Here is a 72,089-nt window from a genome sequence, read left to right as displayed (position 1 = left end):
GTTTTCAAACATCCAGGGTCTCCTTATTGCCTGTATCCTTGATAGCCCAATATAAAGCTCTCTATAATTGGGCATCTACTTATTTATCTAGGTTTCTGTTGTATTACTTCCCTTTTACATATGCTATATTTCAATCAAACTAGACTACTAGCTGCTTCCCAATATTGTCCTTCCTGTTTTCACCTTTATGTAACTGGCCATTCTTCATGCCTAGAACTCCCTTTTCCACATCCTTGATGACTGAAAAGTTTTGTAGGATGCTAAACTTTTCTTGATACCTAAGTAGGAAGTCAATTTTCTTTCCTCTAATTCCTATTTCTCTTAATATAGTAGCTTCCAATCTTTTTGGGGACTTTTTTTGAAAGGTTAAAAATTTCACGAACACTCCAAGAAAGTTGTTGTGCCATTAATAACCCTCTAGTTTGACCATGCTTAATGAAAAAAAAAATTCTATGACTTCAATAGCACTTTCGTTTGAATTCATATTTTATTAGTGACAATAGTACTTTTATATTTAAAAATAATGTGCATATGTGAAAAATATTTATTCCATCTAAAGAAGGTACTAGAGAGTCATAGAATCTTAGAACTAGAAGGAATATCAGAGATCACCTAGTACAAAAAACTTATTTGTAATTTAGTTTTTTAGTAAGACAGATTACTTCCTGAACTCATACACAGGTCCATAGACCACAGGTTGAGAAACACTGTTTATTATTCATTTATTTCACTTTTAGCTCTCACTGCCAGGAATTGTCAATTTTATACTGACTTGTGATTTTACCTTGCCTCCAACTTAATTCTAAAAAAAGTGATGAATTCTTTGGCCATGACAACCCATGAAACAAAGACAAGTACAAAATGGCTCTCAGTTCTATGGACCCTCTATTACTTTTTTCAGTGGCTGTGGCAGGAGTGTCAGGAAAGAGAGAATAGAGTACTAAGGATAACATATTTTAAACTTTAACTTGGCTCTTAGTACTCTAAATGTGAGATGATTGTCCAATGAGCAATAAGTGGAATAATACTGGAGGAAATGAATCATATTAATATTGACATTCTCACCATAAATGAAACCAGAAGAAAGGAGGAAGTTGCTGCTAAATAAAAGAATAGTTCATTGGTTCTCCTTGGAGAGACAAATAAAAGAAGTTGGTAGATTTTGTTTTATTGCCCACTAAAAGGCAACTATGAACATCAGTTCATAGGACATTTGATCACTTATAGTATAGGCTGTGTGATAAGTATTTGTAAAACGACCACTATGAAGTTAATTGCAGCTTTTGTAAAAAATATCTCTCACAGAGGGGGAGTATTTTTATAAGAATTGAGAATATTCTACACATACCTCTAAGAAATTCTCAATAAGGATATTAGTAGATGTGTTGGTAAGCAGTATAATATAAATAATACTACATTTTTACCACTTCATAATTGAGTGAAAGATATAAAGAATATAAGATCCCACTTATTTGTTATTGCATGCTATTGATTTTTTTTAATCAGTTGATTCAGAACAAAATGGTGCCTTAAAGGCTTTCTCCTAATATTATCAAAATGATTTGATATATATATATATATATATATATATATATAATAGATATAACATGTATATATATATATATATATTTATATTTAGGATATGATAATAGAGATAATTGTGGTCAGTGACCTGCTGATCATTTACATTAAGCAAGTTATAAAGCATGGAGATCCATGCTTCACAAAAGTAGTTGCTACTATTATGGAGTTGATCTACTGTAGAAAGATTCTTTATAGATGATGAGGTTTTGCTTGTGGATGGTATTGTGTTGGTTCCATCAAACCTCAGAACACTTCAGAGCTTTGTGAAAAAAGATTTGTAACTGCTCAAAAGAATTAGTCTTAATTATTCACAAAGAAAAAAATTAGTGTCTTTTGTCCAAATTATGACATGCAATTTAGATGTGCCTTGTCTACATCTGGGATAAACACAGAAAATAGTTAAATTAAACAAGAGGAGGTGAATAAGCTGGCTTGCTTTGGGAAACTGGAAAGGTCTTTTCATAATATCAAACTTTTCCTAGAAATCTCTGTCATATTTTTAAAAGCAATCTTCTACTTATGTTCTATGGTTGCAAGTTATAACAATCTCTGAAGAGCAGAATTCAAAAAAACAATGAAGAAGTGCATAGTGGAGGCTGAAATGCTTAATAAATAATGAAACATATTCAAAGACATGGAGTAAAAGCTGTCATCAAACAAATATGTGATCAAAAAAGTTGAAGTGACAGTCAGGTGAAAAATGTGAGGGATAAACCGTTTATGTGTTCTGCCACTGTCCTTATTATTATCAAGAGAGATTAACCAAGGCCCTCAGCACATTGAATGGACTTCTAGTGACAGACTTAGGCAAGGACTTGGACAAGAGTTGCATGGTATAGATTGTGATGAGCACATTAGCACCCTGGATACCTTAGAATCAGCCGGAGTCAGGATGAGCAAAAGTCCTTAGTCTTTATTCTTGGTCTTTAGAGGTAGGATTGAATTGGATGGAAACAGAATCTCTGGTTAGTAAGTTACTCCACCTCTTAGTCCCTCCTACAATTCTCTGTATACACCAATTATTGAACCAGCACAGGATAGTGGGAAGGGCCATTCCCCAAGCACATGCTCATAGAGTACTGTCCAATCAGTAATGCCTTAAGTGCTCTAATTGACCTCAGCACATCGACTCAAGAGTTTCAGCCCTCTACAATAGATGACTTACAAGTTGCATCACTGGAGGGAACACATGCTGATGAGAGCCATTTGAAGATTTGAATATTTAATATTCTTAGGCATAGAAGGCATGTATAGTACTCCAAATAATATGTGATTTAAATGATAGTGATATTCTTTCTATTGATAAAAATTGCAGCTTGATTTCCCTAGGTTTTGGTTTCCTCATCTGTGAAATAAGGGAGTTGCATGAATAGTTTCTGAGGTCCCTTTTAGCATTAGTCCTATGATCTTATGATCCTATGACACAGACAGTTTCAGTAATATAGTGGGAAAGGAAGCTAGATTGCAAGAAGTTGGGGAGAGAGAGTATAGTATGGAAGTAGTCAGTAGGATAGATGATTTTTCCTAGAAAAGGAAAGGACAGAAGAAAGACCAATTTAAAGGAGAAACAATATCTGGGGACTAGTAATTCTGTGGAACCTTAGGAGCCACCATTCCTCTTGATGCAGACAATAGTCACAAGAGGCTTCCTGAAGTCAGTTCTTTTCTCAAAATGGGGGCATTTGAAAATCTTGAGAGCAACTTTTCTGTGGCTGAGTTTGTACCACAGAATTTGGGAGGATTTGGGAAGATAGCAGGCAAAAGGACAACAAATTGGAACTTGTTAATACACAAAAGTTAAATGGATCCAGGGCCCCAAAGACAATGGACACAAGTTTAACATGGTTTGGGAATTGCCATTTGGGTTTTGCCAGAGCCCTCTACTCAATAAATTCGGTGACTGCTTATCACCTCTGGGATAAAATCTATATTCATCTGTTTCACATTTAAAGCCTTTAATGATCAGGTGTCCACCCATTTTTCCATCCTCATTGTCCATTATTCCTTTCCCCACATTCTGTTATCCACAGTGACTTTTTCTTTCTTCTCCTCACACACATTCCATCTTGCATCTTTGTGTTTTTGAAATAGCTCTTTCTTATCCCTGAAATGAGCTTCTTTATCCCTTCTGCCTCAAAGAATCTCTTTTCTTTCTAGATGTAACTTAAGTATTGTCTTCTCTATGAAGTTCTTACTGACCTCTATGACTACCAGGACCTTCCCTTGTATTAATTCTCTCTATATACTTAAATATATATTTGCTGTCTTCCCTATTACTCATCTAAGCCCATTGAAAGTGGAAGTTAATTCATTTTCTGCATTGGTATCTCCTGGTGCATAGGAGGTGATCATCAATTGCTTGTTGATTGGTTTATTGATTAAACCCAAACATCTATTATTTGGCCAACTGGCTGGCATGGGAAAATAGAAAGCCCATGTCATCCGTTCTCCAACAGTTCCTCATACATTTACCCATTTGTGTGTGTGTGTGGCAAATCTTCCCAGGTGAATAATCTGATAATCAAACTAGCAGCTCTTAGGGCTTTGGGAAAACACCAATTAAAAAAAGGTAATTAGAGGAGAGCACAAGCCAGAACATATGGCTTCAGCAGGAAACTCAAGTTGAAGGCATTATGGGATCAACAATTTAGAGTTGGAAGTAGCTTTTGATGTCATCCAATCTTATCCCTTTCCTGTATGCTGTAGGAAACTGAGGCTGTGGCTTGTTCAAGGGTAGATTGGAAGAACATTGCATAGAGATGAAGATTGAGTCTAGAAGTCTTCAGTTTAAATATGTTAGCTGAGTGAGCAAAGCACAAGTCCTCTGTGACTCAATTTCCTCATCTATAAAATGAGGATAAAAATAGCATCTACTTCATGCCTACCTTGATCCTTGTGAGGATCAAATGAGATAATATATATAAAGAATTTTGCAAATGTTAAAATGCCATAAATACTAGCTATGATACAAATACTAATTACACACACACACACACACACACACACACACACACACACATACATGCTATTACTTAGGATCACACAGCAAGAGAAGTGTTAGATCTAGGTTTAAAATCCAGAATTCTTTCTAGTTCCCTATGCTATCTCAGAGCATGTGGGCTGGAATTCCATCATAGTTATTTAATGAATTTTGCCCGGGGTTATGCCAAAAAGGCTTATTTATTTTTTACTTCCTCAAAACAAATTTTGGGGGCCTGTTTTCTGTTCTTCTTAAGACCAATTTCACTGGATGGTACAATGGACAGAGTGCTAGCCCTGGAGTAGGAGGACCTGAGTTCAAATTGAGCCTCAGATACTTCCTGCTATATGACCTTGGGCAAGTCACTGAACTCTTTTGCCTCAGTTTCCTCATCTGTAAAATGATCTGTAAAAGGAAATGGCAAACCACTCTAGCAAAGAAAACCCCAAATAGGGTCATGAAGAGTTGGACACAATAGAATAGCAGCAAGTTTTTCAAATTCTTCCTCTATAGATGTTGGAAGGAATATGGTCATAGAATTTTAATTCTGGAACTAAATGGCCATATAATGCAATCCCATTTTTTTTTTTTTTTTATTTAATAGCCTTTTATTTACAGGTTATGTGCATGGGTAACTTTACAGCATTAACAATTGCCAAACCTCTTGTTCCAATTTTTCACCTCTTACCCCCCACCCCCTCCCCCAGATGGCAGGATGACCAGTAGATGTTAAATATATTAAAATATAAATTAGATACACAATAAGTATACATGACCAAACCGTTATTTTGCTGTACAAAAAGAATCGGACTCTGAAATATTGTACAATTAGCTTGTGAAGGAAATCAAAAATGCAGGTGGGCATAAATATAGGGATTGGGAATTCAATGTAATGGTTTTTAGTCATCTCCCAGAGTTCTTTCTCTGGGCATAGCTGGTTCAGTTCATTACTGCTCCATTGGAAATGATTTGGTTGATCTCGTTGCTGAGGATGGCCAGGTCCATCAGAACTGGTCATCATATAGTATTCTTGTTGAAGTATATAATGATCTCCTGGTCCTGCTCATTTCACTCAGCATCAGTTCGTGTAAGTCTCTCCAGGCCTTTCTGAAATCATCCTGTTGGTCATTTTTTACAGAACAATAATATTCCATAATATTCATATACCACAATTTATTCAGCCATTCTCCAACTGATGGGCATCCACTCAGTTTCCAGTTTCTAGCCACTACAAAAGGAGTTACCACAAACATTCTTGCACATACAGGTCCCTTTCCCTTCTTTATGATCTCTTTGGGATATAAGCCCAGTAGTAACACTGCTGGATCAAAGGGAATGCACAGTTTGATAACTTTTTGAGCATAGTTCCAAACTACTCTCCAGAATGGTTGCAATCCTATTTTTTTTATAGATGAAGATACTGAAACCCAGGGAGGTCAAGTTACAGCACATAAGCAGCAGAGGTAGAGTTTGAACTCTTTGACTCCAGAGCAAATATGCTTTCTACTGAGCTTTTGGATCTAGAAGGCATGAGTTCTCATTTTATGTCTGCGGCCCACTCCCTGTGTGACTTGGTTTGCTTGCTTCTTCTTTCTGCCTATTTCCTCATTCACAAAGTGCAGGGGTTAATCTCAAAAGTCCCTGGTAGTTCTAAATTGTGTGACCAGCATGCTCAATATTGCAAGTCTAGGCTTTGTCCAACCTCCAAGGCCAATACCCCCCCTTCCCCCCCATAGCCGACCTCTCTCTGGAAAAGGCCAGTGCCCTGCCTAAAGGCGGAGACCGACTGTGCTAGTGAAGGGACCATTTGTAAACATAAGCCCGTATCCTGCCATTGTTCTTTGAGCCAGCAATAGCCAGAGTCCAGGCCTGGGACAATGTGTCTGCCTACTGTTTCCAAATTGAGGGGTCAGAGAAAAAAAAAAGTCTAATTGCTCCACTCCACCCATTACACCCCTCTGTACTGTCATTCCTTCCCACCCTTTTCCCCTATCTGTCCTCCAAGTACACAGGACCCCTCACGCCAATTAGACCCTTGACAGGAGGGCTCTGGAGAGCAGTTAGATTGTGTTTTGTGCATGTTTCCAGGGAGGGAACTTCTGGTCCCTGCCAGGTGTCTGGGGACCTTACCCAGTCAGCTTTGTGGAAAGAACCTGCTAATTTTTTCTTCTATATATGCATTAATTGGAAAAGATCTTAGAAGGTGCAAGCCTCTTGTTTTCCAGATAAGGAAACTGAGGCCTAAAGAAGTGAGAGTGTTTTGCCCAAGGTCACATAGAAATGAAACAAATATTTATTTGGTGCAAAGGAAATAAGGTGAGATCTGTCATGTCATATCATGTGTAGTGATTAATTAGCAGACTAATTCTGTTAGGGCAGAAAGTATAAGGAGAGAACACTACAGAATACATTAGGAAAAATATGGGGAAGGGGCAGACTGTGAAGACTTTAAATGCTGGGTTTAGGATTTTTGTCTAGAGGCTATGAGGAACCATCAAAGATTATTGTTGTGGCAGGTGTAAGAGATGGTTAGATCTCTTTAGTTTGACAGCTGTGAGAAGGATGCAATGGAGAAAGGGGAGACTAGAAGCAGGAAAATCAATTAAGAGGTCACTACAACAATCCTGGACAGAGGTAATGAAACCAGGAGAGAGGGCAAGGAAGTGGAAGGAAGTGGATTGATGCACAAGATATTATGGAGGTAGGATTGATGGGATTTTTAAGTAAATGAATATGGGCTTGAGGGAAAATGAAGAAGTCAAGGTTGATTCCAAGAATTAGAAAGTGAATGACTAACCTGTTGGTACAAACAGAGGAAATGTGGAAGTTCAGAGAAGGGATGGATTTTGGGAGAAATGTGATAAACTCTGTTTTGGACAGGTTGAAATTGAGATGTCCAAAGGACATAAGATTTCAGTATGAATGAATTGATCAAAATGTTTGCTCTGGGACAGGAAAGAAAAGGCAAATGATAATCATAGGAGATCATGCCTAATTTGAACCTTGAAAGAAGTAATAACTCAAATTGAGAAGGAAGCACATTCCAAGTATGAGGGATTGAGGGATGGCTTGTGAAAGACTATGGGGGTGGGGAAGTGGGAGATGGAATACTGGATTTGGGAATCAGGCAGTAGGTCAGTTTGGCAGGAATCTTGATTATGTGAAAGGGAGAAACCCTCAGGTCATACATACTTTAGATGCTAGTAAAAAATGCTGTTTCACTTGATGCTGGGGCAATCTATCCTGGTATTTGCTTACTGGAGTAATCCTAGACCATGCTTAATGAATAAATTGGGCTTGGATTGTGGGAATACTTTGCTAATTTTCAAGGGAGGATGGATTTGGAGTACAGAAAACCTGGGGTCAAATCCAGCTTGTGATTATACGTCACGCTAAGGCTGATTCTGGCCCACTCTGGTATCTTAATTCTAGGGGTATGTAGTCTGCTTTAAACACATTAGACATGGATTTCCACCATACCCCCTTTCACAACTGATTAAGCAGCTGTGAAGAAAACTGTAAGTGACCCTAGAGAACTACTTTTATGAGATTTCAGACTACTGTGAGTTGTTTGCTGCAAGATAAATAACTTTTGATTATTTTTGAATTTTATTGATTTTTCTATTATCATGGAAAGTAGAGTAAGCTTATGAGATGGGATTTATTGTGGGAGGGAGATAGCAATCCTAATTTACTTCTCACTTTCCAATCTCTTCCTTTTCTTATCCATCTTTTAGTAAAAGTACCTTCTCTATAATTTGCTTAGAATTTACTTTGTACAAACTTCACATTTGCCAATCCACATACATGTCATATGTGTCCAAGCAGGGATGGTTTCTCTTTTTGTCTTCATATCCCAAATACCTACTGCAATTCTCCCAGTATTTGGTACATAGAAAGTATTTCAATGAATATCTAAAATAACTGAATCAAAAAGATATGTGAGATCCCCGCAGGGCAATGTCGGGTCTGAATTTCACAGACATCTCTTCTGTAAGGGTCTGTGATTATGAAATCTCAAGCTGATGAAACTTCACATATTCTTCAGTGCCAAATTCATTTTTTTTTTTGTGTGTGTGTGTGTGGAATGACTGATATATATCTAAATAGATATATCTATATCTACATTGAGAGAGAGAGAGAGAGAGAGAGACAGAAAGAGAGAGAGAGAAAGAGAGAGAGAGAGAGAGAGAAAGAAGAAGAAGAAGAAGAAGAAGAAGAAGAAGAAGAAGAAGAAGAAGAAGAAGAAGAAGAAGAAGAAGAAGAAGAAGAAAGAAAGAGAGAGAGAGAGAGAGAGAGAGAGAGAGAGAGCAAGTTAGAGGGGGAATTCAGTGGCTAGATAGTGGGTTTGTAGATTATCTTTCTATAGCTCTTTTCCTACTAATGAGAATAGTAACAGCAGTTTATATTCCATATTGAATTGTGCCTATATTATAGTGGTTTCATGACCATGATCTCTTGAAAGAAGTTTGCTATAATAGGAAAAAAAATTGATTTAGAGATTCTGGGTTCAAATCCCGATTAATTTTTTTTTCTCTGATGTTGAACAAGGCTTTTCACCTTGATGGTACTCAGCTCCCTCATTGGTAAAATGAAATGGTTATTTTAGTCTATCTCTATTCTTTAAGAAGTCCTTAAGGTCCTCACAACAACTTCAAAACAAATAGATAACAAAAATAATTCCTCCAGTTTTAGAGAGATAAAGGAATGGAAGCACACAAGGCCTAAGCAATTTGCCCAAAGTCATATAACTATTGTTTCTGAGTCAGTAGGTTGATATCTCAAAAATCATCCAGTTCAACCCATCCACCACAATTTTATCAATTAGCAAAGTGAAACCTAAGAAGCTTAAATAATTTGCTTGTGATGATGTCATTATTAAATACAGACTCAGAATTCAAATTAAACATCTTCTGTCAACAAATTGAGTACTCTTCCTCCTTCTATAAGATTCAGGTACCAGTGTGCCTCAAAGGAATTGCTTCATAGAAACACGTACTATCCTGTGATAAATATACAATAGTTTCTTTGATCAATCAACAAGCAGTTATTAAGTACGTAGCCCATGCCAGGAAGTGTTCTAGTGAGCTGGAATGTGAAGACAAAAATGAGACCATTCCTGCTGCACACAGCTGATATTTATTCTTTTATCCAGTGATGATAATTTAGTTCATAGGATCTATTTGTAGACCCATGGATTAAATTTAAATTATTTTACCAAACTCAAGATTGATTCTGGTCCCCTCTAGATCTAATCCCAGGATAGAAGACTCGGACCAAAGCAGACCCAGAAGTCTTGCACTGTTAACAGAAGAAAGCATAGCAAACTGGGGCAGAGTTCAAAGCATAGAGGATCTTAACAGGTGCCAGTCAGTCCCAGATAGCTCCTTGGTAACTGAGAATCTGTCTGCATGACTGCCACGAAGAAGAGGAATTTGCTGTCTCCTTGTGTTTGCCTCTCACTCTACAGAGATAGTTTCAATGATGCCCTGGGCTTCAAAAGGTGCATCAAGCTCCATCAGGTGTGCAAGCATAGATTCATAGACTCATATCCTAAAAGAAACCTCAGAGATCAGCCGTTCTAAACACATTTTTTTTAACACATGAAAAAACTCAGAGATGAGGTCTCAGAAAATTCCTGCTACAACAGCAACATGTGGTTGTTAATAGCTGAGCTAGTAGCAGATATCAAAGCTTTCTGTTCCTGATCCAATCACTATGTAGTGGGTAGGATAATAATGAACTTGCATTTTCAGAAAATACTCCTCCCCCAAATGTTCCTCATTCATATCCATTATTATTTATTAGTTCCCAAGCCTTTCCTTCTTTTCTTTGCTTCATTTTCTCTTTTGTTTCTTTCACCTCTCATTTATTAAGAACCATATATAGTCAGAGGTTTGGCCAAGGAGATACCGTCCATAGATCATCCAAAATAGGCCCTGCTTGGTATCAATCCATGTGGGTGCTTGATGAGTCTTCTTTTAGGTTAATATTAGAAAGGTACTGTCCAATTCAAAGCATATGTAAATATTCTATCATTGTTTCCTAAGGCTTACTGCATTGTGAACCCCCCTAAAATAATAAAGAAAACTTTATTTTAGCCAGAATTGATTGTACAAGAACATTTTCTTAGCTCATATCTCATCTTTTATAAAGAGGCATTTCCTGGTTTCATCCTTTTCCATTCCCGTGCTAGTGCCTTCCTCCTAAGATCCCTTCTCATTACATTCTATATGTCTTTTACATACTTAGTTGTTTGAATGATGTCTCCTCCATTAGAATGTGAACTTCTTGAGTCAAACATCATGCTTATTCCTTTCTTTGAATACTGTATACTCAGCATAATAAGTGCTTAATAAATGCCTGTTGAATGATTGAAAGCTTAAGTAAAAGGAGCAAAGAGAATGGCTCTAATCCTCTCAGTGAATAGAAAGGTAGAACTTCACCCCTGTGTTGCCATGTGGCTATGAACACATGGCCATTTCTATCTCTTCTGTCCCTGTTATGGTTACTCTTTCCTGATTTTGGGTGATGAATATGAGATGTGGAATTGTAACCTGCTGTAACCTGGTGAGCATTGAAAGACTGAAAAGTCACCAGATATATAGCAATAGAAGTTCAGAATACAGTCTGCTGGTAGACACAACTTATACTAGTAAAAAGATTCATCTTGTCATTCTTGACTCCAGATCAATAGTGAACCTGGCTGAGATATCAGGTCTTATAATCAAGGGGGGCAAATCTTCCATGGGGTTATGTCACTCCCCAAAGTGAAATTGGTGAGATGAATGCTTTGTGGAATTCGATTTAAATTTGAAAACAAGGCATCTTGCAAGTAAATGTGCAGAAGGGAGAGTGGGCATATTTGGGAAGCTATATTTAGTATTTCAGGTTCTGTTATTGCAGACAGGTCTCAATTAGTGTGAATAATGAACCCTCTGAAGTGGTCACATTATTTGACTTTGCACAGCATAGTTCCATTGGGTTGATGTCAGTGACCATATTTTACCTAATTATAACTTGAAATAGTATACCTAGGTGATGCAGTGGATAGAGCATGACCCTGATAAATAGGTCTTTAAACATTTTCTAGATGTGTGACCCTGGTCATGTCATTTAATCTCTTTCTTGTCTCATTGCTCATCTGAAAATGAGGATAATAATAGCACCTATTTCCCAGGTTGTGGGTAAGGACCAAATGAGATAATATTTGTAAAGCTCTCAACCCAATGCTGGGCACATTCTAAGTTGTATATAGATGTTAGCTATTAATAATAATAATAATAATAATAGTATGATTTCAAATACATGTGACCACTTCAGGGAATTATTATTTTAATTAATTGAAATATAGCTATATATTTTCAACAAATATTTCTTTATTAGAGTTAGTTGATGTTACTTGGTTAAATATATTGGGGAAATAATTGTTAGATGATGCTGGGATAAGTTATTAACTGGGAATATGTGTGTGTGTGTGTGTGTGTGTGTGTGTGTGTATGTAAGTGCAAGTATGCCAAATAGGGGATCTTGAGTTACAATACTAGAGAAAATCATTTCACCATTCAGGAAATTCCTCTACAATTCTGATAGGAAGAGTAACTTTCCTCTGAGAATATAAACTACTAGTCAGAATATGGATTGGTAGAATCTAATGCCTATATGTGCTAAATATGTTTTCTTGCTAACATGAAGCACACAAATTTACACACAAACGTAAAAATCTCCTTTTCTCCTTATTGGTCATAGAATCTCAGAGTTAAAAGACTCTCACAGACTATTTATTCCAATCTGAACAAGGACCTTGAATGAGTCTCCTCTACAACCTAGCCTTTATTGGGTAAGTTTTAATGAATCGAACTTCTTTGAGGATGCCTATTCAATTTTGGGTAGCTCTAACTTCTTTGAAGGTTTTTCCCTAAATCAGGACTAATCTTTCCATTTGTAATTTCCATAATCATTTCCAATTCTTCCTCATCAAGTCAGGCAGAACAAATCTCATCTTTCTTCCATATATAACCTTCAAATATATAACCCAGTTATTATTCCCTGTTCTCCCCCATCCTCAAATTTATTGTCTAGGCTAAATATTTTTTGGTCCTTTAAATGATTCTCACAAAGGATGAATTCAAAGTCCTTCATCATCATGTTGCTCTTCTCTGGATTTTCTCTTGATAATCAATACCTTTCCTAAAATGTAGTATCTAGAACTGCACACAGTACTTCAGATGTAGTTAGAAAAAACTAGTGATCCTGAATCTAGACATACTACTTCAAAAAATTAAATCTAAGAATGCATTAGGACTCTGATCACACTTAGACTTCCTTTGGTTTTAACCCCTATTTTCCATTTTCCTTGTTTTCAATGCCCCAGTCTCCAACATCCTTACCCCAAACATTAGAAAAAGGAGGAATTTTCTTCAAACCCTTGCAAGATGAAATAATACCTCTTTTCATTCTTTCTGTCTTGCTTTGTTGTGGCCAAATTGGGTCACTTTAACCCAATTTGACCACAACAGCAAAGCAAAAACAAGGAGATTTGATGCTTACTTATTCACTTTTCATTAATTTAGAAAAGAGTCTATCCCTGAAATCCTCCGAGAGCTTCAATTCGTTTCTAAAATTCTAACTTCAGTGCAGAGTTTGGGCAGTGAAAGTATAAAAGTGCCTTTTGAATATCAAACTAAAGCATAATCCTTTGCAATCCATATATGCTGGGGAATGGATTAAGGGAAGCTACCCCTTTTAGATATGCTTTTTAGTTCAAATGTGGACTCACCCATTCTATTCCTTTTTTTTTTTTTTTTTGTGACTTAGATTCCTATTATATCACAACCCAACTAAATCAGTTCTGTGTTTCAAACATATGGATACTATAAACCCCCTAACTTGGGTCACTCGCTTGCCAAAAGCCTGGTATGTTTTGGAGGGGATAGCAGGAGGGGTTATCCTCTGGAGATGTTTCACTGACAGTGAGGGACTGTTGTCTAAACCCCCTGGGAACAACCCAAATCATCATGGGGATAAAGTAAATAATCCCAATAACTGGTTGAAAGCTAGACATGAAGCCATTTTGATCCCTCTCCTCTTAACTCTGAGAAGCTCAGATGGGCCATTGGTTTATGTTCATGAGTGTAACAATCAATTATTCCTTTGTTTAGTCAGTGTGCAGTGATAACACCTGTTGCTTCTCCTTTCCCTCTCCTCTTCCCCCTTTTTCCTTTTTTTCCTTTTTTTCATGTTATGTTAGTATCTATTTGGATAATTCATGGGAATGGACCTAAATGGATAAGGAAGCACAACAGGCCCTTGGTTGTAAAGCAGTAATATCTTGTTCTTTTTCCATCCTTGCATTTTCACCAATGTTTTACTAGAACACTCATCCTGTAGGGTACATCAGTTTGGGAAACTTCATATAATAATTCTGAGTCTTTGAGAATAGTTGACTCTCAGAAGAGGGAGCAATGGAAAGAGGGCTGGTCTGGGGAAACAAAGATCTCTATTGGAACACTGATTACCTGATTTTCTGTTTAGTTGTATGACTTTGGCCAAGTCACCTGATCTGAGACTCTGAGGAAATATATGATAATAATAATAATAATACCTATTTGACCTAGTTCATGGCATGTTGTGAAGCTCAAATGAAGTGAAATATATGACTGTAAAGAGCTTTATAATTGAGAGCTTTAATCAATAGTTGTAGTAATAGTCAGAGTATGGCATGATATTAGGGAAACTAGGTGGAGTAGTGGATAGAGTGCCTTTCCAGGAATGAGGAAAACCCAGGTTCAAGTCCAGCCTCAGGCAAATATTTATCTGTATAATTCTGGGCAAGTCACCTAATCTTGTTTGCCTGAGTTTCTTCATCTTTAAAATGAAGTGGAGAAGGCAATAATAAAACACTCTGGTATTTTTGCCAAGAAAACCCCAAATATGGTTATACAGAGTTGAACATGATCAATTGATTAAACAACAACAGAGTGATATTTTTTATTCAAGGTTGATAGTCTTTTACTCTAAAGATTTTTGTAAATGAAAAGGGACAAGGATGAAAAGAAATTAGATCACTTTCAAATCTTTTTCTACTGACACTAATGACCATATTTTACATAATTATAATTTGAAATAGTACACAGCTAAATGGTACAATGGACAGTGTGCTGGGCCCAGGGTCAGGAAAGACCTGAACAAATTTGTCATTGAACACTTCCTAGCTGTGCAACCCTGGGGCCTCTGCCCAGCATTCCCCACTTTTATCTATCTAGCCCAGCTGATTCTAACACATGCACATATGCACCAGTGAGGAGGTACATCAGCAATGTTCTGATAAATGTTTGACAGCTGGTTCTCCAAAGAGAAAATGTACACTCATAAAGTTTGTTTTAGGTTTAATCTGCATTATTAGTATTTATTTTCCCCATGATTTTCTTATATCTAAATATGCAAAAAAGTAAGAAATCAAGCCCTGGTTTATAGTATTGACTGATTTCTGAGGTACAAATACTCACACTGAAAATTGAACTATTGGCTCTCCTGGGCTGGTATGAGTTGGGATCTCCTTAGGTTACATGCCCTATAATTGCAAAGGAGTTCCTTCTTAGCTCATTCAGTATGTGGGAAGCCAGGATGACGATGCATATAACAGCCTTTTCCCAAGCTTTCCTGTTTCTGCTGAGTACCCCTACCAGGTTCACATCCTTGGTACAATCAATCCTGAACTCCTTAATTTCTCTCATCTGACATGTCCAATCAGTTGCCAAGTGTTGTGGATTCTTCTTGTTTTTGTTGTTCTTTCTTCATGATCTCATGGACCATATTGTCCATGGATTTTCTTGACAAAAGTAATGAAGTGATTTGCCATTTCCTTCTCTAGTGGATTAAGGCAAATATAAATTAAATGACTTGCACAGATGGCTGAGGCCAAATTTGAACTCAGATACAGAAGGAACACTAAAGACCCAGTGTTCTATGTACTGCATCACCTGGCTGTCTCCTGATTCTACCTCTACGAAATCTCTTCCCTTTATGTCTATTCACAGAACCACCACTCTATTTCCAGCTATCATTTCTTCTCACCCAGTCTATTATAGTAACTTCCTAATTATTTTTTCTTTCCAATACATCTTCCACACAGCTACTAAAGTGATCTTCCTAAAGCCCAGGTCTGGCTATGTCACTTTCCTTCTCAATATTCCCCAGAGGCTCTCTATCAATTTTAGGGTTAAATGTAAATGCCTCAGGCTTTGAAATCCTTTACCACCTGTCTCCAATTTTTTTCCCCACATTATGCACTCACTGTCTCCTTGTTTTTCTTCATCCTCCATGACCTAACCAAATTCACCTTTTTGTTGTTCCATAGAGAGGAGATCATAATCTTTTATCTCCTTTCCTTTGTACAGTCTGGAATATATTCCCTCTTAACTTCTGCAACAGAAGGCCTACCTTAATTTAAAGTTTACCCCAAATGTCATCTTCTAAATGAATCTTTTCCTTATCTCCACAGTTGCTAATCCTTTCTCTCCAAATTATATGGTATTTATATTATTTGTATTTTGTATGTCTTTACATTATCTATACTTACACACACACATATAACATATAACATATAACATGTTCTCTATGGAATATAAGATCCATCCCAGATTCAGTGTTCTCTTCACAACAATATACTGTTACTGTCCCAGCTACAGGGCAGAGCAGATCATATCCTTGGTTCTTTGAGGTAATTCCTTCACTTTTTTGCTGAATGATCCTTTCTTCAACATAAATTACATAATTTTCTAATAAAATAAATTTCTACTCTACAGATCCTTCTTGTTATGAGAAAAATAAAAATTAATCTTGATAAATCCCATTGGTAGATCAAAACAATAATAAAAATAACAAGAATAAAACAATAGTTAACAATTATATAGTGCTTACTATGTGCTAGACGTGTGATTTGCAATTATTTTATTATTGGATCCTTACAACAATTCTGGAAAGTAGGTATTATCATTATCCTTATTTTACAGATGAGGAAGTTGAGGCAGTTAATAATTTGCCCAGGACCACACTACTAAGTATCTAAGATCAAATGTGATGTCAGGTTTTTCTGACTCCAGTATCAGCATTCTGGTTTTTTTTTTTGTACTATAAAAGATGTAAAATAGATAAATCCAAATCAGAAATCATAGCCCTTGGAGGCAACCTGACAATCATATTCTTAGAGTCAGCCTCATTACTTTACAATGAGGAAAACATAGAGCATTTTGCCACAGTAAAGAGGAAGGGGAGCTGGTAAAAGTAATATGTATGCAAGGAGCAAGAGATGGTTTTGCAATTCTAATAGACTTGTGATGGAAAGAACCATTTACATCCAGAGAGAGAATTATGGGGACCGAATGGGGATCAGAACATAGTATTTTCACCTTTTTGTTGTTGTTGTTGTTTCTTTCTCATGTTTATTTTTTTCCATTTGACCTAATTTTTCTTGTGGAAAATGATGAATATGGGAATATATTTAGAAGAATTGCACATGTTTAATTTATATCAGATTGCTTACTGTCTTGGGTGGGGAAAAGGGAGAAAAAATTAGAACACAAGGTTTTGCAAAGGTAAATGTTGAAAACTATCATTGCATATATTTGAAAAAATAAAATACTGTTTAAAAAAGAGGCAGCCTTGACTCATGGGATTGAGGTCTAGTGGGCACAGATGACTGTCCTGTCTTTGACACATACTAGTAGTATGACCATGATCAAGCCACTCAATCTCTAAGTGCCCCTAGAAAACTCTTTAAGATTTCACTCTGCAGAAAAAATCCAGCTCTCCATCTGATGGACAAACTTTCCACACTAGCAGTTTCTCATTTGTAGGTGTTATGCCACAGTTCCTTTTTTGTCTTGATTCAGTTTCCCTAATTGTCCTGATTCACTTTCCCTAAATTATCCTGCCTTGGTTTCCCTGAATTGTTCCGCCTCAGTTTCTAATTGTTCTATTCAATCCTACAACACCTCTCCCTTCCTCCTAATCATCAGAATATTTGATAAGGATAAAAGACTTTCTATCTTAGACATCATGACCCCAGCCCTTCCCTATTTATCAGAATGCCTCTCCCAATCCCAGAATGTCTGGTGTTTCCCCCCACCCTGTCAGAGTCATTCCGATCTCAGCACCCTGACTCTCTACCCCTGCCTTAGTCTACTCTCTGTAGCTGAGCCACATGTATATATGTCATTGAGAACTCACATTGCTTTCTGGATTCTTGGAGATGATAGTCTCATTAAGCTCTGGGATCAAACCATGGGTCCATTTGGTTCCAGTAAATCTCTCCCTTTCAAATAAAATATTATAATTCTCTAATCTCTATCTTGCCTCAGTTTCTCCAGCTAAATTACATAGGCTCTACAAAAACCAATAAACAAACTCAGAGGAATTTAGATTTGAAGCTAAAAAGGACTGTAAGGCTATTTAGTCCATTTCTTTCAAAGGGACTGGTCAAGAGTCACACAGATAGATGATAAGTAGAACTAAGATTTGTAGACAACTCCAGTAACTCTGAATCCAATGCTCTTCCCATGGCACTAATATTATAGAGTGGACTTAGGGTAATGCAAGTTTTGAAAACAAACTACAATTAATCATGTTTATAATTTTATAGAAAGAGAGTAAGAAAGATTTGTGATTTCCTTGAAACAGGAAACTCAAATGATGGAGGGAAAATTCCCTCTGCTAATACTAGTGTAATGGTGGTCTGGTATATGCCCTAGATGGTATCTTCCATGTAGATCACACATCCTAGGTAGTTTGAGAATGTTTTGGATTCTCATTCGACAAGTTAGCATCTTCTTTGCAATTTGTAATCTTAGCTGCTATCTGTGTCAGAGGGAGGATTTGAATCCATAAGTTTTTGGTTATGAGGTCATTTCTATATCTATTATACCACTACAAAGATTTTTGCTTGGATAATCAAATCTTTGCTTTGTTAATTACCATAAAACTTAGAAAGTAATTAAATAGAGATAGATATGACAGGAATGATGATCAACTTTATTAATTGGAGTTCTTAGGAATACTTTTATTGACAACTTGAAATTCATTTTAAAAATCTTCCTGTCAGTGCATGAAAAGACACTGGAATTTTCCTTAGTGTGTGTGAATTTTGCCATCTTGCATTTCTCAGGAGGAACTCACACTCAGCTAATTTTTTCGACATGGTCATGGAACCAAAAAGTCATTTTCCAGCTGGACAGGATCTTAGCAAGCATTAGCTCTATTCCCAATTCATTGCGCTGCAACAATCAAGTCACTGAATTTTACCTAAATTATTATTTATCTTTCACCCTCAAAAAAGACAAATTAGAATGTTTAATAATTTTGAAAACTGTTCTTCTTTGCAATGAAGATTAGCTGAAAGAGTCCCCAAACTGATGAAATAGCAGGTTTGGTTAAAAAAATAATAAGAATCCTGGTTCAAAACTGAAAATGAAAGTCTGTCTGCTTTGCAAACTACATTAGCTCCTCCCATAACTGCTAAGTAGGAATGTGGAAAAGTCCATATTTGTGGCAAATCTGAATGAGTTGTGCTCTGTACTTTCATTAAGTATAAAAACAACTGGAATGTATTATGCAAAATGTATACAAGAAATCTAAGCTCTATTTCTTCCTCTTCATTGTTATTCAGTGATTTTAGTTTGTCCAGCTCTTCATGACCCCATTTAGGGTTTTATTGGCAATGATACTGGGGTGGTTTGCCATTTCCTTCTCCAGATCATTTTACAAATGAGAAAACTGACACAACTAAGTTAAGTGACTTGCTCAGACTCACATAGCTAGTACTTGTTTTAGGCTGAATTTGAACTCCAGGATTACTAACTCTAGGCTAGCACTCTTTCCACTTTGCCACTAAGTTGCCTCATTTCTGCCATATAATTAAGTCAGTACTGGAATGAATGTGTAATCTGATTAATTAAATATTTATTAAATATTTCCTGTTCTAAATTGGCTCAAAGTGAGCCAATCCCTGGCCTCAAGAAGCTTAAATTTTACTATAATTTACATAAAATTTACATAATATTTTCACAGATAAGTAAATACATGATATATTAAAAACAAAACAACTTTTTTTTTTTTTTTTTGGCAAGGCACTAACAGCTGAGGGAATGGGTAAGGACATGGGATTTAAAGTGAGCCTAGAAGGGAGCTGGGGATTCCAAGAAGCAGGAATGAGGAGGAATGTGGGCATGTCTTCCAGGGTTAAAATACAGTTTACTAAGCCCTTCTTAAGGAGTTGCTATAATCCAGCCTCAGAGCAAGATGCTAGGGGATACAGTCAAAAATGAAAGTATTCTCAAAAAATATTTTAATTCTATTCTTTAAGGTATAACATGCCAACAGAGAAAAAATTATAAATTGAGAAGAAAGAGGAGACTAATAACTAAGGAGGCTCAACCCTATTGTAGGGTGGTACATGAGCTAAACTTTGGAAGATTTTTGGGATTGTAAGAGCAGGAAATGAGCAGATAGTTCTTTGGCCTTTGGAAAGGCGGGGGTAGGAGGTTGATTTCAGTGAATAGTGAAACAGTATGCCAGTTTGCTGTAGAGTTAAATCATTTTGGAAAGTTAATATGGTTGCAGATTGTAAAATGACAGACTAAGAGACAATAGGGAGATACTGAAATTTCTTGAGCAGGTGAGCAATGTGGTTAGATGCTTTAGGAGGATTATTTTGGCAGTTGTGTGGAGAACATTTTGGAAAAGTAGAGTGTCTGGAAGCTGAGATTCAATAGCTTGGGGATTGAAGTAATGAAAGCCATGTGGTCATGGTCATGTGAATGGTGAGAATGAGACAGATTTGAGAGATATTTTAGAGGCAGAATTGACAAGACTCAATGACAGATTGATTATGGAAGTACATTCATAGTATATTGAACCCATTCATATTTTGTCAACTTTTGGGACTCTTGCCCCTGCCTTTATAAAGTGTCTTCCTAGAAATCTTCCATGTGATGGTAGCATTCACTGCACTAGGGGCCTTCCTCTAAATATTGTGTTATTGTCTTTCTTGTTGTTACTAATAAAGGGAATGAAGGATGTCAGGGTCCAAAAGATCACATGTAACAAAATTAAATTTGACAGGGATAAACTCAGAGTTTTACATTTCAGTACAAGAAATCACTTTTCTTTTTTTACTTTTTTTACATTTTTTTTTTTTTTAACATGCACAAGGGCAAATACTATCCTTTGCCTCATTTGTGTCTGGAGCACTGAGCATCATGCTTGGCCCATAATTGGGGCTTAATAACTTTACTGACTAACATGAATGGCCAATAGATATTCCAAACAAAACAAAACAACAAAAACAAACAAAAATTTAGGGCTTTAATAAATGACTCACAAAGTGAGACATATAGCAATATAAAAGCTAATGTAATCTGCAAAAGACTTTAATTTACAAAGACCATGGTCATTCATTGTATCCTGAGCCATTGTCAGTTGTCTGTCTTCATTTTTGTCTTGCCACTGGATTTTGGTGACTCTGGAAGAGAGTACGACCAACAACTTTGTACAGCAGCTCTGTTTCATTTAAATTCAATTCAAGTACAAGTCAAGAAATCACCCATTGCCCCCATGATGTCATTGGTCCTCTTTGAGAAGGAAGGATAAAAAAACAACAAAAAATAATAGTACACTTATTTGTGATGTACAGCTGCATTAAAAGAGGCACAATTTACAGTACTAAGGGAAGGAGGTACTACTCTTTCTAAAGTTACCAATGATTATTTAATTGCCAGATCTGACAGTAATTTTTTTTCCTATTCTTTTTAACCTGTCTTCTATATTCAATACTGTTCTCTGCTGGCACTCTTCAGTCTGAGCTTTTATGATATTGCTTCCTAAGTTCTTCTATCTCTTTAGACACTTCTCAATGTTGTCCCTTTCAAACTATTTTAAATTTATTCATATTTACTTTCTTTATATTTATTTTGTATATACTTATATGTTACTTTGTGGTTTCCCCTGTTAGCATACTTGTGTGTTTGTTCATTTGTTGCATTTTAAAAGTAGCTCTATCCTCTCTGACTCCCTTCCCCTTACCTCCAAACTCCTCTTCTTATTTGATATTCTGTTTCTTTCTTCCACTTCATAATCTTGCTCCTTAGTTTTTAAATTTCATGTTTTGTACTCCTTTCCTAAAACGATTTCTCTCTCTCTCCTTTCTTCTTTCTCTCCCTCCCTCCCTCTTTCCCTTCCTCCTTCAGTCCTTCCCTCTTTCTCAGTCTCTCTTCCTCCTGTCCATCACTGTCTTCTTCTCTCTCTCTTTCCCTTCCCCCTCTCTGTTTCTCTCTCCCTGTCTCTCTGTCAGTCTGTATCTTGCCATTATCCATCTTCTCTTTCTGTTTACTCTAAACCCTTATTCTCTGACTCATGAACTCTATAATTATTTGTTTTCTCTCTGTTCTCTCTATTGTTCATGCTATCAAAGCTCCTATAAGTGCTCTCTGCTACTGTCTTGTGGGGCTTGCCTCCCCCACCCCATCCCTTTTTTATTGTGCCTCTTTTCCAGTACAAAGACAATTATTGTTAAGTGTCAGAAGAGGTACTGTCCCATGATAGCATGTCCTTCCAGGTCCCTGATCAGCTACCACTGATCTATACCTTCTCGTTGAATTATTATTTTCCTATATTTACCTAGAAATTTCCTTTCTGTGTCCATGCTCTTTAACTCCTAAACATGTTAATTGATTCTTGGAGTTCCAACTTTTCCCCATACCAGGAAAAGTACACTTTTCAAACACCAAAAACCCTAGCCAGGGGTCCTCAAACTTTTAAAATAGCAGGCCACTTCACTGTCCCTCAGACTGTTGGAGGGCTGGACTATAGTAAAAACAAAAACTTTGTTTTGTGGACCTTTAAATAAAAAAACTTCATAGCCCTGGGTGAGGGGGATAATCGTCCTCAGCTGCCACATCTGGCCCGCGGGCCGTAGTTTGAGGACCCCTGCCTAGACCATGTCCCTTCATCCACCATCTGTCTTTACTCATAGGACCATAAATCAGTAGAATCTCTTCCTACCTCCAAAATAAGGCCTTCTTCCTTTCTCCCTCCATTTCAGTCTTTCTCCCTTCCTCTCTTTCTGAAACCACAGATGCCACTCCCCCTCATTGCTATCTCTAGAACTGACCCTGATGTATCTCTCACTTGTCTTTCCCCCCTTTTCCCCTCCTTATCTTTTTTGAATCCTCCCATGATGCAATGTATAGTCCCATAAAAGAAATATGTACTTGTATGCAGGGTGTTGCCAGGTTTTGTCCATAATAAACCCTGTCCATTTTTTCACCGTTAACTCTACTAGATTTCTGTCTTCATCCTTGACTCCTTGTCTAGAAAGAAATCTTTCACATGTCTCTGTTAGCACTCTGTGGCTATCTTTACCAGTTGCATTTATTCACTCCTCTTGCATTTCTGTCATTTGGGATGTTGAAGAAGCAAATAATGCCTTTAATTCTATTTTTCCCCTAAAATATTTTAAATTCTTCTTTATTATTGAACATTCATCTGTTTTCCTGATACTATATTTTTTAGAGCCATTTTTACTTTTATTTATTCTCAGCCCTCTGTCTGTTCCTGATACTATATTTTTTAGAGCCATTTTTACTTTTATTTATTCTCAGCCCTCTGTCTCTGTCTCTCTCCACATGTATATGTATAATATACATGTGTAAATATTTATATAATAAAGGATATCAATATCCAAGTCTAAATGTATTGGTTAAAATCATTTATAAAGAAAATATTTTGCTGTAGCATCTGTTCCTTTTTTCATCTGTTTGTTGTCTTCTAATTTATTCTAATTTATCTGAAATGCTTTTGAGGGAATGATCTCATATCAAGCCTCTTGCAAACTTATTTCTTCCTTTATTGCTTGCTGTAACATCACATCACACTACTCTGTACTGCAAATCTGCAAATAAGTTTATATTCTAAACTGGTATGGCACTTGGACACTATGTCTCACTGTTTGGCAAGGGGATCTAATGTTGGTTGCCTGAAGCTATGGCAGTTGGTTTACATTAGCTAAACTTTGGTTAAGAAATAATGATAGTTCACAGTGATATCTTTTCCTTCTTTTATTCTTCATTCTTAGGTTTTGATAGCTTTGCTTTATAGATCACATTGAAGTTCTTGTAATCCCAGGCTATATCACGTTATCCTTATTCCTTCTTCTAATTTGGTAAGGATTTTGATTTTTTTTCCCCTAAAAAGTCTTTACACAGACAGCTGATTCGGAAATGACTACCACATTGGTAACCAGTCATTTCCTGTCTGTTAAGATACAGTCAATTTCACTTTTTGTGATGTTGTTCAGTGTTCTTCATATCCTGTGCCTTCTGAAGCTGAGACACACACACACACACATGTGTAGACATACACACACACGTGTGTGTATATATACACATATGTAGATAACAATACATGCACATACAATACATACATATACATAATATACACACACTTATATATGTATATATATATATATATATATATATATACATATATATGCATTCATGTACAAAGATATCCACCAATAGTAAATTTTCAAAAATCTACTTCTCAATGAAATAGTTTTAACACATGGATTTGGTGTCTCATATTTTCACTTCCTTGTATGCAAGCTTCCCTCTAATAAAAAATGCAAGGGAAAAAATCCACATAAGAATGGAAAACACTTTACATTCAAAATATTTTGGCATTTGAAGACATTTCGGTTTTATGACATTTTTGGAGGCTTGATCACAGAGAAGGGCAAGTCTTGGTTTTGGCCCATAGAGCGGCAGCACACTTCTGTTCCAGTTTATTTTTAGACTAGCTAATGTTTTCCCCATCTGGAGAGCAGAAATATGGACTGTATTGACTCCATTCTTTTATGAGATTCCCCAATCACCAATCAAAAGAGCGACGTGAGGAACCAGGATGTTCAGCAGAACTGGGCTGGCGGCTACTGCTTCTTGCAAGAGTTTCATTCAGCTCTTTAACTCTTGAGATCTTTCTTTTGGCAGTTCTCATTTTTATGGTAAGGAATACTTTTCACTTTTAAGATTGTGATTGCTTTCTTCAAGTTAACATGTGGAACCAATAGTTTGACTTCTTTGGGCTTCATTTTTCTTTTCTGGAGAGGAAGGGGTTGGTTTAAAGGATATCGGAGATCTCTTATTTGCATTAATACACATATGTATTTGAATGAACTCGTCTATATAATAGAGGAGCACCTGCAAAATGAAGGTAGTAATACTTATACTACCTGCCTCACAGACTTAATAGTAGAGAAGAAGTTTTAAATTTTAAAGTTTTCTTAGACTGACAATTGAAAGGGAATGAAGGTTATGTGGTCTAACTTTACAGATGAGAAATCTGAGACCCACATAGGATAAATGGCGCATTGAAGTCTCACTTGTAGTAAAGGCAGAGTCAGGATTTGAAGGCAGGTTCTTTGAATTCATATCTTCTTTCCACTTTACTACCCTGTTGGATGATGCATGAATTTTCAATTTAGATGAGCTCAACAGAGGAATCTGTGATGATTCTTCATCTTGTCTTTCTTTGAAGGCTTTGCTGTCAGGAAAATAGTATTAAGGATCAAAAACTCTGCACTAGAATCTTCATTCTTCAATGATTCCATGACCTTGTTCAAAAACATTGAACATTTATAATAATAATAATAATGGTACTACTAATGATGAGGATAATGATGGTAATAGCATTTCTATAACACATTATATTTAAGTGAAGGTTTGAATTCTATCTTCCTAACTCCAAGTTCAGTGAAAGAGCTAATCTTAAATTTCTGATATGAGTATTTACATCTTGGAAACTGGCAAGCTACAAATTAGTCCTGGTTTTATTGTTCTGTAAAGTTTTTAGACTTAATAAAGTGTTAATAATATACATTAAAGTTAAAAATATATCTTATAGTACATTCTCATTTTTTCCCCTTTTCTTTTCTGAAGAAATACTGTTAAACATTTATCAGTGCATCCCTGGAAAGGTGTAAGTAGACTAGAAAGACTGGAAGGGTTCAGACAAACAAAGGAGTTTATTTTTAATTCTGTAGATAATAAGTAGATATTGGAGCTCTTTGAGTGGAAAGATGACATGATCTGAACTGCTCAGACATAGAAAGGCTAAATGACTTATCAGAAAATATTAAGAGTAGGTCTAGACCCTGGTCTTCCTTACTTATGGTCCAGATAAGAGTATGCTAATATCAGTTCAGGAAAGCTAATTGTTAAATTTTTAGTGTGAGTATTTAAATTTGGAAATCAGCAATGCTACAATTCAGGGAATGACTTATTGTTTTTTTGATTGTTTAGACTTAGGAAAGTGATGGAACAAATGTTAAGGCAGGTTTAAGTGAATCATATATACAATTTCCTCCTGCCTTGAGCTGTTTGTTAAACAATTACCAGTTCATCCCTGGGTCTAACATGTTTGTTGTTTGTTAGTTTGTTACATACAGCTTATGCATAATAACACTTTTCAGTTATTAATATTTTCTGAAAAATATTATCTTTTGTCATTGGAAGAATTTCTTGGTACTTTCTGCTTTTTAAAAATGGAGTTGGATAAATTCAGAAATGTAAGTTACCTGCATGAAATCATGCAGAGGATTCCATAAGTTTGTGTGTGTTTTTAATACAGTTTCTCATGTTTGTTTTCTGGATTATAGTTCCAAAGTCCTTTGCTGACAGTAAAATGCTCTATTGATAACAGGTTTTTCCTTCTATGCTCTGAAGGAGCACCTGAAAAATTGAACTCATTAAAAACTCAACTATAGTCAGATTCCTTGCTTTGGATCTCAGTAAGAGTCAGATGAAGACAATCAAAGAAAAGCACAGAATGGAGGCAATCATCCAAATAATTGAAGTCAAGAAAATTGCCAGGATAATAACTTCAGTTATCTGGGTATTTTAGAGTTGGTGCTACAGGAAAGAATATAATCAATAAAAATGGACATAATAGAGGATGAAAGTCTTTGTTTTCAAAAGTGGAAGATTGCTTTGGTTATAAAGCCACTACCTGTTAGTCAGCTCTAAGCCTGAACAAGTGTCCTCAGAAGTCAGGCTAATGGTCCATTAATTAATGGACATGTTGGATGATGCAACAAAGAGGCTATTAAGGGATATTAGAATGAAATAGATTTTAGAGAAAATTGAAGTTATTTTATATTACAAATGAAGGTACCATGGTCCAATGAGCAGAAATTATCTGCTCAAGGTCTCTCTAGTAGGAAGTAGCAGAGAATAAAGTTGGAATTAGAACTCAGGTTTTAAAATGTTCAATTCCATTATTTTCCCCCAGTTACTTTAATCTTTATTTCTTTAAAATCAGGATTTTATTCTTATTCTCTTATTCTTTATATCCCTTTATTTTCAGATTATCTCTCCCCTCTATTTTTGGAGCCATAATCAAATTATCTCTGTTATTGCAACTGCAAGATCTGTGTTCATCCAGTGATCTATGGCCTCTGCTCAAGATTTTTATAACTTTGGACCAAAGTATCCTTGCCTGGACACCAGTACTCTAGGCATATTGTCTGTCTTTTCCAATGTCTTAGTCTTCGAATTGTTATTTCCAGAACTTAGCATATAATGTTTGGCCCAGAGTGAGCTTGATAAATGCTTTTTAACTTCATTCAGGCCATGATAAAAGACTCCTAAAAGAGAATACTTCCTCAGGCAAGAATTTTGCTTAAACTTAAAAATGACCATAGGTGAAAGTCTTCTAGATTTTTTTCATTTAAAATGTCTAGATATTTTTATCCTAAATTATTGAAATTCTACATTTTATGTTTTGCATGCATAGACTTTGGACTCTATCTGTAAACCATGAGTTGATTAGACACCTAGAACAGAAGAGATTTAATAAGTATATCTTTACAAAGCACTTATTAAGCAAAAGGCACTATTATAGAGGCTGGGGATCAGATGGATACTACATGGGACCTTTCCTCAAAGAGGCTATCATCTAACAAAGGTAAGGCATGTGGACAAAACTAGGCTAAGTAATCTGAGAAATTTTAGGAATAATACACCATACAATTGGCACTCACAGTCATAAAGACTTCATGTGATAGTTCATTCTACCTCCTCCTCTCACCACCATCCCACTCTTGCTCCTTATTCTCCTACATGGTACTGGAGAATGACTACTAATTCTGAAATAATAGAACTCGGCTTCAAATTCCACCTAGAACCCATGGGTCTCATATTTTTTATCTTTAAAGTGAAGCGATTGAATGAGTCTTTCAATATTCCTTTTAGTTCTACATCTGTGATTCTATGAATGGATGAACTTTTTCCTCCAAAATCAAAGATGTGGTTACAGTGATTCAGAGAAAGATCAAATCAGATTAACATGCTGACATCACTGCTTATTTTGTGCATTCAGTATACAGACAGACAGTGGGACGTTGGAGTCCAGTTTGTGGCTTTGTAGTACCTGGTTCCCCATTTGTGCTCAGGTCTATAAACAGATGGTATCTTCAGTCTGGTGTCTAGTGGAAACAGATGAATAGTTTTCATTTACAGTCATGTGTGTATGAACAAGCCCAGGTATTTACTTCCCCCCTTTCTCCCCACACCTACACTTTCTCAATGACAATGTTGGCCTTGTGGGACTTGACCTTCTAAAAGAACTTTTTTTTCTTTCTTCAGAAAGCTTGTATACAGTGACATCATCATCTATTACTATGGCGGATAATGTTGAGAGCAAGTAAAGTTGACACGAGATCACCCCTTTCCAGAAGGAATGAAGAAGGTATTTTCAATCTGCTCAGAGACAAAGCAAGAGAGCTCATGGAATTCCTAAAGTGGTTAACAGAAGAGCTCAGAAATCCAGTGTCTGCAATGACAATAGGGCTCTATCTTTTTGTTAAAGCTTTGTAGACCATAAAACACTTTCATATATCTTATTTCATTAAATTCATTCAACATTCCAATGATATACACAGAACATATGCTAGTATACTTATTTTTTTCAAGAAGTATTTCAATCAAAAACCATTTGACAAGCACCTATGAGGTACTAGACACGGTCAAAAATAAAAATGAAAGCATTTGACCTCAAGGAGCTTCCATTCTATCAGAGAAATATGATACAGTCACTTATAAATAAGTATAGCCTAAATACCAAAAAAAGTATATATGAGGAAGATGAAGTTAAGAAAAATTAAATGTCTAGCTTGAAGTCACTCACTTATCACACCAGGAGTCATGACAAATTTGTGAAATCTATTGTTTCCAAGTCCATTCCATGTTCTATTGCCCTTCTCTGTCACTGATACCTTTTATGTGATAAAACAAGTATTTCCATAACATAATATAACAAAAAAATTACACATGAAATTGTAAAACTATTATGTACAACTTGCTTCTTCTTTTATAGTTATGTAAAATTCCTCTGTTTTTCTCCCCTTTTTTCTTCCCTCTCCCCATTCCTGCCTTAGAGATGGCTACCATTAGATACAAAATGTGTATGTATACACACAGAAAAATATGTATATGTATAAATATATACCCAAATCTTTGAAAGTAGGAATTTTTGCTTCTGCTTTGGAGCTTCTTAGTGTCCTGTAAATTTTCTAGCTTAAGAGGCTATGTGAGAGGCAAGGAGTACAGGTAGCCTGCCTCCCACTCAGAAAGTCTTGCATTTAAGTTTTATGTTTCCTATTGATAATATGACCCTGGCTAGCCAACTTATTTCTCAATTCCTTTAGTGACTTTATTAACTCTCTTAAATTACAGAACAGTTATCTATGTGCAAATATATTAAATGCTCTTTTCCCACAAAAGAGTATGCCTGCATTTGTTGATTGTAAGTGCAAGCCAAGGAATTTTGTCTGGAAAATGCCTGGAAATTTTTTTTTTTTGACACAAAAGTAAGGAAGAAAATCTTGTAATCATGGATAATTTTCTGTTTGTTTTCAAATGTTGCAACAATAAATGTTTAGTGGGAGCCATCAAGGTATAATGGAAAGAGCAATGGATTGGGAGATATGATATTTGGACTCAGTGATAATCCATATATATATATATTATATATAACTTTATAAATGTCAGATGATTTTTTAAATAATAACTCTATTATATAATATCTTGTAGCTTTCAAATGATTTTTTAAAAATTGTCTCATTTCCTTTGATCTAGAGCTCTTACTGCTAGGAATATACCCTAAAAAGGAATATAATTGATCAAGTGTGATGGCCACCCTGGATACCTTAGAATCAGCAGGAGTTAGGATAAGCAAAAGTCCTTAGTCTTTATTCTTGGTCTTTAGAGGTAGGATTGAATTGGATGGAAGCAGAATCTCTGCAATCTTCCTTCTTCCTCCTCCACGGCCAAAGTGACTCTGGCTAGTCTTACTCCACCTCCTAGTCCCTCCTACAATCCTCTGTATACACCAATCATCAAGACAGCACAGGGTAGTGGGAAGGGCCATTTTCCAAGAATATGCCGATAGAGTATTGTCCAATCAGTAATTAGCCTTAAGAGCTCGGCTGTCCTGGTACCAAGGACACTTGAAACTCAAGAGTTTCAAGCCCATTACAATTAAGGGGGAAAAAACTTGAGCAAATTGTGTTACATTAATGTAGATGAATACAATTATGCCATAGGAAGTGATAAATATAAGAAATTTAGGGAAATGTCTTAGGAGAGATGTGGGGTTATGTACACACTTACTATGTTGGTACTAGGCTCACTAGATTCACTAATATCCAAATGTTAGGTGCTACTAGCTCCAAAATGAGAGGGAAGCTTCATTTTTAGAATAATTGCACCTCAGATGGCAGCAGAGATTGAAAAATGGGCTCTGTATCCCACTGTTTAATAAGCAGCATTACAGGAATTAGAAAATGGGTGATTTATTTCTACACTTGTGTTTGCTAGGGACAGGTGGTAGCCTTCTTTTCATGGGTTTGCTGTTTTTTCTTGGGAACCAGAAATTTGTTGCTTGACAGTCACTTTTGTTTGGGGCATCAAAGTCTGTTGCCATGGAAACAGTAAAGGTGTTGTTGCAATTGGTTACTCCCCATCTGGATTGCAACAAGGATCAGATTGTGTCAGTAAACTGGTGTTCACAGTGACCATTAATGATTAAAGGGACAACCAAAAATGTCACTCCTTAAATTAAAAACAAACATTTCACAATTTTATTCTTTAAGAACTCAGCAAGATTTTTTTTTTTTTTTTTACTTCTACCCAAATAAGAATTAAGCCCTCATTTCTCAAAATAACCCTGATGCTACAATAGCAAATTGCAGGAATACTTAACATTATTTTGGATCAAATGCATTCAATCTGTCCTCAAATGTCTACTTTTGCTGCTGCTTTAACCGGGCCAGCAAAAGCTTAATTTAAAACACAGATCATACAATTCTGTATAAAAGTTATAAAAGAATTATTGTCAGTCCATAAAAAGTAGGAAAATGGTAAAATTAATGATAAATATGGACACCAGATCAATTTTTAGAGAGAACAAATAGTTACAAAACAAAAAAATAACCCTGTTCAAAAATAAACACTGACAGCAGAGGCAGAGACCAGGAAGTAGTTTTATGATCTTTATCCTGGGAAGGGTGAACAGGCACATTTAGGAACTTGAAGAATTTTGTTGTGGGTTGAATAGGGGGAGAGGGATAGGGATTGGGGCTCAATCACAGGGCTGAATACCTGTAAGCACTGGAATCTGCACTGTCATGCCAGGACTCCTGTGCTTGGTCCCAGATTCTCAGGAACTACCCAAAGGAGCTGGATTTCTTGGCTTCTGCTCCCAGTATAGCACTGACACCTACACATTTACCCTTCCCCTTCTTTCAGCTCTTGATTTACCCTCACTTTCCTTACTCTGCATTTTCCAGAACTGAAATGAATTATATCCTTTGTAAAAGTGATATCCCCTCCCCCCCATGGATCAATTAAAATATCATCATGGGAAAGGATCTTAGAGGTTAGAATATTTAAACCTTTACAACAGCAAAGAAACACTTGGGAATAAGTAAATTGGATGTATGGGATTTGAGTAGGCTAAACTCATTTCAGACCAGTGAAATTTACTCTACTAATGAGCTTTTCACTTAAAACAGCTAATTGGCAGCTAACCATGAAATCTCTGGCTTTTCCTGCCTTGTGGTTCGTATGTAATCCATGGGATATGTGTAAAAAAAAAAAAGAAAAAATAAGCTAGAAAAAGCCACCAATAATTTATTTATTAATTTTTAAAAAAATTATTATAGCTTTTTATTTACAAGATATATGCATGGGTAATTTTCAGCATTGACCCTTTCAAAATCTTCTGTTCCAATTTTTCCCCTCCTTCCTTCTACCCCCTCCCCCAGATGGCAAGTAGACCAATACATGTTAAATATATTAAAGTATATATTAAATACAATATATGTATATATATCTATACAGTTATTTTGCTGCACAAGAAGAATTGGATTTCGAAATAAGGTAAAATTAACCTGAGAAGGAAATCACAAATGCAAGTGGACAAAAACAGAGGGACTAGAAATGCTATGTAGTGGCTCACACTCATTTCCCAGAGTTCTTTCACTGGGTGTAGCTGGTTCTTTTCATTGTTGAACAAATGGAACTGATTTGATTCATCTCATTGTTGAAGAGAGCTAAGTCCATCAGAATTTATCATCATATAGTATTGTTGTTGAAGTATATAATGATCTCTTGGTCCCGTTCATTTCACTCAGCATCAGTTCAGGTAACTCTCTCCAGGTCTTTCTGAAATCTTCCTGCTGGTCATTTCTTACAGAACAATAATATTTCATAACATTCATATACCATAATTTATTCAGCCATTCTCCAGTTTATGGGCATCCATTCAATATCCAGTTTCTAGTCACTACAGAAAGGGCTGGCACAAACATTTTTGCACATATAGGTATCTTTCCCTTCTTTAAGATCTCTTTGGGATATAAGCCCAGAAGTAACACTGCTGAATTAAAGGGTATGCACAGTTTGATAACTTTTTGAGCATAGTTCCAATTCGTTCTCCAGGATAGCTGGATGTATTCACAATTCCACCAACAATGTATTAGTGTCCCAGTTTTCCCACATCCCCTCCAACATTCAGCATTATCTTTTCCTGTCATCCTAGCCAATCTGAGAGGTGTGTAGTAGTATCTCAGAATTGTCTTATTTGCATTTCTCTGATTAATAATGACTTGAAGCATCTTTTCATATGGCTAGAAATAGTTTCAATTTCTTCATCTGAAAACTCTGTGACATTTATCAATTGGAAAATGGCTTGATTTCTTATAAATTAGAGTCAATCCTCTATATATTTTGGAAATGAGGCCTTTATCAGAACCTTTGATTGTAAAAATATTTTCCCAGTTTATTGTTTCCCTTCTAATCTTGTCTGCATTAGTTTTCTTTGTACAAAAGCTTTTTAATTTGATATAATCAAAATTTTCTATTTTGTGATCAATAATGATCTCCAGTTCTTCTTTGGTCACAAATTCCTTCCTCCTCCACAGGTCTGAGAGGTAAACTATCCTATGTTCTTCTAATTTATTTATAATCCCATTTCTTATGCCTAGATCATGAACCCATTTTGACCTTATCTCTGATGTACAATGTTAAGTGTGGGTCAGTGCCTAGTTTCTGCCATACTAATTTCCAATTTTCCCAGCAGTTTTTGTCAAACAGTGAATTCTTATCCCAAAAGCTGGGGTCTTTGGGTTTGTCAAACACTAGATTATTAAAGTTATTGACTATTTTATCCTGTGAACCTAACCTATTCCACTGATCAACTAGTCTATTTCTTAGCCAATACCAGATGGTTTTGACTGCTTCTTTATAATATAGTTTTAGATCAGGTACAGCTGGGCCACCTTCATTTGATTTTTTTTTTTCATTAATTTCCTTGAAAGTCTTGACCTTTTGTTCTTCTAGATGAATTTTGCTATTTTTTCTAGGTCATTAAAACATTACTGGGAGTCTGATTGATATAGTACTAAATAAATAGATTAGTTTAGGTAGTATTGTCATCTTTATTATATTCGCTCAACCTATCCAAGAGCACTTAATATTTTTCCATTTGGTTAGATCTGACTTTATTTGTGTGGAAAGTGTTTTGTAATTTTGCTCATATAGTTCCTGACTTTCCCTTGGTAGATAGTTTCCCAAATATTTTATACTATCGGCAGTTGCTTTAAATGCCATCAATAATTTAATAAATATTTGTTCAGTGCCTACTATGTACAGAGCTTTGTGCTAGATCATGGGGTACCTATTAGAATTTAGATCACACCTAGGTGTTAGCCTTCTTTGAGTCTAAATGGATACATATACATAGCTACAATATGCAATGCTACATGATATTTCTACGTTAGAGAAGCGTCCACAAAATGAAATGTGATGTCTGAAGATGAAAGTAAGAGGTACGATTATTATTGACTAGGAAGTTCAGGAGACCTTCAGGATGACATGATATTTGAATTGGTCTTTAAAAGATAGGTTGGAATTAAATAGGTTGGAAGGTTGAGTGGAGTTAATGTTTTCTACTTATAAGTGAGTGATGTAAAAGGCAATGAGGTTGAAAAGTATGGGACATGTGTTGGGGTAGGCATTTGTTTGAAAGATAAAGTGGGAAAGAAACAATATGAGATGAAGCTGGAAAAAATACAGAGACCTCATATGGTAAAGGCCCTTGAATGAAAAGGGAAGAATTTTGAATTTTACTGTCTAAGAAATAGACAATCATTGCAATATTAAAAACAAAAGACTGACGTGACTAGATATATGTAGCAATATAAATCTGTCAGGATTGTAAAAGATGGTTTAGAAGGGGAAGATAATAGAAACAGAATGACTTTTATGAGATTATTGCAATAGTCTAGCTGGGTGATGCTGAGTATGGGAGAATCCTATATTAGGATAGGAAGGGGAAGACATGGATAGAAAATAGTATTTAGTAACCTATTGAAAGTTACTATGAAAGATAAGAGACAAGAAAGAGTAAAGGAGGATCTGAGTTCAAATCCTACCTTAGACACTATATGTGAGATTATGGGCAAGTAATTTAACCCCAACTACCTGTAAAATTAAAAAAAAATAGACAGGAAAGGATGATAATGTCAAGAAGGGGAATTAGGAGAGCTCTTGTCAAATGCTGTCAAAATTATAAGTGAAGATACTGAATCATTGTGTTAAAGTGTGGGAAGTAGTTTGGAGCTGAAAAAGAGAGGTCTATGTGAACCAAAATTTAAAGTCACAGTATTCATCCCTTTGAAATATCCTGGTTTGTGTAAGGCTTATGTTTAAAAGTCACCTCAAGATGTTTATTTGTTCTCTTTCTTTTCTAGCTTTTTCCCAGCTTCCTACAAATGTGCTCAGATCTCACCAGTTACAGAAAAACTTTACCTTGTCCCTTCTATACTACTGCAGTATCTTACCTGTTTACATTATTTTTTTACTTCCAAATTTCTTGAAACATGCCCTCATCACCTCCACTTCCTAAACATTTATTCTCTTTACAATCCCTAGATATCTATTATCCAGCCCAAATAGTCTCTCTGAAACTGCTCACTCAAAGGTCACCAGTAGCCTACTAAATTCAATGTTTATTTTTCATTCCAGGTACATCCTTTTTGCCCTCCCTTCAGCAGCTGCCACTGTTTACCAGTCTATAGCAGCTGGTCCATGGAGAGATCTTCAGGGATTCTTGACTGACATGTTACCTTGGGTGAGAGGGTGTCTATATTTTCTTTAATTAATTTTCTATTATTTAAAAAACCAAGCCCCATTATTTCTTCTCCATGCAAAGGGTCCCATCCAGTGTATGTGTAACATCTGCTACAGAAGAGCTGGAGAAGGAAGCAAAAAAAAAAAAAAAAAAAAAAAAAAAAAAAAAAGGGAGTAAGTTAAAGGAAAAAAGAGATGCTGAAACATATTTTGACCCTGTATTGTATAGCCACGTGTATTTTGTAACATTTGAAGTTCCACATAAACAGGGCTTAAGGGACACTCTGACTAGGTCCCTAGAGTATTGCATAATCTCAAAGCTATAAGGGGCCATAGAAAAGAAAGAAAAGTAACTATTAAAAAAATCAGTTTTCTTTACTTTCCAAATGCTTTCTTCTCTTATATGTCCAGAGATCATTATAGATGAGTAAAACCGCAAAGTTCAAGATTTGAAGTAGGTTTAGATAAACATCTCAAAAAAATTGAATGTGCATGGGTTGCTTTCCATCCTGTTGAGGTTGTCAAGATCATATTGTTTATAGAGTCATAGTTCTTAAAAACTGGAAGGGCCTTCAGAGACTAACTAACCCAATCTCTATGTTGTGCAAAGACAGAAACAAAGGCCCAGGAATTTAAATGACCCACCCCCAAGATCGATCAGGAAATGTTGGAGGCAATATTTGAACCTAGGCCCTTCGATCCCAGGATTAGTATTCCACTGAAACTCAGATTGCTCAAGAGATTTGACCAAAGTCTTATAATTTCTCCACTCTCTAAGCTTGGGAAACTGGCATTTCCCAGCAAAGAGACGAGGACCCTGGTCCAGATTTCCAGCTGTTCAAATCCTCCACCCTTGTCTTGAGCCAGTCTTGCCCATCCATTTTTAAGGACTGAAAATTTCTGGCAATCCTTTTCTTCTCCCTTTCTTTCTACTTCCTGATTCCAGCAGCTAATAGTACCAAAATCCAGCCTGACAGAGGCTGTTTTATTTCCCGCCAGGTTTAGAGGCCAAAGTGCCAGAAATCTTATAAGGAAGTCTGTTTTCATGAGATCTTTGGCCCAATTTGAAACACTCAAAAGGTTGGAATACCTCCCATTTTATATTCAGATTTGGAGATGTTTGTCTGAACCTACCTCAGATCTTGAACTTTAGAGGTATACTTATCCACAACAATATCTGGGAATATAGAAGGAAAATAGTTGGAAAATAAAAGAATGAATCCCTATTTGCTTTAATGGAGGAGAAGGAGAAGAGATTTGATTTTCTTTAGCGAGAATTCCTCAGAGAGAGACATACTCAGTAAGGGGATTTAGGGATGGATTTCTTCATGGCAGAGGGGTTTGGATTCCATAGTGTGAATACTTGAAGACCATTCTGCCTCTGATCAGCAGATGCATAAAGTATAGGCATGAAATGTATATTGTCAATAATCATCTGAAAATATCATGGAGTTATGAGATTTCAACACCCCCTCCCTTCCCTTTTTAAAACACAGCTGTGATTTGGGAGCCAGCCTCCTTGGAATCTCCATTTGGAATTGGCAGAATCAGTGTCGCTGAAGGCTCCTCTTATATCCTGTCACATTTCTATGTGAACAAATCTTGTTTCTCTGATGACGGCTGTCAAGTTTCCCTTCCTTGCAGAGATTTTTCAGTGAGCTCTGTCTTTAATAAAGGGGGGAAGAGGGGGAGAAGAGCTGGAACTACTAATTTGGTTTCTTTAAAAGGCATGTATTTTCATGCACATTAAATCCATCTGTTTGTGAAATGTATGCTTTTCTACAGGGTGTAATTTGATAAAACCCAAAAGAACTTGGAGCTCCAAACTGGAAGCTGAAATAGACAAAGTGGCTGGGAATTTCACTAAAGTGTATGAGGTGGGGGAAGGGGGATCTACCAAATAATATTTTTAGAATGCCAAAAATGGTAAAAATAGCCATGATAGAAATAGAATAGTGCTCCTAGTACAACTTTCATTCATTCAGAAAGCATGTATTAAGCACATGTATTAAGGTGCCAAACACAAAACTAGGCACTGGATATCCTTCCAAAAAGGGAAGGGTTCAAACATTTATTAAGCACTTTCTATTGGGCTAAACACTTTACTAAAATCATCTCATTTGAGATCCAAAACAACCCTAGAAGGTAGGTATTATTATTATCCCCATCTTGCATTTGAGGAAACTGAGGCAGGTTAAGTAATTTACCTAGAATCACACATCCAGGAAATGTCTGAAACTAATTTTGAACTCAGGTTTTCTGACTCTTGTTCCAGCTAGCTTTCTCTGACAAAAATGAAACCATTTCCCCCTCAGGAGCTCACATATGGGGCAGGTAGGTGGCATTGTGGATAGGGTATCAGCCCTAAAGTCAGAAGGACCTGAGTTCAAATTTGATCTCAGATATTTAACACTTCCTACCTGTGTGACCCTGGGCAATTCAATTAACCGCAATTGCCTCAGGGGAAAAAAAAGAGCTCACATATACAAATAAGAATCCAGTAGAATGAAAACTCCTAGAAAGCAAAGAGTGTTTGATTTTTTTTTTTTTTTTGTATGTTGATATATCTAGCCTCTGTTACAGATCCTGACCCATAGAAAAATGCTTAATAAATGCTTGTTGAATTGAATTGACTTAGTTCCTCAGGTTATTAAAATTAATATTAATAGCTAACTTTTATATAGTACCTACTATGTACCAGGTACTGTGCCACATGCTTTACAATTATTATTGCATTTGGTCATCAAAATAACCCTGTGAGGTAGGGTTTACAGATAAAGGAACTGAGACATACATAGATTAAATGACTTGCTCAGGGTCACATAGTTAGTAGTAACCTGAGACTGGATTTGAATTCAGGTCTTCCTAATTGCAGGCCTGGTATTCTATCCACAGTGCCATCCAGCTGCCCCCCCCTCCCCCAATTCATAAAATTTGGAAAAGATCTTAAAGATCCCTTTGTTTGGGCTCCTTATTTCAATGAGAAGTAATCTGAGTCCTAGAGAGAAGATCCAAATCAGGTACTTCTAACATATGCCTTGTATTCCTTTAGGCTTGAAAAAGAGAAGAGGTCCTTGTCCTCAAGGAATCTCCAATCTAGCAGACACTATGTCACATCGTGTATAATGAACTCATCAATAAGTTTCATTAAGTCTCATGCCTAGTCTTCAAAGAATAAAGCAAAAAAGATGTCGGAGTTTGAGACTCAGATCCAGAAAATTTTAGATTGAGAGCTAAGGTCCCTTCCTTAGAAGTTATTTAATTCCTTCCTCCCCTTTTATATGAAGGAAAATCAGGTTTAGACAAGTAAAATAGTAGTCAGGAAGTAATAGAATAGAAACATGAACTCGACTCAAATTTCACCCTCTTTTCACTATATCATGATAAGTCTAGCCTTTGAGACAGATTTCTTGTGTCATTTTTGATGACTCCCTTCTATCTGTGATATGTTTCTTCATCTGTAAAATTGAGGGGTGACCTAAATGGACACTAAAGATTTGCCAACTCTGAAAGTCAAAGGTTCATGTCTGAATACGGTTAGTTCTCTTATTAAAAAGGGAAGGATCTTGTTTTACTCTAAAGACCATGGGACTTTTCCATATGATTTGCAGCTGCAACCTTTCATATGTTGCTGTCTCCTCCATTGGAATATGAGCTACAAGAGAGCAGGAACTGCCTTGTTTGTATCCCCAGCACTTAGCATTGTGCTTTTCTCATAGTGAAACACTTGTAGCTTAATAAGCAGTTAAAGTGTGATAAGAGTGCTACATTTGAAGTCAGAAAAACTCATCTTGAGTTCAAATCTGGCCTCAGATTCTTACTAGCTGTGTGACCCTGGGCAAGTGACTTACTGCTGTTTGCCTCAGTTTCCTCATCTGTAAAAGGAGATGAAGAAGGAAGTGGTAAATCATTCTAGTGTCTTTATCCAAAAAACCCCAAATGAGGTCATGAAGGTTGGACATGACTAAAATGACTGAGCAACAAAAAAAAGCTTAATAAATTATTCATTCATTCATTTTTTAAAAGGGAAGAGAATAGAAAAAGGAGCAAGTATTTAGCAAATAAGCTATATCTGCATTGGGCTTAGCACAGTTCTGACACTTAACAAGATTTAATAAATATTTGTTTCCCTCCTTTATTGAAATGAATTTAATAAAACTTCAAGTATTAACATTTCTATATTCTAAGAAAGTTTGTGTGCTTTTTAGGGATATGGTAACTTAAACTATTTAATTTAATGGCAATGCATTTTTGATGTTGTAAATATTTCTTTTCACCAATATATGTCAAAAAATTGATGCTTTTGTCCCTATTCACCCATATATCAATCAATCCAGCTAACCAATTAACAAGTACATGCTAAATGCCTACTCTGTTCTACATGTTGTTAGGCAACAGAGATACCAAGGCCAAAATAAGCAGTACCTATAACAGGAAAAGAGAGTGAATAGTTTAGAAATTTAAATCAGTTATATTTGTAAACAATAGATCTTAAAAATTCAAATTTTTCCAGAATTGTGACTCGAAGGACATATCACTCAAACACTCTGAACCTTAGGCAACTTCCTAAGGACATCCACTAACCTCAGTGGAGGAAGTTCTCACACTGTCAAAATCACAGATTCTTGTTAAACTGACATATCTCAATAACAACTGCATCTCTATCTCTCTTCCATTTACTTGACTTATCTAAATTCTAACTTAATAGACTATAACATTTTAGGGCCAGAAGCAATCTTAAAGACAACTATGTCTAACTCCTTTTACAAATGAGAAAACTGAGGCTTAAAGAACTTGAAACTACGTAAGTAGATAGTAGTAGTTAGGATTAAGTCTTCTGATTCATTGTTCCCTATTTTCCCTAGTTTTTTTAACTTGTCTTTGTTGGAAAGAGGGGGAAAAAGAATAATTCAATTTTTGAAAATAATTATACTCTTTCCTATAATTACATCTTTTCCTTCAGATCCCGGAGACTTCTTGAGTGCTATATTTTAGTGTTAAAACCTCTCTTTAGTACTAAAGGCATCACAAGGAGTAGTGTGAGAATTTGTTGATGAATCTTCAACAAGGTAGAAACTACTTGGGAACAATGAAAGGCACAGAAAGTTGTTATGAGTTGTATTGCAAGTCCATCCTAAGTGGCAAGAGTAAGGAATATGACTGGCCAACATAATAGAACATCATCTTGGATGGGGAATTATATGAAAATAGACCATCCACTTCTCTACAAAGTGATTTTGTCCCATCATAGTCTGTGCTGAAATGAGGGAACCATTGCTGCTCTGATTGGCATCCTGAGCTTCCTGCTTCATCTTTTAAATATGGTACTATGCTCATCATTTTACTCCATCTAGCAAAGATTCTAATTTTCTTTTGTACATCTCAACTCAAAACAAACTTACTTCATCTGAGATGGCTCTTTTGTCCAATTGATTTTTCTCAATTATCGTGATAACTGTCTTCACTATTTAGACATAGCAACTCTATCCCAAAGCAACTCTATCTGGGAATCTCAGAAGTTCAGACTGATGGATTGAGTACTTTATGGGAATTTAGAAGTCATAGAGTCCAACTCCCTCATTTTACAAATGAGGAAATTTACTCAAATAGGCTAATGACTTCTTCTGAGTTATATAGGCAGGTATACAAGTAAATAGGGTAAACAACTTACATAAGATCATATAGGTAGCAAATATTAGAGATAGTATTCAATCCCAGAACTGGTGATTTCATATCCAATAATCTTTCTATTAACAAATCCTATCTTATTTCATTTTCTTGGTTATTCGTGTTTTCATCTAATCACATGAATTCAGCCTATTTCTGGGCCCAGTCTTATTTCATCTGACCATTCAAAAAATCTGCTTTCTTAGGTCTCTCCAGTCCAAACTAAGTGCTCTTGAACACAGAGGACTAATGATAATAACTCATGTTTTATTGTAATTTACAGCATCCAGAGAGCCTTTAATAGCAACCCTCTTAGGTAAGTAGTGTGACTATAATCTCTATTTAGCTAAGGACACTAAAGCCCAGTGAGGTTTCCTCCAGATCCTATAATCATAAAGCCTCAAAGCAACAAAGGGGCCTGAGTTTGCCTAGGCCAATGTGTTCCTGAACAGAAATCCTCTTTATAATACCTCTGGAGAGTGGTCATCTAGTATCCATTTGATATGGAGTAATGAATAATTCATTATCTTTTATAGTAAATCTTTCCACTCTCATATAGTTCAAATCCCTAGGAAGTTTTCCTAAGAACCAGATGAAATTTGCCTCCCCATTCACTTTGCCTACATACTTACTATGTCTTTTGGGGCCAAGAAAAGTAAATAAAATCTTTTTCATGTAATAACTTTTCAAATTCATAAAGCCATTTTTACACTTCTCTTAAGTCTTATTTTGCTGCTATTATTGTTTAGTTGGTAACAAATCTTTGTAGCCTCATGGACCATAGAATTTAAGATCCTTCTATCCTCTACTATTTTCCAGAGTCTGTCCAAGAGTGTATTCATTGCTTCTATGACACTATTTATCCATCTCTAGTCCCTTTCTCCTTTTGGCATCAATATTTTCCAACATCAAGGTCTTTCCTAATGAGTCTTATCTTCTCATTATGTGACAAAGTATTTAAGTAAACCTCAGCTTCAATATTTGACCTTCTTATGAAGAGTCTGAATTAATTTCTTTAAGTATTGACAAATTTGATCTCCTTCATGTCCAAGAAACTCTCAAAAGTCTTCTTCAGCATCACATTCAAAAGTGTCAATTATGTGGTACTCAGCTTTCCTCATAGTCCAACTCTCATACCCATATGCTGCTTTTGGAAAAAAACCATAGTTTGACTCTATGGATCTTTGTTGGCAAGATGATGTCTCTGCTTTTAAGTATGCTGTATAGATTTGCCATACCTTTCCTAAGAAGTATGCATCTTTTAATTTCATAACTGTCATTTTTGAGATTTTTCTCACCTACTTTTTTCACCCTTTTATTTACTATGAGGGCTACTCCATTATTTTCTAAGAGATTCTCGCTCACAGTAGTATATATAACAATCAACTGAATTAAATTTACCCATTCTTGTCCACTTAATTTCACTGGGTAGCAGTGATACCCAAGGTGTTCATATTTAATCTTTGCATCTCTTGTTTGATCACATACAGCTTATCTTGATCCACAGAATTTATATTCCAGGTTCCGTTGCAATGCTGATCTTTACAGGATAAAACTTTTCTTTCATCACCAGATGCATCTGCAACTAAGCTTCCTTTTTGGCTTTGACCCAACTGCTTCATTGTTTCTGGAACTACTTAGTTTTGTCTTCTGCTCTTCCTCTCCTAAAGGTGTTGGACATCTTTTGACTTTGAGGGGCTCATTTTCTGGTGTCATATCTTTTAACATTTTTATACTATCTGTGGGGTTTTCTTGGCAAAGGTACTGGTGTGGTTTGCCATTTCCTTCTCCACTGGATTCCCTTTTGTCATAATTTTCCATTATGACTTGTCAATCTTGGGTAACCTTATATGACACAGCTCATAGTTTCACTGAGCTATACAAGCTCCTTTGGCATAACAAGGCAGTCATCCAGGAGGGGTTTGCATAAGTTTTATTTATGTTAGGCTAAATATCTCCAGTTGCTTCAGTACAATTCCATATATGACATGGTTTCAAGTTCCTTCACCTTCCTCTGGAAATATTTCAATTTGTCAATGATCTGCCTAAAATAACTCTCAGAACTAAATGATCTGTGTTTTGAAAGAAATAATGGACAATTACGTCTCTTTCTTTGGATATTATAACTTTACTGAAGTAGCCTGAGAGACCATTCACTTTTTGAATGTCATGACATACAACTGAGTCATATTGAGCCAATATACCACTAAAATCCTGATTTTTTTTCATATAACTTGTTATATAGTCATACCTTCTCCATATTTGTGCAAAAATTTTTTGTTTTTTTTTAATATGGCATAGTTTTACATTTATTGCTATTAAACTTCATTTTAATAGAGTCAGTCCCTTCCTCTGGCTAGATAAGGTCTTTTTGAAACCTAACTTTGATGCAATATATTAGTTCTTTTTTCCATTTTCATGTCACTGCAAATTTGATAAGAATGTTTTCAATTTCATCTAAATCATTAATAAAGGGTCCCAAAATCCAGCGCCAAGTATAGATTTCTAGGACACTCTATCTTTTGTTTTGTTTTATTTTGTTTTTTATTTAATAGCCTTTTATTTACAGGATATATGCATGGGTAACTTTACAGCATTAGCAATTGCCAAACCTCTTGTTCCAATTTTTCACCTCTTAGCCCCCACCCCCCCCCTAGATGGCAGGATGACCAGTAGATGTTAAATATATTAAAATATAAATTAGATACACAATAAGTATACATGACCAAAACGTTATTTTGCTGTACAAAAGGAATCAGACTCTGAAATATTGTACAATTAGCTTGTGAAGGAAATCAAAAATGCAGGGGTGCATAAATATAGGGATTAGGAATTCAATGTAATGGTTTTTAGTCATCTCCCAGAGTTCTTTTTCTGGGCATAGCTGGTTCAGTTCATTACTGCTCCATTGGAAATGATTTGGTTGATCTCGTTGCTGAGGATGGCCTGGTCCATCAGAACTGGTCATCATATAGTATTGTTGTTGAAGTATATAATGATCTCCTGGTCCTGCTCATTTCACTCAGCATCAGTTCGTGTAAGTCTCTCCAGGCCTTTCTGAAATTATCCTGTTGGTCATTTCTTACAGAACAGTAATATTCCACAATATTCATAAACCACAATTTATTCAGCCATTCTCCAACTGATGGGCATCCATTCAGTTTCCAGTTTTTAGCCACTACAAAAAGGGCTGCCACAAACATTCGTGCACATACAGGTCCCTTTCCCTTCTTTATAATCTCTTTGGGATATAATCCCAGTAGTAACACTGCTGGATCAAAGGGTATGCACAGTTTGGTAACTTTTTGAGCATAGTTCCAAACTACTCTCCAAAATGGTTGGATTCATTCACAACTCCACCAATAATGCATCAATGTCCCAGTTTTCCCGGATCCCCTCCAACAATCATCATTATTTTTCCTGTCATCTTAGCCAATCTGACAGGTGTGTAGTGGTATCTTAGAGTTGTCTTAATTTGCATTTCTCTGATTAATAATGACTTGGAGCATCTTTTCATATGACTAGAAATAGTTTCAATTTCTTCATCTGAGAATTGTCTGTTCATATCCTTTGACCATTTTTCAATTGGAGAATGGCTTGATTTTTTATAAATTAGAGTTAATTCTCTATATATTTTGGAAATGAGGCCTTTATCAGAACCTTTGACTGTAAAAATATTTTCCCAGTTTATTGCTTCCCTTCTAATCTTGTCTGCATTAGTTTTGTTTGTACAAAAACTTTTCAGTTTGGTATAATCGAAATTTTCTATTTTGTGATCAGTAATGATCTCTAGTTCTGCTTTGGTCATAAAGACCTTCCCTTTCCATAGGTCTGAGAGGTAAACTATCCTGTGTTCCTCTAATTTATTAATACTTTCATTCTTTATGCCTAGGTCATGAACCCATTTTGACCTTATCTTGGTGTACGGTGTTAAGTATGGATCAATGCCTAGTTTCTGCCATATTAGTTTCCAATTTTCCCAGCAATTTTTATCAAACAGTAAGTTCTTATCCCAAAAGCTGGGATCTTTGGGTTTGTCAAAAACTAGGTTGCTATATTTGTTGACTGTTTTATCCCTTGAACCTAATCTATTCCACTGATCAACTAATCTATTCCTTAGCCAATACCATATAGTTTTGGTAACTGCTGCTCTATAATATAATTTTAGATCTGGTACAGCTAAGCCACCTTCATTTGATTTTTTTTTCATTAATTCCCTTGAAATTCTTGACCTTTTGTTTTCCATATGAACTTTGTTGTTATTTTTTCTAGGTCATTAAAATAGTTTTTTGGGACTCTGATTGGTATAGCGCTAAATAAATAGATTAGTTTAGGTAATATTGTCATCTTTATTATATTTGCTCTTCTATCCAAGAGCATTTAATATTTTTCCAATTGGTTAGATCAGATTTAATTTGTGTGAAAAGTGGTCTGTAATTTTGCTCATAAAGTTTCTGATTTTCCCTTGGCAGATAGATTCCTAAATATTTTATATTATCAGTAGTTACTTTAAATGGAATTTCTCTTTGTAACTTTGACTGTTGGATTTTGCTAGTGATATATAAGAATGCTGATGACTTATGTGGGTTTATTTTATAACCAGCAACTTTGCTAAAGTTGTGGATTATTTCTAATAACTTTTTAGCAGAATCTCTGGGGTTCTCTAAATATACCATCATGTCATCGGCAAAGAGTGATAATTTGGTTTCCTCATTGCCTGTTGTTATTCCTTTAATCTCTTTCTCAGCTCTTATTGCTAAAGCTAGCGTTTCTAATACAATATTAAATAGTAACGGTGATAGTGGGCAACCTTGTTTCACTCCAGATCTTATTGGGAATGGTTGCAGTTTGTCTCCATTACATATGATGCTTATTGATGGTTTTAAATAGATGCTGCTGATTATTTTAAGGAAAAGTCCATTTATTCCTATACTCTCAAGTGTTTTTAATAGGAATTGATGTTGGATTTTATCAAATGCTTTTTCTGCATCTATTGAGATGATCATATGTTTTTTGTTAGTTTGGTTATTGATATAGTCAATTATGCTAATAGTTTTCCTAATATTGAACCAACCCTGCATTCCTGGTATAAATCTTACTTGGTCATAGTGTATTATCCTGGGGATGATTTTCTGTAATCTTTTTGCTAATATTTTATTTAAGATTTTAGCATCGATATTCATTAGAGAGGTTGGTCTATAATTTTCTTTCTCTGTTTTCAGCCTACCTGGTTTAGGTATCAGTACCATGTCTGTGTCATAGAAGGAATTTGGTAGGACTCCTTCATTCCCTATTTTATCAAATAATTTATATAGCATTGGGGCCAATTGTTCTTTAAATGTTTGGTAAAATTCACATGTAAATCCATCTGGTCCTGGGGATTTTTTCTTAGGGAGTTGTTTAATTGTCTGTTCTATTTCTTTTTCTGAAATGGGACTATTCAAGCAATTTACTTCCTCCTCTGTTAGTCTGGGAAGTCTATATTTTTGGAGGTAGTCATCCATTTCACTTAGGTTATCAAATTTATTGGCATAAAGTTGAGCAAAATAACTCCTTATTATTTCTCTAATTTCCTCTTCATTGGTGCAAAGTTCTCCCTTTTCATTTTTAAGACTACTAATTTCATTTTCCTCTCTCCTTTTTCTAATCAGATTTACCAAAGGCTTATCTATTTTATTGGCTTTTTCATAGAAACAACTCTTAGTTTTATTAATTAGTTCAATAGTTTTTTTACTTTCAATATTTTTAATTTCTCCTTTTAATTTTAGAATTTCCAATTTAGTATTTGATTGGGGGTTTTAATTTGGTCTTTTTTTAGTTTTTTTAGTTGCAAGCTCAATTCATTAATTTTTTCTTTCTCTGTTTTATTCAAGTAAGCCTCCAAGGATATAAAATTCCCTCTTATTACCGCTTTGGCTGCATCCCACAAATTTTGGTATGATGTCTCATCATTGTCATTATCTTGAGTGAAATTATTAATTGTATCTATAATTTGCTGCTTCACCCAATCATTCTTTAAGATGAGATTGTTTAGTTTCCAATTACTTTTTGGTCTATTTCCCCCTAACTTTTTGTTGAATGTAGTTTTTATTGCATCATGATCTGAAAAGAAAGCATTTACTATTTCTGCTTTCTTGCATTTAATTTTGAGGTCTTTATGTCCTAATATATGGTCAGTTTTTGAATAGGTTCCATGAACTGCTGAGAAGAAAGTATATTCCTTTCTATCTCCATTCAATTTTCTCCAAGCAGCAAAAAAAAAAAAAAAAAAACAAAAACATTTAAATACCGAGGTGTCACAATAAGGATCACCCAAGATTTGGCTGCCTCTACACTAAAGGAAAGAAGGGCCTGGAATATGATATTCCGAAAGGCACAAGAACTTGGGATGCAGCCAAGAATAAACTACCCAGCTAACCCAGCTAAGCTGAGCATTTTCTTCCAGGGAAGAAGATGGACATTTAATGAAACAAATGAATTCCATTTGTTTCTGAAGAAAAAACCAGAACTAAACAAAAAATTTGATCTCCAACCATAGAACTCAAGAGATGCAGAAAAGGTAAAATAACTCTTGAGAATTGTATTTCTGTTGTGGATATACAAAAGAATACATGTATAATTTGATTGTACTGAAATAACATAAAAAAGGGAAGTAGATATGGAAAAGGGATGATGGCAGAATAAGGTGGGAAGGAGGGATAGAAAGAGGGAAACCACATCCCACAAAGAGGCAAAGGAAACTTATCATATCTGAGGGAATTTAGAGAGGAGGAGGAACATTGTGTGAATCTTACTCTCATCAGAGTTGGCTCAAAGAAAAAATAATTGACATTTGTTTTAGAGAAAATTCTCTCTCGCCTCATTAAAAACGGGGGAGAGGAAAAGGGAAAAGAAAAAGAGTAATAAGGGAAGGAAGGGGGAAAGACTCTATCTTTTGTTTTTACAGTGTTTTTTAAAAATTATTATATCTTTTTATTTATAAAATATATGCATGGGTAATTTTTTCAACACTGAGCCTTGCAAAACCTTCTGTACCAAATTTTCCCTTCCTTCCCTCACCCCTTCCCCTAGATGACAGGTAGCCCAATACATGTTAAAAATGTTAAATTATATGTTAAATCCAATATATGTATACATATTTACACAGTTATCTTGCTGCATAAGAAAAATCGGATCTAGAAAGAAAAAAAAACCTGAGAAGGAAAACAAAAATGCGAGTAAACAATAATAGAAAAAATGAAAATACTATGTTGTGGTCCACACTCAGTTCCAATAGTCCTCTCTCTGGGTGTAGGTGGCTTTCTTCATTACTGGACAATTGGAACTGGTTTGAATCAGCTCGTTGTTGAACAGAGCCATGTAGGACACTCTATCTTTAGGTGGATGGACATAGATATAATCATTGTTCTTTGGGCTCAGTCATCCAGTCACTTCTGAATCCTTTGGTCTCTGGTCATCCAACAATACTTTTCTGTTTTGTCCATGTATGGATAGTATGAGCTCGGTTAGTAAGTATCTAGTGATCAGGTTCTCATGGACTTTGCTGAACTTCCAGTACCTTTGCCTCTTCTAAGATGGTAGAATAGAAACAAAATAAATCCCACAAAGAGAACATGTGCTTGTCTCCCTATTTGAGCCTTGTATTTCAAGTTCTTTTTAGTGAGGAAAATGTAAGGTCTGAGATTGTTTTTCTCAGATCATTTAATGAAGCATGGTGGAGTAGATAATGTACTTATGGGTGGTAGTAGCTCCTAGAGCTGAAGTTTTTAGATCTAATCTAGAACATGGGCCAGGAATAGCCACTGCCTCACTGAACGTGGGTTCATCTGCAAAAAAGAAAGAAAGAAAGAAAGAAAGAAAGAAAGAAAGAAAGAGGGAAGTAGAGAGGGAGAGAGGAAGGGAAGAAGGGAAGGAGGAAGAAAGGAAGCAAGCAAAGAAGGAAGGAAGGAAGAATAAGAAAAAAATGCTGGGGCAAAGCTCTTTTAATTAGATCAAACTGACTCCAACTAGATCATATATGTTTGGTTTATTATAAGTTTCTGGCCAATTTAGATTACCCTTCCTGATTTATTTCTCTCGGATATCCTTTTTGTTTGTGGTTTTGATTTCTCTCTGATTTTTAAATTTCTAGCTTCTGCAAGCTGCATTATTCTTATGATGACTCATGCTACTACCTCCAAACTGAAACTTTGCTTTGTCTTCACAGTTTATCTGGCTACTAGGTGCTTTTCCTTGATTATAAATTCTCTCACCCTCATTTTCCCAGCATCCCAGACTCTTTAGCACTTTCTCCCAGTGAGGCAGCATCTCTAAACAGCCAATTATGGAGTTATTCACAGACAGGCCTATGCAGGAAGGGAACATAATAACTTATGTTTCCATGACATTTTAAGGTTTATGAATTGCTTTCCTTACAACAATTCTATGCACTAGTAATATAATCTTTCTCTTTTAATAAATGGGGCACAGATCACATGGTAAATGCCAGATCAAAGATCTGACCCCAGATCTCTGTCTATTACACATTCCAACTCTTAGGAAAACTCAAAAAAATAATAGTAAATGAAAAAAAAATCACAATATTATAGTGCCATAGTAATTTAGAATTGGAAGGTACCTACTAGGACATGCTAGGGCTGGATTTTGAAAGTCATTCTGCCCAGAGATTGAAGCAGATAAAGAGGAGAATAAACAGCAGCTAATGTCACAAAGTACAGTCAGATTTGTTCAAGAATCAAAAAGTAATGAGACAGAAAGAAAGAAGTCAGATACTAAGTCCAAGAAAGAGGTGAGAGGTTTATAGAAAAGATCTGCCTTTGGAACTAAGGCTATATAGCTAGATACTTGGGGAATTAGAAATTCATAAAAAGGGAGCCAATAGATAGCTAGTATGGACCAGAAATATAGACTAAGTTATTATCTGTTCTTGTTTTTTTATTGGTCTAGTTATTGCAAAGTTTACTTGGGTGTTTCCAGAGAGATTCCATGGATTATTTTCCCCCATTCTATTTTCCCTCCAATAATATAATAGCAATGTCTAATGAGGAATAATGTACTTCTAAGACTTATTTAATATCACAATTTCATGTCTTATTCCAGTTTAAGACCATATATAAATAAACAGAGTTTCAAAACATGTCTTTGATCTACAATTTCTGTTCCTATAGGGTTGTTGGGTGATTCAAGCTTTTTCTAAATAAGGAGTCCTAACCAGAGCTAAACATAATGGCAACTGTTCCTTTTTTTTTTTCTTCCAATGGATAGTGAAAAATGCAGGCCTGGTGCTGAGGGAAGCCAGGACAAAAATAAAAATTTGGTGATCATCAGCACAGATAAAGAATGAAGTCATAGGAGAGGAGGTGATCATGGGGAGAGAAGGAGAGAAGGCTCAGGATGGAATATTAGACATCACCTAACTCAAAGGGAATTGGGAAGAGGGAGAGAGAAGTTATGAGGATTTGGTGACTTTAAAATCAAGAAAAAAGGGAGAGTTTCTAATTGGAGGTATTGTCCTGCTTAGAATTCAAGGATAAGGATTTAAAAGAGATTGCTGAATTTTGTTGGTTGTTGAGTAGGTTCAGTAAAGCAAAGGAGAGAGAAGATAGATTGCAGGGATTTGGGGAAAAAATGGATGAATCAGAGGCAAATTGTCTAGTGGACAAAGTGAAACTGATGACTTTGTGAAATTCTGCCTAATTCAAATCCAAGTCATATGTAAGTCAAGACATTACACTTGTGATATCATTGATTCTCTTTAAGAATGAAGGACAAATAACATTTCTTCAGAAAATTTCACAATGAAATGAAGGAAAGAAATAAGTATCTTCTCTGTGTGATGTGCTTTACAAATCTATTTTGCGTTTGAAGTAACAAAGAGAGATTAAATGACTTGCCCAGTGTCATAGAGCTAGGAAGTATCTGGAGTCGGACTTCCTGACTGCAGGCCCAGCTCTCAATAAATTTCACAAATTATGTAGCATTTTTTGCAGGAGGCTAGTAGGAAAGGGAAATTCACAAGACATAAGGGATGTCTGTAGAGCAAGATGCTGGAAAAGAAAAGGTATGAGAAGATAAAATAACAATCATAGGATTATAGATTTTGTATTTTGGATTGAAGTCATCTGCTTCAACCCTTTGTTTTTTATTAAAACTGGGGTCCATAAAGATGACTTGCCCAGTGTCACACTTTGAATATCATAATGTAGTAAGATTACTAGGTATAGTAAACCAGCCAGTGGAGGTCATATTACTTCAAGTCCAATGCTCCTTCCACTACACTAATTTTTCTCCTTTCTTTCTCTTATCCCAGTCCTACTTTAGATCACTCCCATTGTTCAATAATCTTTTCCTTTTTCAAATTCATTTAATCCATGTTAAAGGAGGAGGTGATGAATGAAAATCAAAGAAAGCATTTATTAAGAGCTTGTATATACAAAACACTCTGCTCAGTACTAGGGATACAAATAGAAAAATAAGCTATAATAATAGAAAAGTAAGTGATGATGCTAAGAACTTACTGTAAGGCAGGGAACTTCAATTATTATACCTCCATCTTTTCAGTGATTTAAGAGGCTCTGGGTCATCTGCAGTATAAGGAGATTGCAAGAAAGAAAAATATTTTGGAATTCTAGCTGGGGGAAAAGAGATAGGGAGACAATAAAGGTAAAATCACAGGATTGCTCAACAGGTGTCAGGACCCGGCTGAGATTATACAATATGAATTTATAGCATGTGAAATCGACTTAATTTTGTGATTCTCCAGTGACTCTCAGCAGCTCAAGAGCAAGTACAGAGAAAACAGATGGTGAAATTTACCCATGGCTGAGGATTAGTAGGTTGGTAATGGTGGGTGACAAAGAGATCCTAGAGAAGTGGCTAGTGAATCACTAAAATGTCAGGCCCTGGAGGCCAAGGTTAAGTCTGGAGAGGAGTAAAGATAAATCAGGGAAAATTTGTATCTGGAAGACTAGAAAGGGGACCAGAAGTAGACATGAAACTGAAACACAAATTTAGTAAGCAGGGAAGAGGCTGAGGCAGAAGAATAAGGGGTTGAAGTTGGAGATTCAAATGTCAAGAATCTGGATCTGAGAGCTGATACACTAATATTAATGTTCCCAGGTGTGATTATGTAAGTGGGATGGAAAGGAGGTTGTTGGGAATGAGGACTTTCAGGAATCATATAATTGGGGTGTTAATAGTCATTAACAGACATCAAAGTCCCGAAGGATGATGGAGGACACAGACTGAAGAAGATTTTGTGTCAGTTGTTTCAGGAGCTCAGAAAGAAGGGAAAATTATTTGGATTTAGATGGTGATAACTATGGAAGGAAGAGAGTTTAAATATATTTGATGGCCTTTTTGAAAAAAGAAAGTTTATTGAAAGAGACAGAGTTGAGGTCAGAAGACAGTGAAGAAGAAGAAAGATGTTTGCTCACCCTTCTTCCAAGTCATGTAACTCCAGAGGAGTATCTAAACATATCATCTATTCCTCCAAAACTCAGTAAACTCCAATCACTCCCTTTTGCCTTCAGGTCAAATACAATGTTGTTTGTTTGGCACTTAAAGTTCTTCTCCATGTGGCTCTAGTCTTCACTCCCCTTCATACACTCTATGATCCAGCCACACAAGCCCATTTATATGATACACATATCTTATTATACTTAGATATGTATGTATATAGTCTCTTTCACTAGAATGTAAACACCTTGAAGTCAAGAACTCTTTTTGCTTTCTTTTTATTCTTAGAGTTTAGCAGTGTCTGGCATGTAGTAGATGTTTAATAAAACTTATTGACTGATTAAAAGACTAGGGGAAAGGATGAAAGGGTTTTTCTTTTTTAACTAAGAGTAGTCCATGTTTCCAATGCAAGTGATGAATTTGTTTTTTTTTCTCCAAAGAAATTGATAAGTAGTTCAAGAAAGAAGGGCTCCAGGAAAAAAAAATGCTCATTTTAGAATTGTTCAATATTAATCCATTCCACACATATTATTTTCAATTAAGTATATATACTTTCCACTGAATTTTTTTAACTATAAATGATAGCTGAAATGGGACCTTTTTTTTTGGTGGGGGGAAAACAAGAGGGGACAAAAACTTTTAACATAACCATTTTCAATAGTACGCTAATAAAATTATCTATATTTTTCTTTCACCTCACAACTAATATGAAAATATGTTTAAAATTTTAATTAAATTAATTTTCATTAGTTTAAAAATGCTATATATGTATAACTTGTATCAGGTTGTTTGCTATCTTAGGCAGGAAGGCAGAAAAAAATTTGCAACTTAAAATCTTACAAAAATGAATGTTGAAAGCAATCTTTATTGTAAGTGAAAAAATATTATTGAGGGAAAAATGATCTAGAATCAGAACCTCTGAGACAAGAATTATTAGGACAATGGAACTTGGTCCCTATTTACTTTATAGTTGTGGATTTCATTCCAAGTAGTAGTCATTGGACCAGGAAGTTTGGCCCAATAACTCTGGACTTTTTCTCTTTTAATTAAAGTATAGAAATATCCCAAAGAATTAAAGCATGATTCTGTCAGTCTTTAGATTAATTATAATAAAGGAAGTCATCCTACGCCTAGAATTTCTGCTAATCTCTCATTATTAATGATGTCTTTAGGAAGCAAATATTTGGAGTGTTATAAAGAATCATTGTTAACTTGTTATAGCAAGGGCAATATTGTTGACATCCAAAGTCCAGCAATTCTATTTTAGAGAACATGTCATAACCCCAAAGCCTCAGGGAATGATATTTAGTAGAGAGAGATTGTACAAATTTACCAGCAGAAGTGTCAATATAAAGTCCAAGTGTGACAGAGTACACAAATAATAAAGGGGCAAATGTTAGCAGGGCTGTGTCATACAAAATGCCAGGATCCAAGAGTGTACTCTACCTTCGGAGTCACTATCAGGAATAATTGTTGACCTGGTTTAGTTTAGATTGTGATGATAAGACATTAACCTGCTGTTGAAGCCAGAATGTGGTTAATTAGAGAAGTAAAGAGGAGGAAGAATGAAAGGTGATCTGGAGAGTTCCTAAAAGATGGCTCAGTGAATGGCTTTGGTTAATCCCAGCTCTGCTTTATCATCTCCAGTGGAACAAGAAATGTACCAAATAAAGCAAGAGTGGTCCCAACATTTCCAGTCTGGGTGAAATGAGGAAAATTTAGTATTTGGGGGGGAAAGGTTTTTCTAGAAATAAAATCAAAGTTAAAATTAAAAAAAGATAAAGATTGTGGAAAAATTTCATGAAATATCTCTAATAAAAGTTTAACATCTCAAACTTATGAAGAACAAGATGAAGAACAAAAACTCCTCATAGGCAAATGGTGAAAGTGTTGCTGCTGTCTTAAGAGCTCAAATCATATGAGCCCTTTGATCTCAGAGGCGAGATGTATGGGATGGAAAACTCATAGAGTATGAAAAGAGCTCCAGTATAGCCTTGTTGATATACATTTTTTCAAGCGTGATCACCCGTGAACAGTAGACAATCCCCAATCACCATTCAGAGAAGCAGCTTGTGGGCTTTGTGTATGCATGGTATCTGCCAATGGGAGGAGAGCCAATCCAGCAATTCAGCAACTCAGTTACAGGTGAGAGGTTCTGTCAAGACATACCTGCTCATGAGCCACTAACTGTGATCCTCAGGCTCACACCTGTTCCCATGTTCACAAACCATTGCTCCTTGATCAACAAGGGCATTTCTGCAATGTGGTAGAAAACTTATTGTGCACCAAAGGTTGAGGTGGCCTTGGTACTCCCTCTCGGTAGAGTCCCACAGTCTAGCAAATATGAAGCAGCAGTTTTCAAAAGAAAAATGAATTGTTGGCAGGCATCTGAACATTTTTTCCAAATCACTAGCAATTACAAAATACAATTCAAACACTCATGCGGGGGTTCTCAAACTACTGTCTGTGGGTCAGATGTGGCAGCTGAGGATGATTATCCCCCTCACCCAGGGCTATGAAGTTTCTTTATTTAAAAGTCCACAAAACAAAGTTTTTGTTTTTACTATAGACCGGCCCTGCAACAGTCTGAGGGACAGTGAACTGGCCCCCTATTTAAAAAGTTTGAGGACCCCTGCTCATAAGCATCACCTCAAATTGACAAAGATACAAGCAAAATCCATTTTTGGAGAGTGAAAAGATAGTCATGTGACTTCATTGCTCATAAAGTTATCCAAGTATTCTGACCAACTTCATGGTAATTGAGAATGTCCCCAGGGATCTGTTCCTGGCACTTTGCTGTTTTAACATAATTATCAATGACTTGAATAAAGACATAAATGCAATTCTCATCAAACTTTCAGATGACACATAGTCTGGAAGAATAGTTTACATACTAGGTAAGAATATAGGACTGAACTTAATGAGATTAAAGTTATAAGGATAAATATAAAATCTTCAATTAATTAATCAATAATGTATTAATTAGTTTCTATATATCAGTCATTGTGCAAAGCATTGAGGGAATAAAAAGAAAACATTCCTGTCTTAAAGGCAATTATATTTTCCCTGGTAAGACATGTACATATATAGGTATATGCAAGATATCAACCAAGTCAATCAATCAGCAAGGATTTATTGAGCTTACTATAGGCCTGGCAAGAAGACCAGTACAATAAGAGAAGCAAAGTAATCATTAGAGAGGAAGACACTGTTTGCTGGAGGGAACAAGAATGACCTCCAGTAAAATGTGGTACTTGAGACTTGATAGGAACCATGAATTCCCAAAGGTAATTCCAAATTCTAAACAGTAAGAAAAGAGGCTTCCAAGATGGGAACTAGCACCTGTAAAGATAAGGAGATAAGAAAGTTGAAGGAAGAAGGTGTGTAAGAAATACCACAATGATTAGAACCAGTGCATAGAAGGTAATAATGTGCACGAAACCTGAAGAAGTAGGAAGGGTCCAGGTTTCGAAGACATTTGAGTTTCAAACAGAGAATCCTTACTTTTGGGTTAAAAACCATAGACTTTAGGGGAGACATGGCTAAACAACAACTTGAAAGAGATTTGAGAGTTTTGGGAGACTGAGTCCATAGTGTGATATGGTAGACAAAAAACCCTAATGGGATATTAGATTCATTAAGAATCATAGTAAGGTCATCAGAATGTCACTGCACTGTACCCTATTCAGACCAAATCTGGAATGTTATGTTTAGTTTTAGGACATTGATATGTAGGTGAATATTTATAGAAAGGCAAACAAGATGGCAAACATCTTGAATCCAAGTCATATAAAATATAGGAAGTTTTGTATAAAGTGATGCAGGGTGAAAAAAGCAGAGTCTAGAGAACCACATACATTTTGAGTACCACAATGTAAAAGACAACATTGAAGCACATCAAAATTCACATAAAGAATTATAAAAACCCTACATTGGGGTTTTTACAGAAAAAAAAAAAAATTGAAAAACTTAGTACCATGCTATCAGAGTTCAGGCATATTTCTTTTTTTGTTTATGATTGGTAAGGTATAAAAACAAAAGGTCATATTTAATGTCAATTTGAAGCACATTTTGATCAATTATGCTTTGCTTTACTCTTTTCAGGGAATATAATTTTTGTCTTTTGGGAAGTAGGCTTTTTTGTGAATTAAATATTTTTTTTTTGACAAAATTAAATGATTCAATAAAAAAATAGAAAAAAAGTGTTCTAAAATCTTCTTTGTTTCCATTGTAGTGTTTGAATTCATGGGATCATGAAAGCAGGATTGAATTACTGTTCTGTAAGAAATGACCAACAGGATGATTTCAGAGAGGCCTGGAGAGATTTATATGAACTGATGCTAAGTGAAATGAGCAGAACCAGGAGATCATCATACATGGCAACAAGAAGACTACACAATGATCAATTCTGATGGACGTGGCTCAATTCAGCAATGAGATGATTCAAACCACTTCTAATGGTTCAGTGATGAAGAGAGCCTTCTATACCCAGAGAGAGGATTGCGGGAAGTAGTATGGACCACAACAGAGCATTTTCACTTTTCCTGTTGTTGTTTGTATGCATTTTGTTTTCTTTCTCAGTTTTTTTTCTTAATTCATTTTTTCTTGTGCAGCAAGATAATTGTATAACTATGTATAATATATTGGATTTAACATAAATTTTAACATCTTTAATATGTATTGGAGTATCTGCCATCTAGGGGAGGAAATGGGGAGGGAAAGAGGGGAAAATTTGGAACAGAAGGTTTTTCAAGGGTCAATATTGGAAAAATTACCCATGCATGTTTTGTAAATAAAAAGTTTTAATAAAAAAAAGAAAGTAGGATTGAAGAAACCTCAGAAACCACCTAGTCCATCCCTTTGATTATATGGCTAAGGAAACTGAAGTCATTAAATTTTAAGAGTCAAAGGTGGGATTTGGACACAGGTCCTTGTACATTAGAGTCAGCATTCTTTTCACTGAGTCATATATTTCTTAAGGATGGGGTGACATTTACAATAATCATTAAAGCTGTCATTCAGCTCAAACAACCTGAAAAATTGTGGCAGAGTTTGGATCACATGCTGTGTTTTAAGTCAAGACATGTACAGTTTAATAAAATCAACATAGTAGGATTAGGATAGAATAAAAGTTGTTCAGAGAAATGTTTGCAATGAGTCTTTAGATGACAATGCCATTTCCATCATCTTTAATTGGTTTTAATGTAATCACCTATAATGGGAATATAAGATGACATCCAAAGTTATCATTATGAAATCATTAGAAACAATTATAGTTGAAATGATGCATTGACTATCGATAATTGCAACCAGGGGTCTACCTTGGTTCTTAGCCAAGAGACATGTTGGTGAGTATCTGGAGAACAAATTTGATTGAGACATTAATTCTACTTAGAAACATACTGATCTCTTCATCTTTGACCTCTTCCTCTTGAAATCATTCTACATACCACTACCAGCTTAATGTTATTAATTCACAGATCTCATTAAATCACTTCATGGCTCAAAAGTCTTTAATAGTTTTCCCATTGGTTACTGAATAAAGTCCAAACTCCTTAGACTGGACATCAAGGCCCTTTCCAATTTCATTACAATATGCCTTTCCAGCTTTTCCTCAAACTATCCTACTCCCCTTTGCAAAACCTGTAGAAACAGTCGAACTAGACTACTAATTGTTCCATTAACTTGCTTTTTATTTTTCAACCTTTGTACCTAATATTATTCCTTCTATATCTGGAGTTTTATGCCCACTATTTTCCCCTGTTGAATTCCTATTTATTTTTCAGGATCCAGCTCCAATAAAGTAGGAATTCATTTCTATGTGATTGGTACAACTCACAACCAACATTTAGTAAAATATTACCCACTATTGATATTGGAGTCCTATATGTATGGGTTGGATGATAAGTCTCACAACTGCCTGCTAGCTGAGAATTGAGGATCATCCAATGTAGCTTAGCAGTCCATAGAGAGTAAGGATGTGGTCATTTTGGGAAGATCATCTCACTTTCTGAGAAGATTCAGAAAGACAAGTTCATTGGGTTAAGTAGATATTACCCTAACTGAATATAGAGTCAACTTTTTTTTATTTTCCCTCTAACTAGAAATAGAATGAAAGAAAACTCTATAAAGTTCTAAAAACAAAAAGTCAGAGAGAAGTGTGGAATGTGACCTCAAGACCTAGTTCCTAGGGAAGTCTTAAGTGAATGTTGGAAGATCACTTTAAGGGATTCCATTTCTGTACCTTATCATTTTATGTCCCTAGAGTGGTAACAAGGCAACAACAGGAACTGTCACTGCCCAAAAGAATGGGGACAGTGCCATAAAAGAAATACATTTATCTTAGTAGAGAAGTGATTGAGAGAAATAGGTTCTGACAAGGCTTGTCTGATTACTTGGTGGATTTGGCAACTACAAGTTGAGAAGACTTTTGGAGTTGGAACTGAGGCATTGAAAAATCTCTCTGGGACTTCGATTTGACTTGTGGATGATTTCTTGATTGTACATTGATTTTTATATGGAATCATTTCCAGGTGTTTGCAGATTTCTGGGTGAGAAATGAGGCCCTCCCTTCCTCCAAAAGTAGTCTGGGTCACAAGCACCAGACAGAGGCAGCAGAGTCAATATTCTTTCAACTTTGCTTGTTATTTCAGTCTTTTCTGAACTCAGAATATTGGGTAGCTGAATCAGAACTTTCATGGTGAATCTAGGATAATTTACCTCTTTTGTTCTTTCCCAGGTATCAGGCTGTAGGTGGGGGGGTAACCACAGAATAGCAATTATAATATTTGGAAAATCCCCAAGGTTACTTGATTAGAGTTTTTCAGTATACAAATGACTTCCCAGAGAAAACTGGTTATTTTTGGAAGCAACATTTTTCAGGCACTCAACATATTATTGGACTATAGAAGTAGTTCCATTATTAAATTATATTTTTAAAAATTAAAAAATTCCAAAATGGATACAAAATAGAACCCGAACATATCTGTTGCAAATATAGCTGTTTCCATTCTAGCCACAGGGAAACTGAGGCAGAGAAGGTCATCAATTAGTAATGTCCTATTTGCTGCCTCAAAAACAAACTGTACTATTCAAAAAAATTATCAAATACAATAGATACAACATGTGTCCAAAAAAGAGAAAGAAATAGTTTAATAAATAACTCAGACATGAAAGAAAACTAGTAAGCCATTGGATTTTCTGGCTTATTTTTCCTTAGTCTTTTTCTTAGTTTAGATTCTGTCTTGTCATTTCAGATCTTGCCTATGACTATCATAAATCCAGACCTTATGGATCAATCTGATCAAGTTCTTCTCTCCCTCAATTAGGTTCTGATTTCTACCTGAATTTTGCTATTGTTTTTTGTTTATTTGCCTGTTTCAATCTGTCTATGTACATTTTTTAACCAATTGGAGAAAAGGACCCAAAACTTTGGGTCCAAAGCTTTGGAAGAAACAAGAGGCAATGACTGCCAGACAAGTCAAACTGCTACCTCTTACATGGCTTTTATCTCCCTTCATGGCCTGATGAAGATAGCCCGGGAAACTGACCCTTGGGAAGAACAAAGTCTCTGAAACCACCAGAACGGCTTTCAATCTCATTCCTACAGCTAGCACTGAAAGGAGAAATAATTGTTGAGAAGGGGCCCATATTTCTCATCGCTACCACCAATTATTGACCAATAGGCAAATAGGTATTGGAACCCAGGAATGGCAGTATTATCCCTCCCTCAATGAGCCATCCTGCGCTTCCAATCCCATCCTGACAGCCATCATTTGAAGAAATAATTCTTGTTAGAGAAGGGCCCAGTCATTCTCATAAACTGTCAAACTATCATAGCTGTCACCTATGGAGCAGGTAAACCAACTTAGCTGTGAAGGAGTAAGGTACCTTAAGGAAGAGACAGGAGACAGCATGTCCCAGGCTGGTCAAGCCACCACTATCTGGACTTCTCTTGGTCAATTATTTTTCAGTCTTCTTTGACTCTTCATGACTCCATTTAGGGTTTTCTTGACAAAGCTACTGGAGTGGTTTGACCTTTCTTTCTCCAATCTTGACCACCATCTCTCTTCATACCTTGATGAAAATAGTCTAAACACAAGAATTTTGGAATAAGAACTACTTCCAATCCAGTAACAACAACTTTCATTCTGGGAAGAAGCTCATATGGGAAGGCAGCCTGGGACCTACTCCTGTGGTTACTATAGCCATAGGTCCTAAAGATCCAGAGAAGAAGTTTCTCATCACCAAAATCTTTAACACTCTCAAATGGTTCAACATTAGAAATAAATGTGATTTTTAAAGTGGAAATGATATTAAAGGATAGTCATTACCATCTGCTTTAATACTGTACCCTCAGGACCATAGGACCTTCATCTGACTTGCTACTGAAATTATTCATATGAGTTATCCCTCCTATTAGAACACGAGCTCCTGGAGAATGGGGACGATCTGACATTTATATTTGTGTATCTAGAATTTAGAGAGGTGCTTTTCACATAGTAACTGCTTAATAATGTTTTATTCATTCATTCATAAGTAGTATATCCCCTGAAATTACCTTACATTTATTTTCTATTGATGATGGATATAAATGTGCTTGCATATATATATGTGTGTGTGCACTTGTATATATAACCACACACATACATGTATATATGTACATAAAAACATATATTTAATTACATATATATGTATATGTATTAGGGACTATTTCATTTTTGTCTTTGTAGTCCTAGAATGTAGCATTTCTTTGTGCATAGTAGGTGCTTAATGTTAGTTTCATCCTATTCTATCCCAATGTTGTAGCCTGCCAACACATTTTGAATTCTCAGTCTGTTATCATCTTCAAGGATTTCAATATTTACCATAACACTCCAATACCTTGACCTCTAAAAATTCAACTTCAAAGATAGATATTTCTAACTCAATTGAATCACGTTAATTAAAACTGTTTAATTGTTACCCCCACTTCTTTTTTTTCTTTATTAAATTTTTTTATTTTATTTTTAATAGCTTTTTATTTACAAGTTAATTTTACAGTATTGACAATTGCCAAACCTTTTGTTCCAATTTTTACCCTCCTTCCCCCCATTCCCTCCCTGAGATGGCAGGATGACCAATACATGTTAAATATATTAAAGTATAAATTAAATACAAAATAAGTATACATGACCAAATCGCTTTTTTGCTGCACAAAAAGAATCGGACTCTGAAATATTGTACAATTAGCTTGTGAAGGAAATCAAAAATGCAGGCAGGCAAAAATATAGGGATTGGGAATTCAATGTAATAGTTCTTAGTCAGCTCTTTCGCTGTGTCCCCACTTCTTTTAAGTGATTTCATATAGCATATGCTCAAGGTCTTTTACCACCCAGAAAGTTCTCTAGCTTGTCAAAATGACCTTTCTGAAATACAATACTTTAACTGGGGTCTGGATAGGGCACAGTACAACGCTGCTATCCCCTCCTCAGTCTTGGACTATACTTCTTTGACTTCAGCCTATGAGTACATTAGTTTTTTGACTTTCACATCATGCTGTTGACTCATGTTCACAATCCAATGAAAGCCTTTTTCAGATAAACTGGAAACTAGCCACACTTCCTCCATCTTATACTTGTGGAACTAATTTTTTAAAAGCAAATTTGTTGTTATTTAGTCATTTCAGTCATGTCCAACTCTTTGTGACCCTATTTGGGGTTTTCTTGACATAGATATTAGAGAGGTTTGCCATTTCCTTCTCCAGTTCATTTTCCAGATGAGGAAACTGAAGAAAACAGAGTAAAGTGACTTGCCCAGTCACATAGATAATAAGTTTTTGAGGCCAGATTTGAACTCAAGAAGAGAAATCTCCCTTTTTCTAGGCCTGGTACTCTATATGCTGTCTAGCTTACCTAACTTAAGCAAACTTGAAATATACCCCCATTAAATTCCTGCTTAATTTTGTCTCATTGTTGTAGTCTGCCAAGGCATTTTGAATTTTCAGTCTGTTAACTAGTATATAAGCTGTTCCTTCTAGCTTGTATCACCTGAATCTTTGCCTTTATACAAGTCACCAACAAAAATGTTAAAAAAAAAAAAAAAAAAAGCGTGTCTTCTGAGCAATGTTGCAAGTGCTTCCTGTAGGCCTCCTTCCAAACACTATTCTTTGGGTCTGGCCATTCAACCAGTTTCCTACCCTTTATTATCTAATACAGAGTAGTGTGAGAGACTTTGCCCAGTGACTTTCTGAAATGTCAATAAACTACATTTATCACATTTCCTGATCTATCAGTTCAGTAACCTTGTCAAAAAATGGGGGGGAGGCAAAAAAAAAAAAAAAAAAAAAAAGAAAATGTGAATCTGTCATAACCTGTTCTCAATGAAGCTATGCTGGCTTTTTGTGGTCAATCTACATCCTGTCCTAAGCAAGGAATATGCTTGCTAGCCCTTTCCTTTTCTTAGTTCAACAACACAGCTCTATATCCTCTTTTGAGTCATTCACTGCATGTACTTACTTGCAAAGCCAACTTTTTATAACTGCCTTAAAAAATAATTCTGACCAACACAGTAAAAAAAGCTAAGATGAGTCACAGAACTCAACTTGTTTTGTGGAGTAAGTTTATTATAAGGAAGAAGAGGAAGCTATCTTCCTTCTAAATCATTTACAATTTGTACCATTTGCTTTGTACATTGGGGAACAATAGTTCTTAAGATTGTGCTAAATTTTGTTAGATGAGATATTAACTCTCCCTCTCACACAATGGTAAAGTGGAAAGAATCCATTAATGAATTTGGAATTGGAGATCTGGCTTCGTATATTATTTCTGCCACTTGTGATTTTGTACAAATCACATACTTTCTCTAACTCTGTACTAATCACATACTAACTCTAACTCTAACATCTATAAAACTAAAGGAATTGGATTAGATGGATTTTTGAGGTCCCTTTCAGCTTTAAATCTCTGATACCATGAAACTATGATTATTACCTAACTTTGAAAAAAACTTGTTTATTATCTTTCTTGTGGAGCTAAGGTCACAATGATCTTTGTATCTCAGAGGCTAAAAATTCTCTGGTTTTGATTATTGGGAAAATAAAGAAACAAGAAGGTAAAAGAATGAGAGAGAGAAAGGAGAGGCAAAAGAATCCCAGGGTCTAGTTGCAGAGGTCTGATCACCTGAAAGCCCTCTCGTGCTGCCAACATAAATGTTCAGTGTGCCTTGAGCCCAAGAATGTGTGTAAGCAGAAGGAGTTTAAGAACTAGTTTTGTAGAGAGAATTCCTGTCCCTATATGATCTGGACTAGGTAACTTCTGAGATTCTTATTATCCCTCAAATTCAATGAGATTCTATGTATCTTACTTTGGGGAAGGCACCACTCATTCTATGATGAAGACTTCTTTTTTTTGTGTGTGATTAACTTTTTCCTTCTGTGCCTTAGGTAACTGGAATACCGAAGGGTGGGAAGATGGAGAACTATACAGGTGCTGCTGTTTGCACCGAGATGTTCTCACAATGGAAGCAGCTGGCAAAGAGAGTGATTTTATTACACCATAATTTCCACAGGGATATTGTAAGGTATCAGGAATTAGGAAGGCTTTTGGTGAACACTGACTGGTAATGTAAAAACTGGCTTTGGTAAAGAGAGAGCTTAGAAGTCTTCACTGAGTGATTGGTGAGAGTGGGTATTGTGGTGAGAATGAGGGGTATTTTTGCAAAGGAGACCTAGGTAATGGCTGGAAAGTGTGGGGTTGTGGAAGAAGCACTGGGATATTTCCCCTTGGGCCCCTTTCTCCTGGGTTATCACTATATAATGTAAAAGACATTCACAGGTGTTGGTCTGGTTCATGGGAAGGCTGTTACACTATCACCACATATTGTACTGGAAACAAGGGTTAATTAAACTTTGAAGTTAAATACAGTTTATTGCAGGTTGTTTGAGTTATAGCAGCTGAGCTTGCTATTTCTAAAAAATTGTATTGAGAGAACTGGATTTATCTAACATTGTGGGGTGAGAATTCTGTGTTCTTCTGATCTGTAGAATAATATTCTGTACTTAGACAAAAACTACCTGAGCAGTTCTTTAACTTCCCTATTCTAACAGAAAATCAAAATCAACATGACCACAATAGGATATTTGGAACTGTTGAATGCTATGGCTCTCTTTTAAAGACCATTTAGTCTAATTCTCTTATTTTTTATTGGAAGAAACTGGATTTTTTCCCTTTTATTCTAAATTGAAAAATCAAACAAAATGTGCATTTCCATTTAAATTCCACTTAAATAGTAAACAGTAGAACAAAAAAGAACCATATATGAAATTACAAACCTCAACTATATTTGTTGTTCAGTCATTTTAGTTGTGTTAAACTCTTCATGATCCCATTTGAGGTTTTCTTGTCATAGATGCTAGAGTGGTTTGTCATTTCTTTCTCCAGTCCATTTTACATATGAGGAAACTGAGACGGTGTTAAGTGACAGCTAGAAAATATCTAAAGTTAGATTTGAACTCAGATCTATTGACTTTAATCTTGGAACTCTATCTTCTATTCTCCTTAACTAGCCCTCAATCATATGTAACTTGTTTTTCTTGCCAAGAATATAATTAGATAAAATAGTAGTTTTTAAAGCTGTACTGCTTACCCATGTTTCTGGACTTCCTTTTGTCCTCTTTCCTCATAACAACAACAACAACAACAACAAAAACCCTTCAATAATGTATTTTTCTTTTTCTTTTTTTTTTTTTTTAACTTTTTAAACTTTCCTATATGACTTCTATCACTTTTACTTAAAACTCTTTGAAAAAAGGTGCAGGAAGTCCTTGTAACAAATATACACAATCAAGCAAAAGAATCTGCCACATTGGTTATGTTTGAAAATGTATATCTTTTTGTACCTCTTGAGTCTATTATCTCTCTGCCAAAAAATAAATAACACATTTCATTATTACTAGAAGAAAAATCTATTCATAGAATGAGGGATACAGTGACTTGGTCACAGTCACATAGTGAGCATAGGTTCATCAATAACAGATTTGCCAAGTTTTTCTCATTTCTTTTAAAGGAAGAGTTTTTGACATATTAATACTGACATAATATATTGGAATTTTTCTAATGAGTTTTTATTTCAGGAAGGTGTTTGAGAAAATGTTTCATGTTTTTCTTGCGAATGAGAGATATGGACCTGAGATGTTGATAGTTATATGTTGAATGAGTTGAAAAAGAGACTCAAAAAATAATGTTTATAGCTCAATGGCACACTAGAGGGAGGTATTTAATGAGTATCTCAGGTGTTTTCTAAAATTATGCTGTTCAACATTTCTATTATTTGTTTAGATAAAAGCATGGATAATGTTCTTATCACAATGGTAAAAAAAGAAAAAGCACAAATATGGGAATTATATCTTTCATTTTAGATGACACTGTCAGGATACAGAAAAATCGTAGGTTGCTAGGAAGATGGGACACATCTGATTAGAAAGAAATAGTAAGATAGATATAAAAATCATATACATGGATTTAAAAAATCAATTCTAGAAATATAGAACTGAAAAGGTCTTATACATTAATATTTTAAAAAAAGCCTGGAATGGTTAAAGAGTAGAGAAGTCAATCCTGAAACATCAAATATACAACATACAGAAACAAACAAACATAATAACCAACTGCTCATGAAAGTCAATAACTCTAAATATTGGAGCAAGGACTTACTATTCAACAAGTGTTATTGAGAAAACTTAGTAACAGTCTGGCAGAAATTTGATATAAACCAATATGTCACACCACATACCAAGATAAATTACAAATAGGCATAAGACAGGCATGTTTAAAAAAAGTCAAATCAAACAAATTAGAAAAGTAAAGGAAAAAAAATCCTAGGAAACCATGATTAGGAAAATAACACATAACCAAACAAAGGACAGGGTGAATCATAGAAGATAAAATAAGCAATTTTGATTGAATAAAATTGAAAAAATTTTTTTCATAAGCAATATTAATGTAGTTAAAATTGAATGAGAAGAAATATGTTATAGTAATGATGTACTAGAAAAATACTTATAGGAATTTCCTGTTCTAAAGACCTGAAATTCAAGGTATGGAGGGAATTGATTTAAATAGAGAATATGCTATTCTGTAGTAGATAAATGTTCAAAGAATATGAATAGGCAGTTTTCAAAGGAAGAAATACAAGTTATAGACACTTAAAACTGCTTCAGATCATTATTTACAAAAATTCGAGTTAGAAAAATCTTTTTTACCTATTATTCATCAAATTGGCAAAAAATTCAAAACCTCTCAAATTGTAATAGCTGGATATGCTGAAGTAAAGGAAACATGTTGTTGTGCTTTTGAAGTTTTAAATTAGAGTAGTTATTCTTTTTTTTTTTCTTTTTTTTGTGAGGCAACTGAGGTTAAGAGACATGTTCAGGGTCACACAGCTAGGAAGTGCTTACTGTCTGAAGCTGGATTTGACCTCAGATACTCCTGTCAGGATTGATGCTCTATCTACTGCATCATCTAGCTGTCCCTTAAACCATTATTGAAGGCAATATAGGATTATGCCCCCAAAGTCAATGAAATATAAATGGAGTTGACTCAGCAATATAACAATTTAATCTATATCTCCAAAGAGATCAAAGGAAGATGTACAAAAATAGTTATCACAATTTTTTTTTGTGGTGGCAAAATTAAGGAGGAGTTGGAGAATGTTTGAAAAAGAAAAGAAAAAAGGATGGCATATGAATGTAGTGGAACACCATTGCTCTCTAAAAAATTACAAAATGATTTCAGAAAACAAAGACACATGAAGGAATGTAGAATGAAGTGAAAATCAGGAGGAAAAAAACTATTTATACAACAACATTTTAAAGAAAAAAAACCTAAGAAAGCAAACTTTTAAACTCTGATCAATGCAATAACCAAGCATAATTTCAGAGAACTGAAAATGAAGTATGCTATTCACTTCCTGAGAATATAATGATTTCCTCAAGAGTAGAATGAGACATTTTTGGACAGAGTTAATGTGCATGTGTATGTGTGTTTGCTTATTAAGAATATTTGAATCTAGGGTTTTGTTTTCATTTTTATTTTTTCAATTGCAGGAACAGTTAGGAAAGAAAGGGTAACAATAGCATTGCTAAAATGGATAAATGACAAAAATGCAGCATTAAAAATTCACAGAAATGAACAAAAGTTAAATGGGCATAGGACAGCTTTGAAAAAAATAAGCTGAATTTATTGTAAACATAGAAGAAGAAGAAGCAAACTAGACAATGCAGAATTCTGGCTGTATGTGAAAGTCTCTTTTAAGGTTCTGCTTTATAAATGGATTTGTAACAACAAATTATATTCAGAACCAAAAATGTTTTTTAAAAAGATAAAGGAAGCAGAAGATTGATCTAAGAGAGTTTGTTATCACAGAAATTGAGGATCTTTGAGTCCTAGTGAGATTTAAGATGCAACAGCATTCCTATGGATGGAAGCTGAAAATTGTTTGAAGGCATATCATTGCAAATGTAGTCATCCAAAATGAGACCTTAATTGATAAGGTCTAGCAGGGATCCTCGAACTTTTTAAATAGGGGGCCAGTTCACTGTTCCTCAGACTGTTGGAGGGTCCGACTATAGTAAAAACAAAAACTTTGTTTTGTAGGCCTTTAAATAAAGAAACTTCATAGCCCTGGGTGAGGGGGATAAACGTCCTCAGCTACTACATCTGGCCCCCAGGCCATAGTTTGAGGACCCCTGGGAGAGTAAGACTGTAATTCAGGTACTTAGTTTCTTGATAATGTCTAAAAAGGAAGTCTATAATCCAAATTCTGAACTCCTTGAGAAAGGAGGGGAAAATAATCTGAAGGCAAAAAATAACTACAACAAAGATCTGGAATGGATAGCACAGATGGATGAAGTGAAACTCAAAAGAAAAGAATTTGCTAAATGGAGGCAGCAGAGGCAGAGTCTAGAGCTGCCCTAAGAACAAGAGCAATGTTAATCATCCTGATCCAATATGTTGGGGACATGAAGTAAAGAACAACTTTCATTGAATAGGTTGTCAAGGAATAAAATGTCTTTTAAAGAAAATTTCTTGAGCACAAGATGATGTAAAGAACTTGAGAAGTAAACTGAGATGTTCCTTCACTATAGATTAAGTGCTCTACAGGGATCTGTGGAAGGAAAGGACAAAGGTATGAGGAAACTTTCGATAGTGTTCTCTGATTTCTGGAATCAGAGTTGAGAAAGCTTGGGTTTAAATTTCATCTTGTATACTTCCTGCCTGTGTGAAAAGACACATGTTGCCTAGCTTCTCTAGAATTCAGTTCTTCATCCTTAAAGTGGACTTAATAACCTTTGAAGTTCCTTCCAGTTTTAAGTAATGATCTAATGAACTGAGTAGGGAAGAGAATATAGGGAGAACAGTAGGAGAAAGATTTTTTAAAAATTATTTAGATAGATGGAAGCTATGAACTGTAGGATTTGAAGAAACAAGAGGTAGGAATTTGTTAGCTACAGGATAATTGACCAATAGGAAAGATGACCTGAAAGGGTATGTATTGAAGGCATCTAAGCCCAGGCCAGGGCAGCCCTACTTTGCTCTCCTTAGTAAATATAGTTCTGTTCATGAAGTGAAAGAGCTCCAAGTATGATTGGAATTTCTACAAATGTTACTTGTGGTTAAGAGGGTGTCGTGGAGAAGGAGGTCTCAATCTTGTGGCTGCTTAGAGCTACGGTTTTTTCTTTCCTCGGCGATAGTGACCCTTACCCTCCTGTGCTCAAGTGGGTGAGCTCTGGTCACATTAAGTTAGAACAGGATCAAGCATTTTAATTAGTTTTTAAAATTCAAAATTCACTTTAAAAAGCATAATTTGATGGTAATGAAGATACAATTAAGAAGACATCTAAAGTCTTGGAGTTAGATTGCTTTGCTCCTTGGTACAGTGTGCTATGGTTTGGCATCAGAAGTGACAAATTAGTTTCCAAATATATTGCTTCCAATAAAATAGTATTTTAAAAACAGTATTGTGGAATGCCATGCCTAACAAACCTAACAAACCACATGTTTATTACTATACAATTTTATGACTTTGTGAGAAGTTATCTTTTCTTCTCCACTGCCCATCTACCCTTGGAAAAATGAATAAAATTAATGGAATGGTCCACAAGATCCATTTCCTGTGAATTCTAGAATTTATCACAAAATATTCTTATTAAAGACTGACTCATGTGCCTAAGTCTTCCATTCTTTTTCCAAATGTCATCTTACAGAAACATTGGCTTGGTTTGCAAAGCACCAAACAACTCATTGAAAAGTATCTAATTAGTTATTTAGTATCGTGTAGATAAAACAGCCAAACACTTTAGACCAATACTTGGCTTTCTACCTTGGCTTTCATCACCATTTTGGGGAATTTGTTTTTCTTTTAGTTAAATAATTTTGAAGGTCAGCATTCTTGTTTACAACATGGATAGATTTTTTTTCCCCTGTCCCAAAACACTGAGATTACTTATAAATCAGGTAAAAGAAAGATCAAAATAAACAAATCTGATGTAGCTAACTACATGATTTTGAAGAATTAAGTTCTATGAGGGCAGGGACCCTTTTATTTTATCTGTATCTCCCAGGACTGAGTACATTTAAAACTTTTTAATCTTTTTCTTTTTAAAATTTTATTTATATTTATTTTGTATGATAGGCATTTAATGTTTGTTGACAGAATTATGATTCAAGAGGTTTTCTGCAATGAAATTTTTAATCAAAAAGATATGTACATGTTTGTGTATATAAACACCTATAATATATATTCATACCATATATATACACATAGAATTATATTTTGGATCAGACTTTTGATTTCATCTATATAAAGAACTTCCTGGTGAGGAAGGCATATGGGCAAGTGTTTGGCAGTTTAAAGTTTAAGGATATTGCCTAGAGTTCTGAAAAGTTAAATGATATGTCCATAGTTATAAAGCCAGTAAGCCAGTATGTAGCCAAGATAGGGCTTGATAAACTCATGCCATTTTGACTCCAAGACCACCTTGGGATGCACTAGACTACTCTGTCTTATATAGATAGATATATTCAGACGGATATAATATTCTTTAAGTATACCTGTGTCTATTTGTGTAGGTATATTTTGTATAATATATATGCATATTATATAACATTAATAATAGCAATATAATATATAATAGTTAATACATAACATATTAATATTATCCATCAAATACTTACACAAATAGAGATATAGATATACTTTAAGAACATATGTTCCTGGCAAAATTCTAGAATGCATTGTTAGAGATCATTAGCAAATATCTCTGAAAAGACTTGATGATCACAAAAAGCTGCCTTGACTTTGTTAAATAATAGTTATTTCTCAGATATTCTCCCTATGAGACCTGTAATTAATTGGCCTGTGCTATTAAAAATTAAAAAATATATTGTAAAGAAGCAGATGACATGCTTATCAGTTGTGCAGTTGACAAAAAGCAAGAAACAATACCCATCTCATTGGATGGAAAAGTTGAAGTCTAAACAGTGTTGAAAGTTAGAACATTAGAACAAATATAAGTAAATTAAATTTGATAAGAATAAATAAGTTTAGATATGGTGTTTATTTTTTTAATCAGCTTTATAAGTACAAACCAGAGAAGGTTTGGCAAAACTGAGTTCTTGAGGGAAAAAGGCATCAACTTAGTGTTTTGAAAGTTTAGGGTGAGGCAATATTATGATGTGGCAGTCAAACTGATGTTCACTAACGTCTAAGTTAAGGGAAGTGATGGTCCATGGTCAGAGCATGACTAGAAAGTTTTATCTAGTTCTGGGAATGGCATTTAGGAAGGATATCAGTATCCGTTAGAGATCTGGTAATAAGAATAAAAGATCTTGAATTCATGACAAATGAGGATCAATTGAAGAAATTGGGGATGTTAAGCTTGGAGAAGAGAATGGGGGGAGATGATGTGAGTGTTGCTTTTAAACATTTGGGGTGACTGAATGGATGTCCATCAGTTGGAGAATGGCTGAATAAATTGTGGTATATGAAAATTATGGAATATTACTGTTCTGTAAGAAATGACCAACAGGATGATTTCAGAAAGGCCTGGAGAGACTTACACGAACTGATGCTGAGTGAAATGAGCAGGACCAGGAGATCATTATATACTTCAACAACAATACTAGATGATGACCAGTTCTGATGGATCAGGCCATCCTCAGCAACGAGATCAACCAAATCATTTCTAATGGAGCAGTAATGAACTGAACTAGCTATACCCAGAAAAAGAACTCTGGGAGATGACTAAAAACCATTACATTGAATTCCTAATCCCTATATTTATGCACACCTGCATTTTTGATTTCCTTCACAAGCTAATTGTACAATAATTCAGAGTCTGATTCTTTTTGTACAGCAAAATAATGTTTTGGTCATGTATACTTATTGTGTATCTAAGTTATATTTTAATATATTTAACATCTACTGGTCATCCTGCCATCTAGGGGAGGGGGTGGGGGGGGGGTAAGAGGTGAAAAATTGGAACAAGAGGTTTGGCAATTGTTAATGCTGTAAAGTTACCCATGTATATATCCTGTAAATAAAAGGCTATTAAATAAAAAAAAATAAAAAATAAACATTTGGGGTGTTCTCCTGTTGAAGAGGGATTAGAATCATCCAAT

General features: G+C 35.4%; 1 long non-coding RNA gene across 1 annotated transcript; it reads left to right on the top strand.

Moving 5' to 3' along the window:
* The first annotated feature begins 24,221 nt into the window (after positions 1-24,221).
* LOC116422575 lies at positions 24,222-56,765 on the top strand. The gene is made up of 4 exons (XR_004233228.1): positions 24,222-24,620; positions 28,261-28,363; positions 35,203-35,308; positions 56,666-56,765. It is a non-coding gene; the product is annotated as an uncharacterized LOC116422575 (long non-coding RNA).
* Positions 56,766-72,089: the final 15,324 nt, after the last annotated feature.

Source organism: Sarcophilus harrisii, chromosome 1 (assembly GCF_902635505.1).
Source record: "Sarcophilus harrisii chromosome 1, mSarHar1.11, whole genome shotgun sequence".
Lineage (NCBI taxonomy): Eukaryota > Metazoa > Chordata > Mammalia > Dasyuromorphia > Dasyuridae > Sarcophilus > Sarcophilus harrisii.
The sequence above is the reverse complement of the archived record's forward strand: the minus strand, read 5'-3'. Positions and strand labels throughout refer to the sequence as shown.